Source organism: Humulus lupulus, chromosome 5, assembly GCF_963169125.1.
Source record: "Humulus lupulus chromosome 5, drHumLupu1.1, whole genome shotgun sequence".
Classification (NCBI taxonomy): domain Eukaryota; kingdom Viridiplantae; phylum Streptophyta; class Magnoliopsida; order Rosales; family Cannabaceae; genus Humulus; species Humulus lupulus.
In genome coordinates, this window is record NC_084797.1 from 202,381,763 (window position 1) to 202,453,851 (window position 72,089).

Genomic DNA, 72,089 nt, shown 5'->3' on the forward strand with positions numbered 1-72,089 from the left:
AAGAAAACCCACAAACAGATAACATATGCAACACATATATCAAGCATATAAACAGGCCACCAAAGGGCTAAACACATACGGCTTAGCCGTCCCAGGCGTTTACCAAGCCCTGGGTTCGCGGTCCACACCGTGAGGATATCCAAGGTATCCTTTTAGGGACTCGCCCTGGCAACTCGCACTCCACGTGCTCAACGTTGCTCCCAGCCTCTTGCCATTCTCGGCCTTGCACTCAACGTGCCCAACGCCGTTTCCGGCCCTTCGTCGTTCTGGGCCTACACCGTTCCCGGCTCTTACCGATCATTCACATAATAGCATACATGGCATAGCAAGCAAGTACAGAATTCTAGCATATTCAGTTAAAGGGCTATGCCCACAGTTCTAACATATTGGGCTCAGCCCTGCATACCGATTCTATTCAAACACATTGGGCTTAGCCTTGCACACAAGCTTTATGGGAACAAGGGTTTTCTTACCTGAGTCCCGAGCTCTCTGAGCACCGATGTCCCGAGCACAGTCCACTAACTTGAGCCTTTCCGAAACCCTAGTCACAACACATTAACAACATCCATCCATCAAGTTCTAATCCAATAAATAGCTTTAAGCCATAACCCTAACCTCCGGAACCTTGAATTCTATCAATCCGGGTGATAAAATCCATCTCGAGCCTTAACCATTGAATTCCCATACCTAAACATCCTTAAAAAGGTAGACTAGCACTAAGAGCCGCGACCCCACCCTCAAGAGCCGCGGCTAGCCTCAAAACAGAGGCTAGCACACCCCTGCAGCACACACGGGCCGCAGCGCGCGCACCAAGCGTCGCGGCGCACATGTACTCCTCAGCCACACTCGGCCGCGCACGCACACGGGCCGCGGTGCGCCCCTCCTAGGGCCACGACCCTCACCTCAAAACCCAGAATTTCCATCTTCTTCCTTGCATCTTCCTCAAGATAACTCAATCAAAACTTACCTAACAAACCCAGTTAATTAACACACACATTCCAGCCCAATATCAACATCAAAACCCCATTAAAATCTGCTCCAAAACTCAGCTAGAATACTTAAGACAAATCAAACTTAACCAACATGCAAACTCTTACAAACCAGCAGCAAATCTAAGCATAATCTTATAATTAAAGCTTACCCCTTGCTGAATTCAATCCCTGAAGTTGATCCTTAATCCACAAGCTCTTAGCTCCCAAGGTTCCCAGTTGAATTCCTCTAACCTCTAGCTATTTTCCCCAAGTTCTCCTTAAGCCTCCAAAAAGAAGATATCCACTTGCTTAGAGAGAAAGAATGAGTTGGTTCCTTAAGTGTTCTGTATAGTTCTAAGGTTTGTCTTATTCAACTTATGTCTATGTGGTTACCTCAAGGCTCGGGGTACCAAAACGTCCCCGAGGGAAAAATGGTAAATTTCCCCAGTATTCCCTCCTAGACATTCTATCCTCAAATATATCTCCAGATATTTATTTCCACAACCCGATAACCCCATAACACATCTAAAATCCGAACTACCCCTCGACTCGCCCCGAGTCGGAATCTCAACCCCGTTGTGACTTTCTGGCTAATCGCTCCCCAGGACTGTCTCGGATCATGCTGCACAGACCAATCACATATATATAACATTTATCACATTTATACCCCTAATATCCAGACGGGGCCCACATGCACATTTAACTCAACTAAACATGCATCATTATCATATATTCACATAAATCTACATATAAGCATATTAAATCATTTATTGCCCTCCAGGCACACTAATCAAGGCCCTAAGCCCGATTAGCAAATTCGGGTCGTTACACTTTCTTTCTTAAATTTTAAACTAAATTCTTTGGGTGTGAATGTTGCAAGCAATTTATTGATAAGAGTGTTTCTCTTTTTAGTATGTGCATAGCTTGATTAAACAATTTTGAGACCCTAGAAAGAGCTAGTTTCTTGTGAGAGCTTAAGTTTCTAGAATTACTTAGTGATTTTCTTTGAGGCGAAATCCTAGACAATACCACACTAATGACGTGATTTAGGCCATCTTTGGACCGTTTGAGCCTTTGAAGCCTACCTTGTATGCATTTTTATTCCTAGTCACCCCATTGAGCTTAAGTGTCACTTTTCTTTCTTAGCCACTCATTAGCCTAGCTTTACATATATATAATCCCCTCTTTTCACTACACCCTTTTAGCACCTTGATCTTTATAGGATTTATTTGTTGTGCATTTTGGGTTGTTGAAAGGAGTTGAGTGTGAGAGAGAAAATTGGGTGAGCGTTTTTCTTTTCTTCTTTTGCTTGTTTTCACCATTGGGGGACAATGTTGATTTTAAGTTTGGGGGGGGGGGGGGGGGGGGGGAGAGTGTATTCTCATTTTTTTTGTTCTCTTGCCATCTAGTTGTTTATTTTCATTCTAAAAAAATAGAACATCCAAAAAGAAAAAGAAAAATTAAAGAGTGCACTCCCTTGCATCAAAGCATGTAAAAAAAATCAGAAAAGAAAAAGAAAGCATAAAGTATGTATGCTGTAAATAAGTTTGGGGTGTAGCTCTTCAAATAAAAGGCAAGTTGTTTTAGTTTTTGTCCTTGTATGTTAGTAATAAAGGCTAGTGGCAAGATTTATATTGTGTTGTGGGGTTTTCTTTTGGGGAAATTAATGCGTGCATTTATTTATTTAGGTCCTAGAAAGATTGAGGTGCTTAGGGTGATTTGAGCCAAAATTTATCTTTCTTATCCTACCTTCACCTTAACCTATCATTACAAGCTTGATAAAGTCCTATTGATCTTTGGTGTGGTGTTTTTCTACATTAGTGGAGTATAAATTACTAAGTAACTAATGGAGACATTATTTAACATTTAGGACCAAGGTCTAGCTTGATTTTTGGTGATTGAAAATGTTTAGGAAAAACTATGCATGCACTAAAGGGTGAAACACTTGATTCATATTTTGGCAGCAACATTAATGCTTGAAGAATTTGGTTTAAAACTTGTGAAATATTGAAATTCAGCTTCTCTTATTCAAAATAAAATTTCCCGAGAGCCTTAACCTTTTTACCATTGGCATAGCAAAGTTTGTCCACTGTTGTTGTGTTTTGTCTTTGTTGTTTCCTTGTCTTCTATTGTTTAGTGTGTGCCCTTTGTGTCTTTTTGTTATTTGTGTTTTGTCTTTAGAGTCATCACTCAAGGATGAGTAATGTCGTATGTTTGGGGATGTGATAACTCTTGAATAAAGAGTTATTGCATGTGCTTTTGAGCTTATAATTGAGAAAAAATCTTGGGTGATGTTAGTTCATTTTTAGCTTTTGTAGCTAACTTTGGTGTTTTTATGATCTTTGTTAAGTTTAGTTATTTTTGTAGTTTTTAATAGCCAATGGGTTGAAGGTAATAGTTTCATGAATAAATATTTGTACAAAGAATGAATTAACATGTGAAACTATCTAAATTGAATTTTTGATGGCTGAATTATCAGATTTTGCTGCAGCAAAGCAGATTTTACTGAAACATTTTGATCAGGCAGCTTTTGGGCACCTAGAACACGTGGAAAGTCAAAGGGGTGAGCTGGAATAGTGGCTGAGGTGGCAAGTACAGAAAGTATGAGTAAAAAAATTGGGAGTAATTTCCAAAAGAAAGGAGGAGACCCACATTTTTACAAGGAGGAGGGGCAATATGGTAAAAAGATAGCCAAATTAGGAAACCTAGATGATACTTAGAGAAGCATCAGCCGAAATAGGGGAGAACAACCATTTATGGAATGAAAAACCAGCAAGAAAGAAGGAGAAAACCAGAAATCAGCAAGAAGAAGGAGAACGAAAAAAAGAGCTTAAGCTTCATTTTGGATTTGTTCTTTCTTCTATTTCTTAACTTCATTTTTATATTTTCTGAGTTGATTTCTTAATCTGAATATTATGGGCTGTATTGATTGTGGATTAATGTTTATTAACTCAGCCATGAACTAATTTTTAGGTGGCTTTGATTGTTGATGAACCCTATGTTATAGTCTAGTAATTTCTTGCACTTTATTTTAGTAAAATCTCTCTTGTTCATTCAAGTGTGCTTAAATTAATTTCTTGTTGTTGTTTGGCCAGCAATGGCAAGATATTTAATTATGTTTAATGCTGGAAAGATTAAATTTAATGGGAAGAACTTGGATAACACAAGTCATAATCTAAGTTAGATTATGTTAGTAAGTAACATAGGGATGTGTTATTTTCCTTGTGTAACTTTTGAGAATTAAACTTTGAATTTGCATTCTTAAATCTGATTTTGCATAGGAACATGTTTAATTAGGTAAAGTAATTAATGTCATAAAATTTGAGAAAGTTTTATGAGTGTTTAATGAATTCTTGTTAACCTGAGAGTTTTGCTAGAATGTTGTTGCCGCAATCTGTTCAGGATGATTAATATAGGGGGAATCAATAATTCTAGTCCATTTTGCAATCCATATATTTCTTTCTATTTTCTTGTTTAGTTCAGTTTTAATTTCAGTATTTCCATCTCTTTGATATTTTGCTTAGCCTAAAATCAACCCAATTGATTTTAGTACGTTTAAGTTGTGTAGTAATTGTTTTGCTTATTTTTCTATTTTACAACCCTTGTGGAGACGATCTACTTTACATTATATTACTTGTAAGATCACGTGCACTTGCATCTTTAAATCAATTTAAATTTATCATAATAATACCTTAACCGAAGGTATAGTTTTATTTCTCAAGACCTTGTCCTTCCTGTCAAGTATTTGGACTAGTTGTTCCTCATAGGGGAGATCTGCCTCAAGCTCCAGATCCTCGTAATTCATCACATAAGTCACGTCTGGCACATATTTTCAAAGAGTTGAAATATGAAATACATTGTGTACAGCGGACATTGCCGGAGGTAAAGCCAACCTATAGGCTACTTGACCAATCCTTTCCAGGTAAAGCCCACAAATCTAGCGCTCAACTTGCCTTTCTTTCCAAATCTCCTCATCCATTTCCATGGTGATGTCTCCCACTTGTAACTCCACATTCCTGCATTTGGGATCTGCATAACTTTTCTATCTGCTTTGAGAAGCAAGCATCCGAGCTCTAATATTCTCAATAGTCTCATTGGTCCTCTAAACTGCCTCAAGACCCAAGTATTTCCTTTCTCCTATCTCATCCCAATGAATGGGAGATCTGCATTTCCTACCATACATCATCTCATAAGGAGCTACCCCAATGGTCGACTGATAGCTGCTATTGTAGGAAAACTCTATCAAAGGCAAATACTTACTCCTGGACCCACCATAGTCCACCACATATGCTTGCAGCATGTCCTCTAAAATTTGGATCGTCCTCTCGGATTGTCCATCTGTCTGAGGATGATAAGCCGTACTGAACTTCAATTGTGTACCCATGGCCCTCTGCAAACTTCCCCAAAACTTAGAAGTAAATGTGGGGTCCCGATCTGATACGACCGACTGTGGAGCCCCATGAAGGTGCACTATCTCTTTCACATAAAGATCTGCATACTGGTCAACTGTATACGTTGTTCTCACTGGTAAGAAGTGAGCTGATTTCGTGTATCAATCCATAATAGCTCATGCTGAATCATGTTGACCCATAGTCCTGGGTAACCCCACCATGAAATCCATCGTCCTCCCATTTCCAATATTGGATGACCAGAGGCTATAATAGCCCTGCTGGTCTCTGATGCTCAGCCTTGACCTGTTGAGATGTTAAACACTTAGCCACATATTCTGTCACATCCCTCTTCATCCCAGGCCACCAATACAGAGTTCTCACATCCTGATACATCTTCGTGGTGCCTGGATGCAAATAGTAAAGAGTAGTATGAGATTCATCGAGAATCTCCCGCCTGATAATAGTGTCCATCGGGACATAGATCCAACCTTTGTATGTCAACAAACCCATATCTAACACTGTATAGTCCGGAGATACTCTAGCTAGAACGTCCTATCTGATCTTTGTCAGTTGTGGATCTCCCAACTGACCTTCCTTTATTCTTTCCAATAGTGTAGACTGTAGCGTAATGATGGCCAACCGGCCCACCAGTAACTCTATACCAGCTCTGGTCATATCCTCTGCAATTCTCTAGATATCAGTCTCGCACTGAAAACCTATCCTGGACCCTTCCGGCTTAAGGCATCTACCACTATGTTGGCTTTCCCTGGGTGATACAAGATTCCACAATCATAATCCTTCACCAACTCCAGCCAATGCCTTTGTCTCATGTTCAGATCTTTTTGTGTAAAGAAATACTTCAGGTTCTTGTAGTCAGTGTATATCTCATACTTCTCCCCATAAAGGTAATGCCTCCATACGTTTAATGCAAATACCACTGCTGCAAACTCAAGATCATGAGTGGGTTATCTCTATTCATACTCTTCCAGAAACTCACAGACTAATCTGGTCTCCTCTGGTCCCACCGACACGACCTGAGTGGTATCTACCACACTGGCTAAGAATCCTATGTAACCACCTTGCAATAGATCTCTAGCCCTCAATACATATATCATCGGTACACGAGGTCCATGCATAGTGCCCACAAATATAAAAGGATCATAACCTTCAAGCTTAAAGGTTCCATTTTCCTTCTGCAATCTATGGTTGCCCTATACTTCACCAACCAATCCATACCCAGAATCATGTCAAAGCCAGTCATAACCAACTCTATCAAATCAACTGATAACTCTCTGTCCTCCACTGTCACTGGCAATGATCTGACCCATCTTCAGGATACTACTAACTCCCCAATGGGTAATAAGGTCCCAAACCCCACAACATAATAATCACATGGTCTGCACAATCTATCAATGATTCTACTAGCAACAAAAGAATGTGTAGCACGAGAATTAATCAAAATAGTATAAGGGGTTCCAACATTAAAAAGCTGACCTGTGACTACTGAGGGCAAGCCTCAGCTTCTGCCTATGTTAACGCGAACACTCGAGTTGGGAGCTGTCTGCCATTCTTGATTCTTCCTTTCTTGCCTTCAGGAAATCTTTTTTAAAGTGTCCCACTACCCCGCATAAGAAGCAGGCCTTTGCTCGACGATCCCCAATATGATGCCTCTTGTATCTGGAAAATTCTGGGAAAGCCCTCATGCCGCCCAGACAGCCTATTTGAATACCATGTGGTCTCCTGTCAGCACTTGGAGTTGGAAAGGCATCAGGAGGCTACCTTTTCTAATCACTGGGGCCCCTGCCCCCACCTGAACTCATAAATGGAGGTCCCACCCTCCTAGTGTCTCACCTGGCTGTGCTATCACGCCAGATTTTGTTCGCTGCGCTCTCAGCTATGAGCACCTTCTCAACAACCTGTGCATAGGTAGTCACCCCTGTCATAGTGGTAATACAAACATCCAGGGCTATCATAGGCTATAGCCCCTAGAGAAACCTCTCCCATCTGGTCCCATCAGTAGGCACCAGTTCCCCAGCAAACTTGGGCAGTCTATCAAATTTCAAGTCATATTTAGTCATTGATGAGTTGTCCTGAAGTAACCTACTAAACTCTTCAGCCTTCGCTGCCCTGATGGCATCATTTTAATACTTCTCATTAAACACAATCTGAAACTCTTCCCAATCCAGGGCATTAACATTTATGGTCTGGGATATCACTTCCCACTAGATTTGGACATCCTCCCGAAACATATACATAGCATAGGCCACCCTCTCGTTACTAGATGCCCTCATAAAGTCTAGGATGGTGGTAACCATACTAATCCACTACTCGGCCTTAGCCAGATTTTCACTACCCTCAAAGACCGGAGGGTGTTGTATCCTGAACCTTTCATAAAGAGGTTTCCATTTATTCCCAGCCTTTGACGACTGGTCAACTTTTGGCACCATCACAGGTGGTGCCTCTGGCAAGATGTTCCCTGCAGGAACCTGTTACTGTCTTAGTAGGCGGATTTCTTCTTCCAACCTCAATACCCTAACTTGTAAATCAGCAAGCAACTGCTGCCAGTTCTCAGGAGCTGGCTGAGGGGTCTACCCCTGGTCATTATCCTAACTTTGTCTATTAATCTGGCCCTGAACTTCCTGGCCAGCTGATGATTCAATCTGCCTTGGAAGCATACTTCCAAGCTTATACCTTGCTGCAATAACCAATTTGGCCAGTTAGGTAGTCATAACTAAATCTCTTGCCGCCTCACAGTCCAAGATCACGCATATAACCATTCACATTCAACAGTCATGCTAATAAGCATGTCGATTAATATTCATATTCAAATCTGGTGCTAATAAGCACATCCTGATATTCATAACAATTAATAATGCTAATAAGCATTTTCTGGCATACATGTATCCATGACAACGCTAATGAGCGTGTCCTAACCTACATGCCCATATATCAGCGCTAATAAGCGGTTCTTTGGCATTCACAAGCAATATCAGTGCCGATAAGCACGTTCTATTTAAATCATGCAGTAGTCAAGGACCAGGCCCTATCTGTATATCTCATGCTACCTAATAAGACATGCACATAAAGCATTTATATCCTATTTAAGCAGTTAAACACATAAGCACATAAATAGTTACTGAACCCTGAGTCGAGCTTGTCTTTAGTGGCAAGTGTATATGCCCAGCTAGTTGATGAGTCTGTTTTTAGCATAGTTGTTAACATGTTTTTAGGATAAGTTTGAGTCATTTTGGTGGAGTGTTATGCGGTATTATGCTTGTTTTGGTATGTTTGCAGGAAATAGGGGAAGAAAACGTGAAGTTTGGGAAATGACTGGAAAATCAGTTTAAATTGGGAAATTTATGCTAAAAGTTGACAAGAAGAAAGTTGAAGACTCATTTGCAGAGATAATTGTTCGTTTTGGAGTTCGGAAACAAGTTTTTGGAAAAATTAGAGGGGCCGCAGCGCTTGAATGAAGACCTGCGGCGCAAGGAAAAAGCAAAGAAGGCTAATTTTCTGGAGTTTTTAAGGGCCGCGCCGCATGAGGGAAGCGCCGCGGCGCTCGCTGAAAACAGAGAGGAGGCTGCACAATTACAAAGAAGCGTGCCGCGGTGCTTGAATGCTAGGGTCGCGGTGCGTGTGTCTGTACGTGGCCTGCAGAAGGGGTAGAATTGTTAGATATTTTAGGCTTCTTTTTAAATACGTTTTAAGAGTTAATTAGGATATTCTATTCATTATTAGAGGTGTACAAAAGTCATTAGAGACAGAGGAGAACATTGAAGACCTAGAGTTTGATTTCTTAATTTCTTCTGTATTCTCTTTTCTGGAATTTATGTTTATATTTAATTTGATTGAATCAATTATGTCTGCTGTGAACTAATCTTGTTATTAGGGTATCTGTGGATTCTTCTTGAAACTTTTGATTTTGTAATGAATTTTTCCTGAATTTCTTTCTTCTGCTGTGGATTATTTATCTTATGCTTAATGCTTGTGAATGTTTGATCATCATTTGCATGTTTATATGATTTTAACATCTACTCTAAAAAGAGAAGGATAATTATGCTATAAGTAAATAATCACAACTTTATATTAGACGAAAGTACTTCTATAAATTGTGTAGTTTAGGGATTATGAGTTTAAAGCCTGCAATATATTGATTTACCATAGAGATGTAGGAAATAGTATATTGTAGAGAATTATAGATCCTAACAAGACTATAATATATAATTGTAATCTGCTACCACAATAGAATTAAGAAATATTGAGAATTGGTTAGAAATCATAAGTGGATGGTTGATGAAACTAAAGCCCTAACTTTTACATCTATTGAATTAAATCAAATTTTATCTCTGCATTCTTTAAGTGCTTAATAGTTTTCTTAATTTTTAGTAATATTTATTTTATTTATAAATCTGAAATTATTAATTAAATCAATTGGAATTAGAGGTTAATTATTGGTAATTAATAGCAGTCTTCGTGGGATCGACACTTTACTTATCATATATTACTTGATTAGACCGCGTATACTTGCGTGTTACTTTTTGGCGATCAAGTTTTTGGCGCGGACTGTTTTTATTAATATCAATAAGTTAATTTTTGTTCTAATTTGATTTGTTTTTTTTTTCTTTTTTTTTTAACATTTATTCGGATCAAGGTTCTCTTGTGTTTCAAGACTTGTTGGTATATGCGAAGCAATAGACAAAAACAGATTATACCAATAGATCGGGAAATTGAAAGAACGTGCAGACAGAACAGAAAAATAAAAAGGAAATTGGAATTCACCATGGCTGACAATTTGGGAAATGGTGCTAATAATGATCAAGGGGTTGCTGAAGTTCTAAGGGAGCAAGGAGCACGAACATTAAGAGATTATGTACTTCCTACTGTTACAGGAGTGCATTCATGTATTAGACCTCCAACCATTGCTGCCAACAAGTTTGAGATTAAGCCAGCCATCCTTCAGATGGTTCAAATAGCTGTTCAGTTTGGAGGTATGCCGACGGAGGACCCTAAGTTACACATAGCTAATTTTCTGGAGTTATGTGCAACGTTCAAGATGAATGGGGTGAGTGATGATGCTATAAGACTGAGGCTATTCCCATTTTCACTGAGGGATAGGGCGAAAAGTTGGTTGATATCCTTACAAGCGAATTCGATCACTACATGGGAGGAGTTAGCTTAGAAACTCCTTGCCAAGTTCTTTCCTCCAGCAAAGGCTGCAAAGTTAAGGGGTGAGATTAATCATTTTTATCAGTTGGATGGAGAGTCACTGTATGATTCTTGGGAGCACTTTAAGGAGTTGTTAAGGAAATTTCCACACCATGGAATAGAAAAGTGGATGTTGGTACATAATTTTTATAATGGGTTGAATGGGACGACTAGAACAATTTTAGTGCCGCAGCGGGAGGTGCCTTTATGAGTAAAAGTGCTAATGAGGCATATGAGCTATTAGAGGAGATGGCGATGAATAATTATCAATGCCCAACTGAAAGGGGACAATCAAAGAAAGTGGCTGGAATGATGGAATTGGATGCTATATCCATGCTTACCGCTCAAGTAGCAGCCTTGACGAAGCAATTACAAAAGACTGCACTCCCATCTCAAGTTATGCAAGTTCAAAACCTTTGTGAAGTGTGTGGTACAACCCATCAACCAAGCCAATGCCCCGCGATAGACATGAATAACATGCCCATGGAAGCAGTCCAAGCAATAGGAAATTACCAAAGACAGCATAATAATCCCCATTCTATGACCTACAGCCCAGCTTGGAAGAACCATCCAAATTTTTCCTGGTCTAACAATCAAAACACTCTCCAACCTTATCCACCACCTCAGCCACCATATCAACCTACCCAAAATAGGCCACCTTATCCACAGTAATATGCACACCAAAATCCTCCACCTGGTTATTATCAACCACAAAATAGACCACCTCCCCAAATGCCAATGAAACCAGCTGAAACCCAACCTGATGTACTTAACCAATTCATGACTGAAACTAGGGCATCCATAAGAAGTTTGGAGACTCAAATAGGGCAATTGGCTACTTTAATGACTAATAGAGCTCAAGGAAATTTTCCTAGCACTACAGAAGTTAATCCTAAAGAACAATGCCAAGCTATTACTTTGAGAAGTGGAACGAGATATGAAGGGCTAAAGAAGAGTAAGTCAGAAGAAGAAGAGAAGAAGTTGGATGATAAAAAGGTTACTGAAGACCTTAAGGAAGAAGAGGAGACCCCACCTGTAATTATTGAGCATCATGTTAGAGTTCCATATCCACAAAGACTTCGCAAGCATAATTTGGATAAGCAGTTTGCAAAGTTTTTAGAGGTGTTCAAGAAACTACACATAAATATACCATTCGCAGAAGCATTAGAACAGATGCCTAGCTATGTAAAGTTTATGAAGGAGATTCTCTCTGATAAGAGAAAGATGGGTGATTATGAAACAATGGCATTAACAGAAGAATGTAGTGCGATTTTGCAAAGAAAGCCTCCTCAAAAGTTACGAGATCCTGGGAGTTTTACCATTCCATGCACTATTGGAGAGTTTGAATGTAAGCATTCACTTTGTGATTTGGGGGCGAGTATTAATTTAATGCCTTTGTCGATATTCCATAGAATTGGTTTGGGGGAAGCTAGGCCAACTACAGTAACATTACAGTTGGCTGATAGATCTGTCAAGCATCCACGTGGTATTATAGAAGATGTATTGGTAAAGGTGGATAAGTTTATCTTTCCAGCTGATTTTATAGTTCTTGATATGGAGGAGGATGAGAATGTTCCTATTATTTTGGGGAGACCATTTTTAGCAACTGGGCAAGCATTGATAGATGTGCAAAAGGGAGAGTTGAAGCTGAGAGTCCTAGGGGAGAAAGTAGTATTTAATGTGTTTAAGGCTATGACTTATCCTAAAGTAAGTGATAGTTGTTTCTCAGTTGATGTGGTCAAAGAAGTAGTAGAAAGAAAAAAATTAAGTGAGAATCCTCTTGAATTAAGTCTTACAGTTGATGATGTAGATGGTGAGGAAAATGAAGAAGCGATGAGTTATTTAAAGTGGATAAAATCAACTGAACCGTGGAAGCATAAGAAATTTGAAGAATTGGGTGCGGGACCAGACAGACCATTACCATCGATTCTGAAGCCACCTGTTTTAGAATTGAAAGTTTTACCAGACCATCTCCGTTATGCTTATCTTGGGGAAAAAGAGACTCTTCCAGTTATAGTTTCATCATTTCTTTCGGAAGTAGAGGAGGAGAAGTTGTTGAGGGTTTTACGAACTCATAAAACCGCTATAAGAGGAATTTGCCCATCGACAGTTATGCATAGAATTCTTATGGAAGATGAGGCGAAACCGACTATTGACGCTCAAAGAAGACTTAATCCAACAATGAAGGAAGTGGCGAGGAAAGAGATTTTGAAGTGGTTGGATGCTGGAGTGATTTACCCTATTTCCGATAGTGCTTGGGTAAGTCCAGTGCAAGTAGTACCGAAAAAGGGGGGTATGACGGTGGTAAAGAATGAAAGCAATGAACTGATTCCAACTAGGACTGTGACGGGTTGGAGGATATGTATTGATTATCGGAAGTTGAATAAGGCAACGAGGAAAGATCATTTTTCTTTGCCTTTCATTGATCAAATGTTGGATAGATTGGCGGGGCATAATTACTATTGTTTTCTAGACGAGTACTCCGGCTATCACCAGATCATAATTGCACCAGAGGATCAAGAAAAGACAACGTTTACATGTCCTTATGGGACTTTTGCTTTTCGAACGATGCCATTCGGGTTATGTAATGCACCAGCCACGTTTCAACGGTGTATGATGGCAATATTCTCTGACATGGTTGAAAAGGGGATTGAAATTTGTATGGATGATTTTCGGTATATGGGTCCTCTTTTGACACATGTTTGACTAATTTGGAGATGGTGTTGAGAAGGTGTGAGGAGTCGCATTTGGTGCTTAATTGGGAAAAGTGTCACTTTATGGTTAATGAAGGAATTGTATTGGGGCACAAAATTTCTAAGAAAGGAATTGAAGTGGATCGGGCCAAGATTTCTACTATAGAGATAAGGTTATACCCCCTAAGATAACAAGGCAACAATTAAAGAAATTTTATTCGGAGGTGAAGCGTTATTATTGGGAGGAGCCTATTCTGTATAAGCATTGCCCAGATCAAGTTATTCAAAGATGTGTGCCCGAAGAGGAGATGTTGTCAATCTTAACTCACTGTCATAGTTTGCATTGTGGCGGTCATTTTGGCGGAACAAGAACAGCTGCGAAGGTTTTGCAAAGTGGGTTTTACTGGCCTACATTATTTAAGGATGCTAATGATTTTGTCAAAAGTTGTGACCGTTGTCAATGGACTGGGAACATATCAAGAAGAGATCAAATGCCGATGACTGGCATTTTGGAAGTTGAGCTATTTGACGTATGGGGGATAGACTTTATGGGACCTTTCCCATCATCGTATAATAACAAATATATTTTGCTTACGGTGGATTATGTTTCTAAATGGGTAGAAGCCGCAGCAACTCCTACTTGTGATGGGAAGGAATTTATTAAATTCCTTCATAAAAATATCTTCACTCGATTTGGTACTCCAAGAGCTATTATTAGTGATCGGGGAAGTCATTTTTGCAATAAGTGGTTCACTGCTCTTTGTGCTCGCTATGGTGTTCATCATCGAAAGGCGTTATTCTATCACCCAATTGCAAATGGCCAAGCTGAAGTATCGAATAGAGAAATAAAAGGTATCTTGGAAAAGACAGTAAATACTTCAAGGAAGGATTGGTCAAAGAAGCTCGATGATTCACTTTGGGATTATCGCACGGAATTTAAAACTCCAATTGGTATGTCACCATATCGATTGGTGTTTGGTAAGGCTTGTCATCTACCGGTGGAGCTGGAGCATAGAGCTTATTGGGCTGTGAAAAAGTTAAATGTTGATCTCTTCATGGCGGGGCAGAATAGGCTTATGGAGTTAAATGAGCTTGAGGAATTCCGAAATGAAGCTTATGAGAATGCGAAGATATATAAGGAGAAGTCAAAGGCTTTTCATGATAAGAGAATATTAAGGAAGGATTTTCAACCAGGGGATAAAGTTTTGCTCTTTAATTCCAAGCTAAAACTTTTTCCTGGTAAATTGAAGTCGCGATGGCCAGGACCGTACACGGTAGTCGTCTCACTTCCTTATGGAGCAGTGCAAGTTCATAGTGAGAAGACGGGAGATTTTAAGGTGAACGGTCAGAGATTGAAGCATTACTTGGAGGGTCCGGTGGAGACATGCAGGTTCGTGGTCGAGTTGGAACTGATTTGATCTGAAACTAAAGCAGCGTCCGGATAAATGACGTTAACGATGGCGCTCTTAGGAGGCATTCCTATATTTATTTTTAATTTTCATTTCAGTTAATTTGTAAAAAGTATGAACAATTTTTTGTTTTTATTTTTTTTAATTGTGGTTGGACATATATATATATTTTTTGTTTTTAGTATTTTTGAATGTAATAGAACCGTGGAAATTGTGAAAACTATTAAAAAACTAAAAAGAATGAAAATTTTGAAGTCTGAAGAGAGGGTTGCGGCGCATGGAGCAAGAGCTGCGGCCCTTGACGAAAAACAGAGAAGGTGGCTCGGGATGCAGTAAGCGCCGCGGCACATATGGGAAGGGCCGCGGCGCCTGGAAATTTCCCAGAAAAAAATTTTTGGGGTGCGCCGCAGCGCTTGGAGGAGCGCGCCGCGGCGCATATGGGGTCCGAGGCATAAAGGGGGTTTCCCTCTTCCATTTTAGCCATTCTCTCCATTTGGAAAAAAATTCACAACAAATTTCTCTCCATTTTCTCTATAATTTCCTTTCTTTTCCCATAAATTTCTTCTCAATCTCCCTCTTACATCTTGAATCCACATATAAATTCCTCCAAATATTTCTTTCTCCTTCCCATTTCCTATTCTGATTTTGAAATCCCTAATCCCCAAAAATTCTTCAAACTCTTAATTTTCAAATTCTATCAATTGGAGTGGTGATTTTATGATTACTTGGTGCAATTGAAGGGTGCAAGTGGAATTTATCATTGTCAAGTAAGTGTTTCTCCAAATCTTCCAATTTTTTTGGTGATTTGTGAAGGGATTTTTGATTGAAGATTATAGTGGGGATAGTGTAGTATTGTAATGAATTGGTTTGCTTTATTTGAGAAGACATTTGGAATTTGGGGAATATTGAAAAAACAGGGGAGGTGTTGTCCAATTTATCGTAGAATATTATGGGGCCTAAAAGAAATCCTTCTAGGGCATCATCTTCTAGAAACACCAATAGACCATCTTCTTCTAGGCCATCTACGTCTAAGGAACCTGAACCACCCCTAGAATATGATGTTACAAAAATCGTAAGTAAGGCCGCTTTTGAGCGATACACAAGGATACGTAAAAGGAAGGTCATAAGTGAGCGGGGTTTTGAGTATACTGAATCACCATGTGAAATCTCAACTTATGAAGAAATTCGGGGAGAAATTCAAAGAAGGGGTTGGGCTATGTTTGCTACAGAGGATGTCAGTCATGCAAACTTTTTAGTGGTGTTAGAATTTTATGCAAATTATGTGGAGATGAGGAATACAGAAGTATTTGTTCGAGGTGTCCAAGTTCCGGTTGGTATAGACACTATTGCTGGACTGTATGATATGCCAACGTATGAACAAGAGGAAGATCAATATCATCAATGGGCTCATGGGGATGATATTAATTGGGTCGAGGTGGCTGAAACTTTAAGTATACCGGAAGCCCAGTTTACCATTGTTGGTGGTGTGCCGAAATATCTTTGGCGTTATCAATTGAATCATGTGGCACGGGCTTGGATGCACTTTGTGAGTGCAAGGCAAATGCCGACTACTCATATGTCAGATATCAACAAGGAGAGGTTGTTGTTGGTATATGCCATTATGACTGGAATGACAATTGATGTAGGCCGAGTCATTAGGAAGAGTATGAAGGATATTAGTATGTTAACCACTACGGGAGGATTAGGTCATGGCTCCTTAATCACAGATTTATGCCGAACATATGGAGTTGTTATGTTTGGGAGTGATGTCGTTCGGAAGCCTATGTTGGCGATTTCTAAAAATAGGGTGCTTGGTTATGAACTACCTTCCTTAGAAGCACCACCACCTCGACAGCGTGCCATTGATAAAAGACAACGATTAGATGATGTGGAAGACGAGGATAATGAAGCAGATGTGGAGGGTACTATTCCGGAGGAGCCTACGCATGAGGTACCAGCTGTACAGCCGCCTGTTCAACCTGCAGCTGGTACTTTTGATCCATATATGCAGATGATGCATAATCAATTCCAATATTTGGTTCAACAGAACAATTATCAGATTGTGCAGCATCAGCATATGCAGCAATACTTGGCGCAACAAAGTGAGTATCAAATTGCTCACGTGGACCAGCTAAATGCATTGGTAAATCGGTGGTCTCTCCGGAACGATGAAGATGTAGCTCCATTTCCTTTACCATCTCAATTTGTTCCGTATCAACCGCCGCCACCGCCTCCACCATTTTAAATGTCTATGGTAAGTCTCTTTTTCTTTGCTTTTGTTTTATTTTATTTTATTTTCAAAAGAAAAAAAGAAAAAAAAACAAAAAAAAAACATATCAAACAAACATTGGGGACAGTGTTTAGGTTAAGTTTGGGGGGAGAGATTTATTGTTGTTTGTCGTGTCTGTGTTGTTTTGTTTTGGTTTTAGTTGTGTTAGTTGTGTTTTGTTTAGGGTGTGAGTTGAATCAAGTTACCAATGATTAGCCAATGATAATATGATTGAATGATGAACTGTGTAAATTGAATGGGAATAAAACTAAAAAAATCCATGTGCTTGGTTGAATATTTTGTTCTATTTTTTTTTAAACACTTAAGTAATTGAGAGCTTAATCTTGATTTTGATAAATTTTATGTGATGGAATAAAATTTATGCTTGCTAAGTTTGAAATAGGAAGGGAAGATTGGATTGGTTTATCCTAGAACTTGTTTGCTTGCTTTTTGAGGCGAAATCTTAGATCATGCATGCTTAGAAAAATGATTTAGGCAATTTTTTTTGGACCGTTTGAGCCTTTCAAGCCAACCTTGATATGTTTAATCCTTAGTTACCCATTGTTGAGCCTAAATTTACCCTTTTATTGATTGACATTTGCTTTGAGCTAATAACTTGAAAACCTAACTATTATTTTGTCTTCCCCTTGCATGTACCATGAACATATGAATGATAATTGGGATTGATTTGTAATAAGGGGGCTATGTATGACAAGTTGTGTCAACAATGGAGAAAATACATTTTGAGAGAAAGAAGAGAAAAGTAGAAAAAGAAAACAAGAAAAAGAAAGAAAGAAAAAAAAAATTCAATGATGAGATAACAATACACTCCAAATTGTATTATCAAGGAATAAGTTTGGGGGGAGTGTAATGTTATATATGAAAAAAAAAAAAGAAACTTTTTGTTTATGCAATTTCTCTCGAAATGATAAGATATTGGGAACAGTGGGATTGGACTTGTGATTTGTATTAAATGTAGAGTTGGTTGGTTAGTGTTCATGGTACATGTTGAGCTTAAATGACTTTCCCATCCACCTTTGCCTAAGCCATTCAGTTATAAGCTTGAAAAGACCTATTGATTTCTGAGCATGTTTTGCCTACATTAGTGGAGATTAGCAAGTGTAGCAAGCTTATGGGATATTATTTGGTTGTTGGATTGAAATGGAAACTTAGTGAGCATAAAGGAATTCAATTACATATTATTTGTTAATCACGATTTTGAGAGCTGTTATTTTTGTTGTTTAATTGAATGGAATGAATGTTTCAACTGAAATTCTGGATTAAAAGTTGAGTTTCTTGAAGATTATATAAGTGAGTTATTTGTCATAGCTTGAGGCTTAGTATTGTTGTTGGCTTGATTCATATGTGTGTGTGTTTTTGTCATTCGTTGAGTTTTTTTGTTTTGGTTTACTCGAGGACGAGTAAAAGTCAAGTTTGGGGGAATTTGATGAGTCTGTTTTTAGCATAGTTTTTAACATGTGTTTAGGGTAAGTTTGAGTCATTTTGGTGGAGTGTTATGCGGTATTATGCTTGTTTTGGTATGTTTGCAGGAAATAGGAGAAGAAAACGTGAAGTTTGGGAAATGACTGGAAAATCAGCTTAAATTGAGAAATTTATGCTTAAAGTTGACAAGAAGAAAGTTGAAGACTCATTTGCAGAGATAATTATTCGTTTTGGAGTTCGGAAACAAGTTTTTGGAAAAATTAGAGGGGTCGTGGCGCTTGAATGAAGAGCTGCGACGCAAGGAAAAAGCAGAGAAGGCTAATTTTCTGGAGTTTTTAAGCGCTGCGGCGCTCGTTGAAAACAGAGAGGAGGCTGCGCAATTACAAAGAGGCGCGCCGCGGTGCTTGAATGCTAGGGCCATGGCACGTGTCTCTGTACGTGGCCTGCAGAAGGGGTAGAATTGTTAGATATTTTAGGCTTCTTTTTAAATACGTTTTAAGAGTTAATTAGGGTATTCTATTCATTATTAGAGGTGTAGAAAAGTCATTAGAGACATAGGAGAACATTGAAGACCTAGAGTTTGATTTCTTAATTTCTTCTGTATTCTCTTTTCTGGAATTTATGTTTATATTTAATTTGATTGAATCAATTATGTCTGCTGTGAACTAATCTTGTTATTAGGGTATTAGTGGATTCTTCTTGAAACTTTTGATTTCTTAATGAAATTTTCCTGAATTTCTTTCTTCTGCTGTGGATTATTTATCTTATGCTTAATGCTTGTGAATGTTTGATCATCATTTACATGTTTATATGATTTTAACCTCTACTCTGAAAAGAGAAGGATAATTATGCTATAGGTAAATAATCACAACTTTATATTAGACGAAAGTACTTCTATAAATTGTGTAGTTTAGGGATTATGAGTTTAAAGCCTACAATATATTGATTTACCATAGAGATGTAGGAAATAGTATATTGTAGAGAATTATAGATCCTAACAAGACTATAATATATAATTGTAATCTGCTACCACAATAGAATTAAGAAATATTGAGAATTGGTTAGAAATCATAAGTGGATGGTTGATGAAACTAAAGCCCTAACTTTTACATCTATTGAATTAAATCAAATTTCATCTCTGCGTTCTTTAAGTGCTTAATAGTTTTCTTAATTTTTAGTAATATTTATTTTATTTATAAATCTGAAATTATTAATTAAATCAATTAGAATTAGAGGTTAATTATTGGTAATTAATAGCAGTCTTCGTGGGATCGACACTTTACTTATCATATATTACTTGATTAAACCGCGTATACTTGCGTGTTACTTTTTGGCGATCACCAGTCTACAAGAATCCTTAACCTTGGCACGCTCTAATACCAAGTTGTAATACCCTGGTTAGCCAAGACAGTTATAGTGTGTATTTTAAATAGTGCCTAACTTGCTAAACAAGGCATTAGGCCATAAACATGCATCTAAGTGTGATTACTAGTCCAAGGTTAAACATTTTGGTTAAAAGGAATGGATGTTTCATTAAAAAATTAACTGTACATGGGCTCCCATAATAGTGTTTACAAAGTTGTTTACAGTTCCAAAAAGGTCATTACAATTCAATAGTTACAACCTGCCAACCTAAGCGGCAAAAATAGGAATACATCCTAGTTCCTATGAGAAACGTTGGCCGTTGTGGTCAAGCGGTCGCATATGTACACGTCGCCACCTAAGCTCTCGAACTCATGGATGGTCCAGGTTTTCTTTCCCTTTATCTACACCACATAGCGCCAGTGAGCCAAGGGCCAGCAAGAAAACTTGATATAAGTGCATGAACAATATATACAAATTCATATGTATATCTAGCATGCCCAATAGTAATAACCTACTCATGCATGTATATATGTACAAATAAATGATTATGGAATCATTTTGGGGCTCACAGCCCTAATCTGATGACCATAGAGTCAACCTGGGGTCCTTTTCCCTAAATAGATGACCGTAGAGTCAACCTGGGGTCATTTGCCCTGAATAGATGACCGTAGAGACAACCTGGGGTCATTTGCTCTAAATAGATGACCGTAGAGTCAACCTGGGGCCCTTTACCCTAGCTTTGAGTAACTAGCCATAGAACTAGCCAAGTGCTTTAGTTTTCTAAGACCATTAGGTCAAACGAGCGTGTAACGCTCTCCTAATTAGATCTAATCATATCGACCAGCACTCAACGCTCTATTGCCGCCCTTGACTCATCAGCCAATGCTTTACGATCAACGCTCAATGCTATTTTCGTCCTGACTGATAAGTCAATGCTTTTCTAAAATATATATAATGCGAACAAGCATTCATCATATAATAAATATCCATATATAGAGCACTCAACATGCTTCATCAATAATCACAAGAAAAATCATAATCATACGCATTTACAGGGGCCAATGCCCAATCAAAACCATATTCAGCATTCAGGCCAAGCCCTAATCATGTGCATCACATAATGGGTGCAGTTTTCTTACCTCAAGTCCGAGTGTAATGTAAAATAAGAACGATCGTCGAGCATGATCTTGATCCCGAGCCCCTTGCGAAAACCTCTGATTGTGTCATTTCTTGCAAAATCCTCCGGCTAATAAGCTTATAATCTTTCCTAGAATCGATATGACTCTATCCTTGCTGGAATCCGAGTCATAAAACTCAGGTTTCCTTCAAAAATGAAACGAACAGTAAAATGGAGAATGAGAGAGAGAGAGAGAGAGAGAGAGAGAGAGAGAAAGTTCTTGAACATGTTCTTCTGCTTCTGTTAGGTTACTTCGAACTCAAGTAACCTTAAGTAAAACCCAAGGCTTGGGGTCCCAAAAATGCCCCCGAGGGTAAAATAGTCAAAATTTCGAGAATTTCCTCCTGATCTCACTAACTCCGAATATATCCTCAAATATTCATTCCCAATATCCCGGTAATGAACTAAATACCCAAAATACCCCTTGACTCACCCCAAGTTAAGTATTAATCCCATTGTGACTTTCCCACTAGCTTGCTCCCTAGGACCGCCTTGTGCTAAGTAACCCAAATATATCCATGTAATAATGTGGTCTTACACATATATCACATATATGCCAAATATACCCACAACGGGCCAAATTACAAAATTTTCCATTCTAATAAGAAACGGGCCCACATGCTTAATTAATACTCCTACACATTCATATCAAGTTATATAATAATGTAACTCAAATAATCACATAATTACACACATATAAAACACATAAATATGTAATTTTCATAATTTGTCATCCTGGCCCCCTACCCTAATCAAGGCCCTAAGCCTTATTAGGTAATTTGAGACGTTACAGAAGTAGGCAATGGTGAGGGATTTACTTGTTTATTCTGCGATTAATTTTTTTGTTCATAGGATAAATCGGGGCTGGAGAATGAAGAAATCATGGTTTTTTTTTCAAGTTTTTTTATTCACCTCGATAGAAATAGATATGCCTCGCCAATGATACCTTGACAAGCCTCGATTGGCCTCAACATGCCTTGATTTAAATTGGAAAAATTGGGTATTGTAGGATTTTAAGTACCTCGATAGGTTTAGATAGTGCCTCGATAGACCTCGACAGGTTTCGATGTAGCTAGAAAAAACTTAATGTTAGTAGCACCTCGACAGGCCTCAATAGACCTCAATAGTTGTATAATTTCGATATGCCTCGACAGCCCTCAATGATTGCTTTATTTAACTGTACCTCAATATGCCTCGACCAGCCTTGATGTGCCTCGATGGTTATCAGATTGCTTAAAAATGTTATTAACATTTTTTTTGTTTCAGATGCCTGACCTTATTGTGTTGTTGGAGAAGCACTTTCTTGCTCGTGTTATTTACAGGGTAGTGCCTACTTGGATACCCTTATAGAGCAATTTCAGAGGTATAGGCTGATTGAATGGGAAAACCCATTGGGACAATTCTTTAATGCCAAGGCCTTTAGTTTTTCTGGGGTTCTACTACACCAATTTATCTTACGTAAGGTGGAAAGCAAGAAGCTTGAATAGGTTCAGTTCTACGTGGGCAATAGTCTATGTAGATTCGATATTGTGGAGTTTGGCATAGTATCTGGCTTGAATTTTGGAAACACACCGTCCCAGATGAGTTGAAAGAACATCTTTCAAGTGATTGGATCATCCTGGAATATTTCAATAGTGAGGCGAAGGTTAGTTTTGGTCAGTTGGAAGATGCTCTGAAGGCCTCGACAAACCCAAAAGATGCATTTAAGTTGGGTTTATGCTACTTGATAGAAAGGGTGATGTATGCCTTTGAGAAGACAACCAGCATATGTGGTGATTCATTGAAGCTAGTTGAGGATCTTGATTACTTTTTCAAGTATCTGTGGGGGAAGTTGTCCTTTAAGAAGCCGATTAGAGGAGTTCAAGGATACAACAGAAGAAAGAGGGTTCAGGGATACAACAGAAGGAGTCCAAGTACAATTTCTATGGCTATTCCCCCGCACTTCAGCATTGGGCCTTTAAGGCCATGCACTACAGCAAAAAGTACTTTTAAGAAAAGAAATTTATGAAATTTTCTTTTTAATGTCTTAAAAATTTATATAAGATGACATGGTTTTTAAAATTTCGTGACAAAGTGTCATTAAAAATAAATAATGATATTTTAATATCAAATTCCATATAAATTGGAATTAATGATATTATAAAAGTGTTGTTAAAGATAACTTAAGTATGACATTTTTAAATTGTTATTGTCATAATTTTTATGAAATTTCATTACAAATGTTAAATGTTGTACTCAATTTTAGATGTATTATATTAATGTTCAATAAACTAGACTATATGGTTATTTAAATAATTATTAAAATATTTAGTTGGTTATTTTTTAACTTATGTGTTTATATAATAACTAGGTAGAAGAAATGTGCAATGCACGTTTGCTTAGTTTTAAAGTTGTAAACATTGTCTATAATTGTACTAAAAAAAATTGGTTCATTGTTTTATACTAGGCCTCATGTTACCAACTCAATACTCAGAGCTGAGACACTTCCATATCCTCGCCTGCTCAAAGCATCAGCTACAACATTATCCTTGCCTGGGTGGTATAGAATTTCGCAATCATAGTCTTTTACTAGTTCTAACCACCTCTGTTGTCTCATGTTCAATTCTTTCTGGGTGAAGAAGTACTTCAGACTCTTATGATCGGTGTAAATTTCATACTTATCTCCATAAAGACGGGGCCTCCATATTTTTAGTGCGAACATTACTGCTACCAATTCAACATCATGCACTACTACAAAAAGGGTATTTTAGGACTAGCATTGCGAGTCCTAAAAAATTTTTTAGGACTCGCGGGGCGCGAGTCCTCTATTTGAGAGCCTTCAAAACTAAGGTTTTTTAGGACTCGCGACGCGAGTCCTAAAAAATCTGGTTGAGTGCCTTTAATTAAGTTTTTAGGACTCGCAATGCGAGTCCTAAAAAATCTAGTTGAGTGCCTTTAATTAAGTTTTTAGGACTCGCATTGCGAGTCCTAAAAGAATGTTTTTAGGAATCACAATGTGAGTCCTAAAAAATCTAGTTGAGTGCCTTTAATTAAGTTTTTAGGACTCGCAATGCGAGTCCTAAAAAATCTGGTTGAGTGCCTTTAAGTAACTTTTTAGGACTCGCAACGCTAGTCCTAAAAAATCAGGTTGAGTGCCTTTAAGTAATTTTTTAGGACTCGCGGGTAATTTTTTAAGACTCGCTTTGCATGACCTTCAAAGTAATTTTATTTTTTTAAAAATACAGCTACAATTTTAATTTTTATTTAAAAATATATATCCATTTGAGTGTTGAATATCTATCAAAAGAAATTTGAAAAGAAAATACTAAAAAAATGGCAAAAAAATTTTACGAAATAAATTTAAAATTTCTAAACATGTATTGTAATTAGCTAGCTATAACATCATTCATTTTGCTCTAACCAATTGTAAAAATTACATTGCCCATTCTTCTCTAACTTCGTCAATTTCTTGAGTAGTATATGGTTTGTCGGAGGTGAACTGAAAAAAAAAAACAAAAATTTAATTATAATTATGTTAGTGGTAATAAATTCAAAGCATATATAAAAATTGTACTAGATTAATACTATGTAGTTGTATATTGTTTATTACCTGTTTCGACAAGAAATGTTTGATATGAGAGGCATTGATAAGTACATTCTTCATCATCCTCATAACGTAATATCCGCAGTCAATATTGTTTGGTTGTTTACGACACTATATAAAGATTGGTAATACATGTACAATTCTTAGTATTAAATATCTTAAACATCTTTACATATACATAAACTATACAAATAGAAACATACCGTAGGTTGGAAATACATTACTCCCAATGAGCATTTGTTGATCTTTTGACGTGCTTTCATTCTTTTTGTGAAATACATCTCAAATGCATCATGGATGGTCTCCTTGATGGCTGTCCTGTTATCTAATGGTGCATTGAGAGGATCGAGAAAACAACAATAATGCCAATTGGGATATAATAAAAATAACATCCAATGCTCCCTGTTGAAAGAACAAGTATTACACAGTTGTTAACTTTAAATTCTATTTGTTTGTATCAATGAAAAGCATAATAATTAAACTTACCCATGGTTATAAGGCATAACTATCCAATCATGCTTTTTAGACGTGCAATATAACATCCTATCACATAAAGCTTGAGCACGACTATCTGCACGAGTCACGGAAGTAGAAACCTTATTTGGATTCATAAACAACAATGATCCTCTCTTTTCCTTGTCTAATAACAGTGTCTGGTACAAAACCCTACCAACAAATATAATTAATTAAAAAGAAAACTAAATAGTTGATGAAAGGAAATCCTTACAATAAATATTATTAGCATACCTTATGTAGAAGACAATGCATGATTGTCCAATCATCTCATTTCTACAAAATTCAAGTATTTCATCCCGAAATAGAGCAAAGTATTCACAAGCATGGCCAAACACATCAAGGTCAATGGACACTTCAACGGCATAATCATGTTTAGGCCAATCATTGACGATTTCATATACTTGTCTCAACTTAGGCGAAATTGGAGATGGTTGTTGCACCTCTTGTGACAATGACTCCTTAGGCGCTCGTTTTGGAACTAGTTTTTGAGTTTGTGGTGCTAATGGTAGAGAAGTTTTTTTCCCAGCTTGCTTTCCTTTCTTTTTTAACGACCTCCTAATAAACCCATAACAAATAATTAATAATGGAATAAGTAAATAAAAATTTAATAGTCTTAAAAGAATTACCTGTGTCGCTCCATTGAAGATGACTAGCGACTTGGGCCAACGTATCAAACTCCCAATAGCTTGTTTGATTGTATAAATCTCACTGTTAGGGATTGGGTTAACAAGTAGAGCATCAGGTTGGTCAGCAAATTCAATTGCACCGCGGTAGTTTTCTCCTATGTTTTCTCCATGTATGTCTGAGCTACTAGTAACTAGAATGTATCCCCTACCAACGATGTTGGTGATAGAGCCTAATGCAAATTTGCATTCAATCATTTTATCCTGCACATATTTAGATATGTATAAATATGTTATACAAGTTCACAAATTTAGATTTTAAAAAGATAAAGCTATACCTGATTTGAGCCAGGAGTGGGGATAAACACAGGTGCCTCTTCTGGTTGTGGGGGTGGGGGTGCTAGAGGTTGATGCTGCGATTTTGGTGATGCCTGATGAGATGGTGTCACCTGATCTATAGGTGATCCATAGTTTGGCACTGACGCATGAGAAGATCCTCCAAAGCCACTATGTTGTCCTTTCATCTATTCCATAAATTGTCGCATCATTTCCTCTTGTCTTTTTATCATTTCCTGTTGTTGTTTCATTATTTCTTCTTGTTTACGGTATTTTTCTCCCATCATTGCAAATCGAACCTCAACTGAGGAAGCCTCAAATTCCATTCCCTTTTTCTTACTGGATAGTGGGGTTTTCCAGAATTGGCTAGGCGTTACACCGAGCCCAATACCCCTCACTCGCCCTTTGCTCTCAGGGGTGCCTAATGCCATAGTAAGCACATCCTTAGACCCATTAGGTTCAAATTTTTCTTCACTCATGAGCTTATTATAGTGCTCCTGCAAACAAAATATAGAAATATAGTTATTCTCATTAGAAATAAGTAATCCAATCTTATAAAATGTAGTACACTTACTATGTTACGAGCTACGCTTGTTGCCTCGGTACCAACCGGCTCACCCTTTTTGTTAGAATGTCCCGCCAACCACAACTGTGACCTGTCGATTTCAGACACCTCGAGTCCAAAAAAAATTTGTTGCAGCCTTTCCAGTGCCAACAAATACCCACCTCGTGACATATGATGGTTGTGTTTTTTTTTTCGACGATCTTGATGTATTTTTCTTATTTTCTTCCAATCATCAGTCATGCGTGAAACACAGAACTCATCCCATTCTGTTTTAGTGATCAACTGTGAGTAACCTCTTGGCATATTGAACGTCTTGATGGTCGGATTTGCATCAAGTACATCATAGATGCATACCTTAGTCAGATGGGATTTGAATGATCTCCATCGTTTTGCCGCCCTTGACATAATTTTTCTTTTTGCTTTATGGTCTATGTCAAATGTAGCCTACAATTGAAAACAATACATATCGTTAGTCTACATTAAAAATACAAACAACATATATTATAGTGATAGAGAAAATACCTTAATGATTTCCCAAAAAATTTCTTTGTCTGATTTAGGGACTTTATCCCAGCTCGCGTGTGTGATTGAAGCACACCTCTTGATAGTTGATCCGATCATTAATCCCAATTTTGATCTCATTGTACCAATCACTTGTCCATATTCATTGAACTTGATCGGTACCTTAACACCTTCACTTCGCATCTTGGCTATGCCGGGCATGGTACATAGTCCCCTAACAGATCTCACATGCACTATAGCAGTGTCATCATTCTCCTCCTGACCAACATTATTTTCAAGTCCAGGAAGTGGACAATCATCATTAAGTCCAGGAAGTGGACAATCATCATCAAAACCTCCTGGATCAGCCATGGAAATATCTGAAAAGGAAACGATTATAAACAATGTTAATAGACAATCGTCAATATGATAGGAAAATTAAATATAAAATGAACAAATCCAACATTCAGAAGAAGAAAAAACAAGGAATACTTCTGGGCAGGCTTTAGAAAGGAACAAGGAAGGACAGTGGCTCACCCCTAGACGAGTCAGTTCTCAAAAAACAGGCCCTTCTACTGGTGTCCATAAACAGGCTGGGTCGGCTCAGAATAAAGGTAACCAGTTTGGAATATTGCAGGATCAGGAAGGGGGAGGTAAGATTGGGAAGTTTGTTTCTAGCTCTTCTAATGGATAGTTGTCCTATATTAAGTTGGAATATTAGGGGACTGAATAGGGTAAATAAACAGATATATGTCCAAGATTTATTTAGGAAGAATAAGGTTGGTATAGGTGGTTTGTTGGAAACCAAATTGCATGGTAAGAAAATTGAGGAGTTTATGGAACACAGATTTCCTAATTGGGACTATTTCACTAGCCCGAGAACTGAAGGAAGGTTGCTGATTCTTTGGAGAAAAGGTATTGCTAGTTTGAGCATCCTGGAAGATTCTCCCCAATTGGTTCACTGCTTGATCAGGTTGGTCGGTCACAAGACAAGTTTCTTTGTTACATTTGTTTATGGTTTCCATTCAATTGATACTAGGAGGAGTCTTTGGCATGATCTATCTCGGCTATCTCTGTCTGTCAAAGCTTGGTTGGTTCTGGGTGATTTTGATGCTCCATTTTCTGTTGGTGATAGAACTGGTGGAAGCTCTTTGGCTAGCTCTGAGTTGGTGGATTCAGTTGGCTGGAAAAATGTTGCCAAAGTTGAGGCTATCAAGAGTATGGGTTCCTACTTTACTTGGACGAATAACCAAGATGGTTTAGCTAGAATTTATTCCAAAATAGACCATGCTCTTATAGATAAGGATTGGTTGGATTTATTTCCTCAAAGTGTGGCTGTTTTTCAATGGGAGGCGGTTTCGGATCACTGCTCTTGTATTGTTTCTAATATCTCTTTGAATTCTATGGGAACCAAGCTTTTTAGATACTATAATTTTTGGTCCAACCATCCTGATTTTAAGCAAATAGTCTTGTTGAGCTGGGAAGCCCCTGTGAAGTCGTCTGGGCTGAAAGCTATTTTTACTAGACTGATTCGTCTTAAACATCAACTGAAAAAGCTAAACAGGGACTGGTTTGGGGATGTGGGATTAGGCTATCATCTGGCTTTGGAGGAGCTGCAAACAGCCCGTTTTCAAGCTCAAGAGAAGCCTCTTGACTCTCAGTTACAAGAGGCAGTTAAAGTGAAGGTAACAGAATTTAATTATCATGAAAAAATCTATCATAGTTTCTTAGTGCAGCGCAGCAAGATCAATTGGTTAAGGCATGGGGACATGAATTCTTCTTTTTTCCATGCTTTCTTGAAGAGAAGGAAAACTGAGAACTCTATTGTTTCTTATACTAACGATAATGGGGTTCTGGTTGATGATTTCAAGGAGGTTGTTAGCCATTTTTCTGAGCACTTTAAGAATCATTTGGGCACTTCTAGTTCGGCTTCAGGGATGGTTGATCAGAATTATATGGATTTAGGCTCTAAGCTCTCAGTGGAGCAACAACTGTATCTGTTGAAACCCTTCTCTCCTAAGGAAATAAAGGCTGCCTTGTTTAGTATTCCCAATACAAAATCGCCTGGCCCTGATGGCTATGGTTCCAGTTTCTTCAAGTCAATGTGGAAGGAAATTGGTCAGGATATTTGCTCAGCCATATCTCATGGTTTCTCATCGAGTCAGTTTCCTAAAGAGCTTCATGAAACAACTTTGTCCTTAATTCCTAAAGTTGCGAATCCAGCTAGGGCCTCAGATTATAGACCGATTGCTTGTTGCTCAACTCTGTATAAAGTTATGGCTAAATTGCTATGTTCCCGTTTGGTAGTGGTGCTTCCTTATCTTGTTCAATCGAATCAAGGTGCGTTTGTTCGGAGTAGATCTATTGCTCACAATATCATGATTCTTCAAGATTTAATTAAGAATTATGGTAGAGCGATAACTTCTCCCCGGTGTGCGATAAAGATAGACATTAGCAAGGCGTATGATTCGGTGGATTGGATTTTTTTGGTTAACTTGTTAAAGGCCTTTTGTTTTCCTTCGAAGTTCATTAACTGGGTCATGATATGCATTAGAAGTACTACTTACTCTTTGCTGATAAATGGGCGGGTTCAGTGTACTTTCAAAGGGGGCAAAGGTTTGAGGCAAGGGGACCCAATGTCCCATCTTCTCTTTGTTTTAATCATGGAGTACCTGACTAGAAGTTTGCAAACTGATGCCAAGTCCTCTTCCTTTCGGTATCACCCGATGTGTAAGGACTTGAAGTTGATAAATCTTTGTTTCGCTGATGATGTCATTTTATTTTGTAAAGGGACTGTTGCGGCTGTTTCTGTTCTGAAAGACTCTCTTCAGAAATTTAGTGAAACTACTGGTTTTTCTATCAACTCCAAGAAGTCCCAGGTGTATTTTGGAGGAGTTGCAGCAGGAATTAAGACTGAGATTTTACAGGGGTTGAACCTTTCAGCTGGATCCTTTCCTATGCACTATCTTGGAGTGCCTTTGAGGCCTACTAAATGGAAACACACGGACTGTGAACTCATTATCCAAAAGATGCGTATTAAATTGTTTTCCTGGTCTAGTAAACACTTATCCTATGCAGGTCGTTTACTACTCATACAAACGGTGCTGTCTGGTTTAAGGAACTATTGGATGTCTATTTTCACTTTACCGCAAAGCATCATCAAGGAAGTGGAGAAGTTGTGTAGGCAATTTCTTTGGGGGGCCTCAGGTACTCGCTGTAAGTTTCATTTGGCTTCTTGGAACCAAGTGTGCTTGCCTAAGGCCTATGGGGGTCTTGGTCTTAGGGATGGTACTAGCTGGAATAGGGCCCTTCTAGCCAGGTATATTTGGGTTGTTTCGACTAAACAAGACTCGCTTTGGGTGAAATGGATTCAGCATGTCTACTTAAAAGGAGTGAACTTCTGGGATTATGATTTGAAACATGATAGTAGTTGGTACTGGTGCAAGCTTTGTCACCTCAGAACTCGATTCAGTGAAAAAGAAATTATGGCTGCTGGTGTCTCAGGAACGTTCAGACCTTCAAAGCTTTATTATAGCTCCATACACCAGCAAAGAGTGGCCTATAAAGAAGGCATCTGGTGTCGTTCCATTCTTCCCAAACATAGATTATTGTTATGGATGGCTATTAATTCTTTCCTTCTCACCAGAGACAACCTGGCCAAATGCACCATTCCCATTGACAGCCATCTCTGCCCTATGTGTGAAGATCAAGTGGAGAGTCACAGCCATCTCTTTTTCGACTGCTACCTATCTCAGAAGATCTTGCATTGCATTTTTTCGTGGCTGGGTTTTCATGCCTGGGCCTCCAGCTTCTCGGCTTGGACTGTGGGTCTCAACCTTAGCCAGCATAACAGAATGAGCATGACTATCAATATGATCTTGGCAGCTGCTGTCTATCAGATTTGGAGGAATAGGAATAGATGTATATATGATGGCTTCTCCCTGTCAGCTAATTGTATAGCTAAAGAGATTGTTACTTTAGTCCAGTATAGAATTTACAGTGTCCATAGTAGGAAGTCTCTTCCGAACTTTAACATTTTCTTAAGGAAACTAGCTAGTATGTAAGTGGTTTTTTTGGTGTAGTCTGGCTGTTTAGGTTTTTTTCTGGGCTATTGCTTGGTTGTATTTGTCTGTTTGATCAATGAAGCTTTTTCTTCTTGACCAAAAAAAAAAGAAGAAAAAACAAGTCAACATTTATCACAGTATATGATCAATCCATACACCGTCACCATCAAAACGCAAACAAATATCATCGTCATCTACACCATCATCAATAGGGTATTCGGTAAGCTGTGGTTCGGGAATTGTGACAGGTTGTTGAAGGAGTGGTAAGTCATGTACATCATTCTCTTTGTCTCTCCAATCTATCGGTTGAGTAAGAACCACGACTGACCATTGCTTGTCTGATGGATCATTCACATAAAAAACTAGTTTGGCTTGTGTTGCCATTATGAAACGATCATTTTTGTGCCCAATTCGATTTAAATCAACTGAAGTAAAACCTAAATCATCAAACTTTACTCCCTTGTCACTTTTCACCCAATCACATAAGAAGACCGGCACTCTAGTTGTAGTATAATCTAATTCCCAAATTTCTTGGATTACTCCATAAAATGTCATATCACACTCTATAGGATTTTTGTCCTTTGAACTAGAGATTTGCACAATTTTTGCTACAATACAAACTCCATTATTCTGTGTGGTTCTTACATTATCCCGTTCCAAAGTATTGAATTGTGTACCGTTGACGATGTATGATGGGTACTTAAACACATTCAGAGAAGGACCACGAGAAATCCACTTAACTATGTCTGACACATGACACGACGTGTGGGTCACTTCAATTGCAACCTTTGTTAAAAAAAATGAAATAATAATTTATAACATGTCATGCAATCAAAACAAAAGATTTAAAATTATTTACTAAAATCAATACCTTGTTCTCTAACCAAGTACTAAACGTACGATAGTGTTCATCTTGGATCCATTTTTGGTTCTTTGACTTAGATGGATATTTTTTCCGAAGCCAAACAAAATGATTCCTTCATAAATGTATGCAAAATTAGTATGAATCAATACAAATATCACAATAATGTTTTATGATATCATACTGTCTAAGATAACTTACTCGATGTAAGGTTGAATCTCATCAATGTTTTGCAATACAAGACAGTGTGCTTCATGTCTTTCATCTTGAGTTATTGAGCATATAACACCACCTTTTCCACCATAACCACCATTACTTTTATTTAATGTAGATTGATTGCCCACGCTTGTCACACCATGCAAGTATTCTGAACAAAATTCAATGGCTTCTTCTACAATATAGCATTCAACAATACATCCTTCGGGTCTACTTCTATTTCTAACATAACTCTTAAGAATCTTCATTTATTAAACAGGTCCGCATAGTTTAATCTCTCTAACCAAATGGACTGTAAGATGCACCATTATGTCAAAAAAGGAAGGTGGGAAGAAGCGCTTTAAGTAACACAAGATTATAGCAATCTCCATTTGTAAATTGTCTAACGTTGAAACGTCAATCGTCTTACAACATAAATACTTGAAAAACAAACACATCCGTGTGATTATTTCTCAAACCTTTCTAGGTAGCACACCACGAATAGCCACAGGTAGAATGTGTTGGAATAGGACATGACAATCATGAGATTTCATGCCGACCAAATTCAAATTCTTCATATCCACCAACGTTCTTATGTTTGAAGAATACCCTTCTGGAACTTTAATATTGTATAGACAATTGCAAAGTTCTTTTTTCTCATCCTTAGTGAGTGTGTAACAAGCTGCCGGTAAAAATGTTCTATTAGGGCCAGCTTTTGGATGTAGGTTTTTTCGCAAGCCCAATGCAGCCAAGTCTTTCCAAGCTTTAATACCGTCCTTGCTTTTACTTGGAATATTTAACAAAGTTCCTATTAGACTATCACACACATTTTTCTCAATGTGCATGACATCTAAATTATGGCGCAAAAGTAACTTTTCCCAATATTCAAGCTCAAAGAAAATTGATTTTTTCTTCCAAGGACTTGTAGACTCATCCGCACTAGTCAAACTAACTTCAGTCTCATCCTTGCCAACACTCTTTCCACGACCCTTCTTCTTCTTAATTGGACAAACAATAGGTTTTCCTACCTTAAACTGAATTACAGATACTTTATTAAGTACTTGATTCCTAGTCAAAGGAACTGGAGCCAAACCAAACTCTTGTTCACCATTGAATGCATTTTTCCAAGTTCTAAAATAATGTCTCCGGGGCAAGAATTTTCTATGTCCCATATAGCACACCTTGCGGGAATGTTTCAAATATTGAGAGAAAGTCTTCTCCTCACAAATAGGACAAGCTTAGTATCCTTTTACACTGTAACCAGATAAATTTCCATAAGCGGGGAAGTCGTTGATTGTCCATAACAACACCGCTCGAAGGGTAAATTCTTCTTTTCGGTATACATCATAAGCCCTAACTCCTTCATTCCATAAAGTTTTCAAGTCATCAATTAGGGGAGCTAAGTAGAAGTCAATATCGTTACTAGGTTGTTTAGGTCCAGATATCAGCAATGTCAGTAAGGTAAACTTCCTTTTCATACAAAGCCATGGCGGTAAATTATATATGACTAGCATAACGGGCCAACAACTATACTTACTACTGAGAGAAGTATGAGGATTAATTCCATCCGTAGAAAGACACTACTACAAAATTATACTTAGACGACATGCATGAGATGATGTTTGTATTAAAACTGTCGTGTCATGTTAAAAATATACATGACACAACAGTCGCTCACAAACTGTTGTGCCATGCAAATTAAAACTCACATGAAACGACAGTTCTAATGAGACTGTTGTAACATGCCTATTTTTAACATGAGACAGCATTTCTACTTAAACTGTTGTCTAATGCAATACAATTTTTCTAATCAAGTACTAATTTAATTTGTATTTTTTTAATATAATTTAATATATTTTATGTAAGGCTATTTAGGATTTTTACCCCCCGAACTATTACCACTACCGTATCGTGCCCCCTAATTTTTTCAGGCTGTTAAAAATTCCCCCCGAAATATTTACAGTAATGTAAAGAATGACTTCCGTTAACTTTCAACACATGTGGCTAACAAAAGGCTGACATGGCTCTTTACATGCTGATGTGTCTTGGCCATGTCAGCGCCATGTGTGTAATTTTAAATTAAAAAATCTATAATCATATTAAAAATTAATGAATTGAACACTAAAAAATAGAATTAATAAATTAAACCATTTTTTATACATTAAAAAAAATAAAAACCATATTTAAAAATAATTAAATTACACACATGGCGCTGACATGGCCAAGATACATCAGCATGTAAAGAGCCATGTCAGCCTTTTGTTAGCCACATGTGTTGAAAGTTAACGGAAGTCCTTCTTTACATTACTGTGAATATTTCGGGGGGAATTTTTAACGGCCTGAAAAAATTAGGGGGCACGATACGGTAGTGGTAATAGTTCGGGGGGTAAAAATCCTAAATAGCCTTTATGTAAATATATTAATAAAAAGTATTAATTAATAATTTGCAACACGCAATACCTACTAGTTAAAGAATGAGTTTTATTTTTAAATGAGTTATTCAAATAATTGTTTATTTTTTTAATACTTTTTTTGTAATATTAATTGCTAATTGAATTACTTATTATATATTTAATAAAATAAGATTTCTTTTATTAAAAATTCATTAATGATTGTGTTGTTTGGTAACACTTAAAAAATAAGTTTTTATTTAGTTAATTAAAAAATTGAGAATTAAACAAAAAACAGTGTTTGGTAACTTTATTTTTATTTATTATTTTTAAAATTTTAATTAAAATTCATTAAATTTTGAAATAGAATTTTTTTCACTTTTAATTTTTTTTAAACCATTACGACTTTTTGTTTCTTTTTTTTTCTTCTCTTCTTCAAATCAACACCCCATTTCATATTGTTAAAGAAAAAATAAAAATAAAATTTATCAAACGCGTTTATTGTTTTTAAAAACAAAAAATAATAAACACGTTTGATAACTTTTATTTTTATTTTTTGTTTAACAATATGATATGTTGATTTGAAAAATAGAAGAATAAAAAAAAGTAAAAGTTGAAAACAGTTTAAAAAATTTTGAAAGTGAAAAAATTCTATTTTCAAAATTTAATAAATTTAAATTAAAATTTTAGAAAATAACAAATAAAAATAGAGTTACCAAACATATTTTATGTTTAATTGTTAATTTTTTTAATTACTTAAATAAAAAACTATTTTTTTAAGTATTACCAAACAATATAAAATTTTTTACCAATTAAACACAACCCATAATTATTAAAAATTTATAGTATTAATTTTATTTTTTTCTTTTAAAACTAATAAAAACTATTTTTTTAAAAACAAATTATTTTTTCTCTTCTTTATTTTTTAAAGAATGACTTATTTCTAGGTTAAAAAATTGCCCCAGTAATCTTGACCCCCTCCACCCTCGTTTGACCTCACGCGCAGCACCTCCTCCATGACAGCGCCTCCCACCTCCGTTCGACAACCCCGAACAGCACCCCAAGACAGTAGCCCAGCCGCCGTTCGACCCTAGGACAGAAACCCCGCCATTGCTCGACATCCACAACAGTTCGTGTGACTGGAGCACTACTACAAAATACCCTTTCTAGGACACTTTTTTAGGACACGCACCTAAATGCAAGTTTTTAAAAATGTTTATGAAGTTTTTAGGACACTCATTGAGAGTCCTGAAAAAACACAATTTAGGACTCGCAATGAGTGTTCTAAAAAAGTATGCGAGTCCTAAAAAGTTCTTGGTTGAAAAATTAGAAGTTTTTAGGACACTCATTGAGAGTCCTGAAAAAACACAATTTAGGACTCGCAATGAGTGTTCTAAAAAAGTATGCGAGTCCTAAAAAGTTCTTGGTTGAAAAATTAGAAATGATGACTTTTTAGGACTCGTAAAGTGAGTTCTAAAAAATATATTAAGTCTTTAAAATTGTTATTAAAAGGGACTTCATTTTTTTCGAAAATTCGGGGTCAAAATTGTTCAGCACAAAATAACACAGAGTAGAAAACTCAAAATAACACAAAGACAAGAAAACTCAGTCACATTTGGGGATTTAGGTTTGGTCACATTTGGGGATTTCAGTAGGGCTTGCTGGACGGAGGAGCGTGGGTGAACGATGGCTGCTGGGTGGTGAACGGCGACGAAGGAGGTGAGCAGCAAGCGTCGGCTCTCGGGACCCAGGGAAATCTTCTTTGACATCATGGGTTCTCGGCTCCTGCATCTCGGTTTGCGGCGGCGGCGCTGGTTCTCGGCGGAGGCACGGGTTCTCGACGGCGTTGGTTCTCGGCAAAGGGTTCCCGTTCACGTATGGTCCATGCCCAGCAAGTTTTCTTTTTAATTTTTTTTAAATATTACATTATAAATATTTATATATATATCATAAATAAATATATATATATACAGCAACATGTTTTTTCTTTGGTTTTCTTTCTAATTTTGATCTGCCGCACAGGTCTTCTTCTGTTCCTGTGGATCGAGAAAGGTCTGTATAATTGTTTATTTTGTTTTTTATTTAATGGGTCTTGTTTGATATTTGCCACTGCCTGATTCTGTTCTTGGTTTTGTAGATGTCGGTGGGTCAGTGATGGATTTGAGTTTTTTTTTCAATTGTGTGCAAAACAATTGTCTATTGGCTATATTTGTTCAGATTGTCATATATAATATCCCCTTGCAAAAGAAATAGCTTCTTGAATTTTGATTTTGGAAATCTTTACTATTCTTCATGTCATGTTAGATTTTATTGCTTCCATTACCCTGTAGTCCATATGCACTTTGCAAAGATAACTGAAGTAGACATGTGAGAAGGAGATCTGGAGACTTTGTGGTTTATCTTGTTAAAAATTGAAACTTGTTTGATGATGTTTATTTTGGATTCTCTTGTCTTCATTGTGTTGTTTTCTTTATTTGATTTATCACTAGAATGAAATTATTGTGCATAAACTGTGACTGTTTTCTAAGTTTAAGATACCATTATGCTCTGGTTTACTAATGATATGGTACTTAATTTGATTGGTTTGAAAAGTGGCGGATATTTGGCTGAATTACTGGGAGAAAGGCAGAAGTTGGTGCCATTCATTCAAATTTTTCCTCACTGTAACAGACTTATTAGTCAAGGTTTATGAATTCTTCAAGTTTATTACATTTGAGATAGTTGTTTCTTACTATATCTTGTGCCAGCTTTTAGTCTTTTAGTGATCATTTATGTTTTGTTTTCTTGTGCTCTTTAAGCAACCCCTTATGTTTTTTTGTTAAAAAAAGACTTTGTGAATCTTTGGTTTCTCAAGCATACATGATCCACCTAGTTTGGATTTGCATCTCATATGGGCATTCTGAAAGTTGGCTTCTCTCTCTCTTGATTATTTTATGATTTTGCATATTCGGTATCTGAAAAAGAATTGCAAGGTTACTGCAGCAATGAGTTAATGGTTGAGGTGAAATATGTGATATTTAATTGTGTCGCACCCACAATAGATGACACATATTTAAAGTGTGTTAATATTACACGTACACACACAAGTACGCACACACGCACACACACATAAGATATATTCCTTTTTTGCATGCTGTACTGATATATGCCAATAACAATTGTACAGCGTAAATAAGTTCTTTGGTACTTAAGGTCATCTGTTCTATTGGTTGTAAGTTGATGTATGCCACGAAGTGTTTAGTTTGTGAACCTGACAAACAATCTTCTTGTTTCACACATTTTGTGCTCAAACCGTACCTTTTTGTTTATGCCATCACAGAAATTAGACAGGTATCAGGAGGTTTCAATCCAAGTTTTGTAGATCATGAAAGACTTGAGCATGAGAATCCACTTCGGTCATTAAATCAGATTCCATATGGCAGACCAATGGATTTGGAGGGATGGCCTGCAATGCAAGTGGAGGTAATGCCATTCTCTCTCTCTCTCTCTCTCTCCTTCTTCTTTTGATTTGCCTGCTTGAATTTGTCTGTCTCTTTTTCTTTAGAGATCCTATGAGATCCTATTATTTGGTTATATCTTTAATTTTTTTTTGTAATAATTTATTTTTAATGTATGAGCATTGCTAACTCTGTTAGGAGTTCTTTCATCTGCATATAATGATTGAATATTAATGATTTTGTTGAATATGTGTTTCTTTGAATGTGGTGTTTTATTACTTGTGATTTATTTGTGAGAGTGGAAGTGTTTACTTGTGGTATTTGTGAGAGTTTCAAGATTTTAGAAAATTACAACAAGAAAGGCGTAATCATTTACAATACCCTCATTGGACTTCACGCCATAGCTATACTGAATTGGAAGCTGATTTAGTAAGTACATATATAGAACGAATTATAACTGGTTTTATGTTTTCTTCATTTGATGTTAAAATTGACCTAATTCTATTATATGCAGCAAGCTAAGTGGGGCACAACAGAGCAGATAGATCGATCTATACTCTGGAAGGTGGCTAGAAAAGATTCTTCTGGCAACTATGTCACCGAGTGTGACAAGGTCATGGGAGAGGCCATCGTAAGTTGTAAAACGTTAAATGATTTTTCATAATTTTTTTATATTTTAGTAACAAACAAATAATTGATTAAATTTTGTACAGGAAGAAATGCTTGAGCAAAGAAAAGAAGGCAAACTAATTGAGATCGAAACAAATGACATCCTAACACAAGTGTTAGGTACTGCTGAGCACCTCGGTCGAGTTCGAGGCCAGAGTCAAGGTGTCACACCAAGAGACTACTTTCATAAGCCTATTGGGGGGGGGGGTCTAAGAGGCTTGCTAGAGTTACTTTTTGAAATCATAGCTAGAGTTTCTTAAGCGGATGAGTCATAGCTAGAGTAACTTTTGAAATCAGAATTAAAAAAATATACTAATTGTAGTTTTTAGTTAGCACTTACATAGTTATTCCAAGTGAGTACTATATTCCATGTGAGTTAGCACTTACATATTTTGATCTTGTAATTTTTAGAGTTGGAACATACTGAGTTCTATTGATTTTGTTTGCCTGTTCATTCTGTCTGAACTATGTTGTAATTACACTAGAAATTATGAATGAATATAGTGGTTGAAAATAGATAAATGAAAAAAATTCTCATATTCTATATGGGACGTCGGTCTCCACAAAACTGTCGTCTTATGTATTGCCGGGACGATGCTTGCACATAAATTGTCATCTCATGTACTACAGGAGGATGACGCTTGAGTAGGAACTGTTGTCTCATTTACTGCAGTGGATGCCACTTGCACAGAAACTGTCGTCTCATGTACCACAATAGACAACGTTTGTATAGGAATCATCGTCTCATGTATGACAGGAGATGACGCTTTTATTTAAACCGTCGTTTCATGCTTTACATGGCATGACATTGCATGGGATGACGGTATTAGAACCGACGTACGAGAGTCCATACGACGGTTTAAAACCATCGTCCCATGTCAATTTTGTAGTAGTGAGAGCTAGACGAATATTTCTAGGTTCATTGGCAAATGAAGGCCATTCAAAATCCACTGTCTTCCACGCTGGTGAGTCAGCAGGATGTCTAAGTCTACCGTCCTTTATTCTCTCATTTGCATGCCAAGTCAAATTCTTAGCATGATCAACATTTCGATAAAATCGAATCAAACGAGGAATTGGAGGAATATACCACAAAACTTTTGCTGGTACTACTTCCTTAACTTCCTCTAAATTCCTTTTCTTTTGCCATCTGGACACACCACAAGTAGGACACGAATTCGCATCTACAAGGCTATTCCGATATAATACGCAATCATTAGGACAAGCATGTATTTTTTTCATATTGCAAGCCTATTGAGCACATAGTTTTCTTAGCCTCGTAAAATGATACGGGCATCTCATTTTCTTCAGGCAGTAAATCTTTCAAAAAAACTAACAATTCCGTGAAACTCTTATCACTCCATCCATTTTTGGCTTTTATATTGTACAATCTAAGAAGGGCTGACAACTTTGAAAATTTAGTGCAACTAGAGTAAATCGGCTTTTCAGCGTCATTAAAAAGATTTTCAAACTTAACGGGATCTACTTCTGATTCATAATATGCATCGTCAATCATTTCATCTAAATTATCCTCATGATCCAATTGCCTATAATTCCGATCTTCATTCATCATAGGAGGGTCCGGAGTAACATGAAGCTCTTCACCATGCCAATACCATATTTTATAACTTTTATCTATCCCGTGGACATATAAGTGCTCTTTTATTATTGTGGCTGTCATCTTTTTCATATTTCCACACTTACTACAAGGACAACAAATATAGTTTGGATCTTTGGCATGATCCAAACTAAATTTAAGAAACTCATCGACCCCTTTTATATATTCTACTGACATCCTATCAGCTAACATCCATTCTTTGTCCATATTGCGCCTATTTGTTTTAATAAAAAATTAAAATTAAGAAAATAAAATAAAATAAACATACAAAACAAAACTAAGTACAAAAAAATCTATAGAAAATTGGGCAGCATATCCCCTAATTTACTAGCCTAGCCATCTGTCCCAATCAACACCAATATGTCAAACAAATCAAACAGCACACATGTTTTCATCCATATATCACCGCAGCACACAAAATTCTCAGAACCTACTTCACTAAGACATGCAAGTTCTCAATCTTCTGTTATCACCGCAGCACACAGAATTCTCAGAACCTACTTCACTACAGATGAATATCTAAGATATCCAAACTCCACTAAAGTAATACAATTATCATTCAAAATTGTAAAATATTGAAAATTAAAAAAAAAAAATCAAATACAACATACCTCTTGCAACTAGCTACCAATCCAATGCTTTAAGACCAATCAAAATATTAACCTAGTCATTTTAATCAACATTGTAAAAAAAGAAAAAAGGTCAAATGTTGACATTTTATTTTAAAAAGTTCACATAAGTATTGCAATGCCAAAATTACCCTAATCTCATAACTTTTTCTTTTTAATCAACATAGATTGTAATATCCATAAATTGATCCAATATATGTATATATATATATATATATATTAGTATAGAACTTGCATCATCATATATGTATAAATACAGTAATATAAAGTTTGGTTAGAAAGAGTTATCGCATCTTAGAAGTTTAGAACTAGTTTGTATCAAAAAAAGAATAAGGAATCAACATACCTTCAGATAATGAACCATCTTAGCTAGTCGTGGAGCCAATTGTGAGAGGTGAGAGATGCATCTGATATTATGGTAGAAATTAAGTAAGAGGTCAAAGGTGCATTTGACATTATGACAAAAATATTTTCAATTATCAAATAAAGAAGGTGCTAAAAGTAATAAAATAAAGAATTCAATTATCAAGTATAGAAGGTGCTAACAGTAATCAAATAAAAAATCAGCTAAAAGTAATCAAATATATTTATATATATATATATGTTGACGGTGAGAACTCGTCAACTAAGTTAAGTTGGAAAAAATTATCAAGTAAGGATAGTCAATAAAAAAGTTGTAGAAATGTAAGTAATAACTCAAGAACAATGACAGAATAACAATGGAGAAATCAATCTTTCATTCACTCTAAAGCCTCTGTTACAGTAAATTTTCCAACCCCCCCTCAGGTGGGGTTAGAGTTCATTTTATAGTAGGTTCTAATGGCCCTGGGTACATGGTGGTCCAAGAGACCAAGTGGTACATAAGTACTCTGTCAGGAGATTGGTTCCAGAGGTGGTGGTCGTGCATCTAGCACAGGGGCAGGCGTCAGGAAGGTGTCTCCACTACTCGTCCATACCCATGTCAGAAGAGTGGTGGCAGGCGTAGTGGTGTCGACTCTGACCCTTGGCCGTAGACGTACGGGCCATTACTCCTGTCCCTGCATTCCCGCTCCTTCATTGGTACGGGTGTCCGTATTTGGACGTACAAGGTCTTGAGGGCCGTACCCAGCATGGGAACGTACAAGTACGTTCCATTCAACTCATACCTGGGCCCCTAAGCGTTGGGGTCCATCTGGTGGCGTGGCTCCTATGCGGCTCGCGAGCCCCCTTCGCGAGGCCTCCCTTGCATGGGCACCTGATGGTGTGGCTCCCAAGGGTACACCCTCCGCACAGCATGGAGCGCTAGGGGCGCGAGGCCGAATGCATGCCCTGACGCGAGGCCATGCCTGCTTCGGACGCGAGGCCACGCGAGGCCGTGCCTGCTTCAAACGCGAGGCCACGCGAGGTCGTGGTTGTGCGCACGAGACGAGGGGCCTCGCTGATGCTGGGCGCGTGCGAGACGAGGGGGCCTCACTGATGCTGGGCGCGCGCGACGAGGGGCCTCTCCTGGTGCTGGCGCGCACGAGATGGGGGGGCCTCACTGATGCTGGGCACGCGCAACGAGGGGCCTCGCCTGGTGCTGGCGCGTGCGAGGCCATCTGGGATGCTGTGCGAGTGGCAACAGTGGCTCGGAGTCATTCCAACCCAGCCATATTTTTGGGGCGTTTAGGGGGCCTAAGCATACATGTTGAGTCTTTTAAGGGCGGGGAATATTGAGCGTTCACACTTGCCCCCCAATCTAAGAGAGTACCTTTAGGTGCTCTTGTAGACTATTCACCTTGATTCTTATAAATAGGCCTTCATGCATGGCCTAATATTTTCACCTTACTTCTTTGGCTTAGTGGTTTGGAGAACCCTTCCTTTTTCAAGTGGTAAGGGGTTCAATCCCCAAGTGTGAATGCTCAATATTCCCCGCCCTTAAAAGACTCAACATGTATGCTTAGGCCCCATAAATGCCCCAAAAATATGGCTGGGTTGGAATGACCCTGAGCCACTGTTGCCACTCACACGGCAGCTCAGATGGCCTGGCACGCGCCAGCACCAGGCGAAGCCCCTCGTCGCGCGCGCCCACCATCAGTGAGCCCCCCTCGTCGCGCGCGCCCAGCATCAGCGAGGCCCCCCTGTCTCGCGCGCGCCAGCACCAGGCGAGGCCCCTCGTCGCGCGCGCCCAGCATCAGCGAGGCCCCCTCGTCTCGTGCGCGCAGCCACGGCCTCGCATGGCCTCGCGTCTGAAGCAGGCACGGCCCCGCGTGGCCTCGCGTCCAAAGCAGGCACGACCTCACATGGCCTTGCGTCAGGGCATGCATTCGGCCTCGCGCCCCTAGCGCTCCATGCCGTGTGGAGGGTGTACCCTTGGGAGCCACACCATCAGGTGCCCATGCGAGGGAGGCCTCGTGAAGGGGGCTCGCGAGCCGCATAGAAGCCACACCACCAGATGGACCCCAACGCTTAGGGGCCCGAGTATGAGTTGAATGGAACGTACTTGTATGTTCCCATGCTGGGTACGGCCCTCAAGACCTTTTACGTCCAAATACGGACACCTGTACCAATGAAGGAGCGGGAATGCAGGGACAGGAGTAATGGCCCGTACGTCTACGGCCAAGGGTCAGAGTCGACACCACTACGTCTGCCGCCACTCTTCTGACATGAGTACAGACGAGTAGTGGAGACACCTTCCTGACGCCTGCCCCTGTACTAGATGCACGACCACCACCTTTGGAACCACTCTCTTGACAGAGTACTTATGTACCACTTGGTCTCTTGGACCACCATGTACCCAGGGCCATTAGAGCCTACTATAAAATGAGCTCTAACCCCACCTGAGGGGGGGTTGGAAAATTTACTGTAAGAGAGGCTTGAGAGTGAATGAAAGATTGACTTCTCCATTGTTATTATGTCATTGTTCTTTAGTTATTACTTACATTTCTACAACTTTTTATTGACTATCCTTACTTGATAATTTTTTCCAACTTAACTTAGCTGACGAGTTCTCACCGTCAACAGTTTGGCGCCGTCTTTGGGAACATTAGTTTCAAGCTACTGTTCCACCATTGTTTCCGGCAAGAAGAGATGCCGAGACGTTCAAAGCGACTCAGGGAGCCACGAGAGGTGGAGGTTCACCTGAACGGATTCCAGCTGAAGGCCTCCATGAAGGACGCTCCTCCACCAAGAGACGTGGAGCCCCCGAAGGACCCTGAGGTTCACGGAGGTTATAGAGTGGCCTCGTCACCGGCCACTCCGCCTGGAGAAAGTCCTCCAAGAGCACCACCGGGAAATGCTAATGAGTTCCCTCTCCCAAAACCACCGCAGGTACCGAACTCCGGCCGGCAGGACCCGGGCCCCTCCACCCGTAGGCATGATAAGCATCCCCGGGTCCATTCCGTGAACTCAAGTTCGAAATCTCGGTTCTATGAAGAGGAAATACGTGAGCTCCACCGTAAGAACCAAAGGTTGGAAACCACCTTGGAGAACATGCAAGAGGTCCTGAACGGCCTGTTGCAGGGTAATTCGAGCGTGACCTTGCCTAAGAGGAAGGAGAAGGGCAAGGATGGGGGTGGAGACCACTGTACCGGTAGATGATGGGAGAACCCGACACTCAACCAGTAACACCCCCTGAGCGAAGCAACGCGAGCACCCTGAACCGCCTAAGCAGGCCCAGAAACCAGCGCCGAGGACCAACGCTTCCCCTCGCAATGAGGACAAGGTCACCTCTAAAAGAGCACCCTCAAACTTACAGGAGGAGCTCAATAAAAAGAGGGCGGGCAAAGGAACCACACCCCCTGTGGCGCCTCGAGAGGGCAAGGGAAAGGCGGATCTTAGCCCGTCCGCTTTGAGGGACACTCTAAGCAAGAGGAGGCAGGACCTGGACACGGAGATGAGGAGCCTGCGAAGCAAGATCATCACCGCATCAGGTGGCCAGGCCTTTGAGGAAGAATTCGACCATGAGTCGCCCTTTGTGAGGGAAATTCAGGTGATCCGGCTTCCTGCCAACTTTAAGGAGCCCAATATGACCCCCTACGAAGGAAACACGAATCCAAAATACCACCTGGATGCGTTTAATGATCTGATGAAAATGAGAGGGATTGGAAGTGGTGCCAGATGCCACTGCTTTGCTGTCACTTTGAAAGGACCCACCTACAAATGGTTCAAAAGATTAAGGCCGGGGTCCATCAGGTCCTGGCAACAGTTTTCTGACAAATTCCTCCAACAGCACCATGCCATGCAGGACTACACGATGCCAGGTACCAGCCTGGCCAACGTGAAGCAGGGGGAGAATAAGAGCCTGAAGAGCTACATCCACCGGTTCAATATGGAGGCCGCGAAAGTGGGGAGCCTAACTCGCCGAGAATTAAAAATGGCCATTACCGCTGGAGTGCTCCCAGGAAGCAAGTTGTGGGACAACATGTTGAAGAGGGAAGTCACCGACTTAGACGACTTCTACGAGAGAGCGCATAAATACATCTGTGTGGAGGATGGCCACGCGAACTTAAAGGCGGGGAAAGAGGAGCCCCACGGGAAGACCCCAGCTAACGACGGGTCGAATGTAACGAAGAAGAAAAGGGCATACGATGGGTCGAGAGATGACCAGCAGAGGAAGACCAAGTGAGGGAATGATCATAGGCAAGCGGCTTATACTTACTTTACGAACCTCACAGATACCAGGGAACATATTTACCTCACCAACGGAGATCGAGTTCCCTTAAAAAATCCCCCACCAATGAGGAAGGATCGGTCCAAAAGGGACCCCAGTAGATACTGACAGTACCACAAGGACATTGGTCACACCACGGCAGAGTGTATCCATTTGAAGGAAGAAATTGAGGAGCTCATCCGCCGGGGACACCTGGGCCGTTATGTCAGGAGAGAAAGGCCAAGGCCAGAGGACAAGCTTGCGGCACCCCAGGCACAAGAGCAAGCCCCAGAAATACAGGGGGAGGTCCGAACCATTTTTGGAGGTCCAGGATTTGGGGGGGACTCTCGGAAGGTGCGAGATAGATATGCAAGAGAGGCTCGGCGGAGTCCGCCCCCCTGCGTCATGAGTTTAGAACAGCGACCCCCAAAAAGTTTCAAGGGGGAAAACGACTCGATAACATTCACTGAGGAGGATGCACGGGGGGTACACTTTCCCCACAATGATCCACTCGTGTTGACAGTTCAATTGGAAAATATGCGCGTGCATCGAGTCCTATTGGACAACGGGAGCTCGGTGGACATCCTATATCGCCCTGCCTTGGAAAAGATGGGATTGGGCATTCGTCATCTAAAGCCCTGCCAATCATCCCTATACGGATTCACGGGGGACTCAGTGCAACCCCTAGGAATGATCGAATTGGCACTCACCATGGGGGAACAACCCTGACAGACTACAGTCATGGCTAACTTTGTCGTAGTAGATTGTGCATCAGCTTTCAATGCGGTATTAGGGAGACCATCCCTAAGAGAATTAAAATCCATAACTTCAATATATCACTTGGTTGTCAAGTTCCCAACACCAGGAGGAGTCGCTAGTATTAAGGGAGAACAGAAGGAGGCAAGGGAGTGCTACAACACCTCACTCCGCGCGCCCATGAAACCGCGGGAACCAATGGCCATGGTGTTAGATGAGGTGCTAAGTATGCCCACGGGGGGTCCGCAGGAGCTGGACCCTCGGGTTGTGGATGAGTCAAGAGCAGAACCAATAGAAGAAGTAGAGGAGGTTACGGTGACGGAAGAACTGCTAAGGAAATTGAAGATAGGGAGAAGCCTGCAAAGTGACGTGAAGGAGGAGTTGATAAGATTTTTGAAGGATAATCTGGACGTGTTCGCATGGAGTCATGAGGATATGGTGGGTATAGACCCCGATGTGATGTGCCACCATCTGAATATCTCCCCAGAAGCGAGGCCCGTCAGCCAGAAGAGGCGGGCGCTAGACCCAGAAAGGTACGCAGCGTTGAAAGAGGAAGTTGACAAGCTGAAGGGCAACAGGTTCATCCGTGAGTCTTTTTACCCTGTGTGGGTGTCGAACCCAGTACTCGTTCTGAAGCCAAATGGGAAATGGAGGACCTGTGTCGATTTCTCGAACCTGAATAAAGCTTGTCCTAAGGACAGCTTCCCACTCCCAAGGATAGATCAGCTAGTAGATGCAACGGCAGGACATGAATTGCTGAGTTTCATGGACGCCTACTCGGGGTACAACCAAATCCCAATGAACCCAGCAGATGAAGAGCACACGTCATTCATTACGGATAAAGGGCTCTACTGCTACATGGTAATGCCCTTCGGGTTGAAGAATGCGGGTGCCACCTATCAGAGGTTGGTAAATAAGATGTTCGCTAACCAGATAGGGAGGAACATGGAGGTGTATGTGGATGATATGTTAGTGAAGACCAAGAATTCCACAGAGCTCAACAAGGACCTTGGTGAGATGTTCGACACACTTAGGAAATACCGAATGAAGTTGAATCCCGTCAAGTGCACCTTCGGTGTATCCTCAGGAAAATTCTTGGGCTTCATGGTCAATTCCAGAGGCATCGAGGCCAATCCTGATAAGATAAAGGCCCTAATAGAGATGAGCCCGCCAAAGAACAAGAAGGAAGTACAGTGCCTAACAGGAAGGGTGGCGGCCCTTAATAGATTTATCTCAAGGTCCACCGATAAGTGCCTCCCCTTCTTTGACATCCTCAAAGGGAGCAAAAATTTCGCTTGGGATGAAAAATGCGAAGAAGCATTTGTCAAGCTGAAGGAGCACTTGGGGAAGCAACCCCTGTTGGCAAAGCCTGAGAAAGGCGAGAAACTGTACCTGTACTTGGCAGTGTCTGAGCAAGCCATAAGTGCAACCTTGGTTAAAGGGGAGAAGAAGCAGCAACAACCCGTGTACTATATCAGCAAGCGTTTGGTGGACGCGGAGAACCGATACCCGGAGATTGAAAAATTGGCCTATGCGTTAGTTGTGGCTTCGAGGAAGTTGAGGCCTTACTTCCATGCACACACGATTGAAGTCCTGACGGATAGTCCTTTGAGGCAGGTCTTACATAAACCTGAGACCTCAGGGAGGCTGATGAAATGGTCGATCGAGTTGAGTCAATTTGACATTGTGTATACCCCAAGTGCGTCCATCATTGGACAGGTGCTGGCGGACTTTATAGTAGAGTTCACCCATCATCCGAATGGAGAAAGAAGTGAAGGAGGGGAGCAGCCTGTTATAGAGGAAGAGCGAGGGGGTCTAGAGGAATGGAGTTTGCATGTTGATGGGGCGTCTAATGAAGGAGGATCCGGAGCAGGCATCATGATGACTGGGCCCGAGGGACACAAGATGTATTGCGCGATTTGGTTCGGGTTTGAGGCCTCCAATAACGAGGCAGAGTACGAGGCGCTCCTGGCTGGCCTGCGTTTGGCCCAGGAGCTGAGAGTGGCACGCCTTCGTATCTTCAACGACTCTCAATTGGTAGTGTACCAAGTAAAGGGGGAGTACCAGGCGAGGGGACCCAAGATGGCAGCTTACTTGGAAAGGGTGAAGGGCTATCTAGGACGGTTAGTGACATATAGCATAGAGCAAATCCCCAGAGAAAGGAATACCCATGCTGATGCACTCGCGAAGCTGGCGTCCACCAAGGACAGCGATATCTTGGAGTCGATACCCGTGGAGTACTTACCCAAACCCAGCATCGAAGGCGCGGATGTGCATATGATTATTGTCCCAAGGGAGTCGTGGACTGAGTCGATCAAAAGGTACCTGGAGGAAGGAACCTTGCCTGCAGACAAAAATGAGTCCCGGAGGTTGGTGTACAGGGCCACTAGATACACCCTGGTAGATGGGGTCCTTTACAAAAGAGGATTCTCAATGCCACTCCTGCGGTGTGTAGAAGAGGAGGAGGCGTTGAAAGTGTTGCATGAGATACACGAGGGAGAGAGTGGCAACCACGAGAGCGGACCCTCCACATCTAGGAAGGCCATGAGACAAGGATACTACTGGCCCTCCATGGAGAGAGATGCACATAACTTTGCCACGAAATGCGACAAATGGCAGAGGCACGCCAACTACCCTCAGAAACCCCCAAGTGAACTGACCAGCATGACCAGCCCCTGGCCCTTCGCTATCTGGGGGATAGACTTGATCGGTGCTCTTCCTACAGGCAGGGGTGGAGCGAAATACGCTGTGGTGGCAGTGTACTACTTCACAAAGTGGGTAGAAGCAGAACCCCTCGTGAAGATAATAGCCAAGCACATCACCGCTTTCGTCAACAAATTCATTGTTTGTAGATATGGAGTACCCTACAAAATTATTTCTGACAATGGTACCCAGTTCGAGGGAGGGGCGTTCGAGGAATATTGTAGGGGAAGGGGCATAAGGAGAAGTTTCTCCGCGGCGGTACACCCACAGGCCAATGGACAGGTGGAGGCTATCAACAGGGTCCTTAAGAAGAACTTGAAGGCGAAGCTAGAAAAGATGAAGGGAGCCTGGGTAGAGGAGCTACCAAATGTGTTGTGGGCTTACAGAACCACCCCACGCACGACCACTGGGGAGTCCCCATTCTCCTTGGCCTATGGATGCGAGGCCGTACTCCCGGTTGAGATGCAGGTTGAGTCCCTCAGGGTACAGGCGTATGAAGACGAGGCCAACTGTATAGCTCTAGCTGAAAGCTTGGACATGCTTGAAGAGAAGAGAGAAAAAGCGCAAATGAGGGTGGCAATATACCAACAGCGCGCTGCAAGGTACTACAATTCGAGGGTGCAAGAGAGAACGTTAGAGTTGGCGACTTGGTGCTGAGGAAGGTACTCCCTAACACGCGAGACCCAGGAGCAGGAGTGCTAGGGGTGAACTAGGAGGGGCCCTACCAGGTTGCTCAATGCATACCCCCGAGCACTTATAAGCTGGCGCGCATGGACGACACCATCATACCTCGGGCGTGGAACGCGAAGCACCTTAGGAAGTACTACCAGTAAGGCACCCACGTCCGGTGGTAAAAGGACAAGTGTTGCACACTATCTTAGTATGATAGAGAAGAATCAAAGAGGTTACTTAGATAACCTCCTGAGTAGGTGTGAGTCTTTTTATTTTATGTTCTATGAAAATCTCATATGTATCGTTGCAACTGTTTGGTATGAATGTGATGAATGAAATTGCATGTTATGGGTGAAACTGTTCGCAACTTCATGTGTTATTTTCTTTCGCTACGTGGGCGTCAGCCAAAGTGCCTGCCGAAATAGATTTCACCAGACACTTGGGGGGCAGGATAGGAGGCAACAGCATGCGGCTAGCAAGGGGAACCTAAAAAGGGCCCTCTAACGGAGGATCCTAAAAAGGACCCCTTGCCCTCCTAAAAAGGAGGCCCCTAAAAGGGACCTTCTACCAAGAGGACCCCTGCCCTCCTAAAAAGGAGGCCCCTAAAAGGGACCCTCTACCAAGAGGACCCTAAAAACGACCCCCTGTCAGGATGACTCTAAAAAAGGACCCTTTGATGGGGAATCTCAGAGGGACCCCCTATACCAGGGCCTCAAACAAAGTCCTTGCAAGGCATCCCTTGGGATCGCAAGGATTAGCTACCCTTATGAACACCAAGGGAGGCCATAGGGACTTAAAATGTATGGTAACGACAATAATAAGTCTAGAGCGGCCACCAAGCCGCCTAGCCAAAAAGGGTCCCAAAAGAGACCCTTGCAAAAATAGTACTATGAATAACGACGAGAAGGACGCTTCTCGCAAAGAAATAATAAGCGCGCGCAAGAATATATAAAAGGATAGCTAGAACTCAAGGGGTCAAAATATCCTTATAAGAGTAACCAAGAGGCACCAAAAGAGGTCCCAGTGAACCCTTTCACAGGGGCTCCAAAGGACCTCCAGCCTGGTAAATAAGAGGGGGGGACCAACAAAACCCCATCATACAGGCTCAAAAGGACCTCAAATGCAGTAGAATAAAAGATAAATAGCAACACATGTGTTATATACAATGAAAAAGAAGGTCTTGAAAACAGTACAAGAGTTACCAAAGGAAAATAGTAATGACAGTCATATTACAAAGGCCCGAAGTACAAAAAAAAAAAAAAAAGAGCATACACCCATGGTAGGCTAGCTAACAAAAGTTAGGACACGACTGCTTCAGGGCCTCCTAATGTGGGCGCTCCACGTGGCCGCTCGAGCGACGGCATGTTCACCAAAAGACGAGAAGTCGAAATTAGAATCCTGCCTCCACACATTATAAATGGCACGGTCTATGGACCTGCGCTCGGTGGTAGCCCTCGCCGCCTCCAAGGAAGCATTCCTCTCCTGCGCCGACTGAAGTTCGGCCCTGAGGGCCTCGACTTTGGCCTCCAACTGGGTAACTCTCTGCTGAGACGTGGCCGCAATGGCCTTGGCCTCCTGGAGTTCACGCTCCAAGTGTTTAACCTTGTCCTTTAGCCCCTTGGTCTTGGCCTTTACTTCCTTCCTCTTTAGTATCAAGTCGAAAAATTTGGTCCGGACCATTGACAACATAGCCTTAGTTTCATTAAGCTCTTTCTCGAGCTCCTGGACCCGGGCTGTAAGGCAGTCCCTCTCAGCAGTAGACGCGGAGAGGTTGCTGGACGAGTCAGCATACCGTAGAGACACGGTGTAGGCCTGCACAAGAAAGTTAACAGCATTAACAATAAGCAATAAAAAGAAAAACGCATGTACATCTATACATAATAATGACCGACACAAGGTGCAGGAACTCACCCAGGCGGTGGCGCGCCTTAGGGTGTCCCCAAGGTCCGACTGAGTCACGTTCCCAAGACCACTCCAGTCGGATACAGAGAGGCTCGAGGCAATTTGAGTGTATCGCTGTCCGTAAGATATTGCCATCCGAGTCACCCAAGGCTCCCCCTCCGTACTGGGGGCACCTGGTTGGACGAGGACAGACGACCCGCTCGCCGAAGCGGGAGGGGGCGCAGTGAAGGTGAAAAACTGAGACTCTGGTAGATTAGAGGGGGGCTCCGCGAGGTCGACGTAATCAGCCCCCGGTGATCCAATGTCGAGAGGAACCTGAGGGAAGGCATCGCAGCCAGCAAGGCCAGGGGAAGCATAACACCCCGGTGTGACATGCTGGTCCTGAGGTTGGAAGGTTATGTCCTGGTCGTAGAAGGCATAAGGGGGGCATCCCCCGGGGGATAGGGGTCACTGGTGAGATCCCCCATATTCAAGGGGGGCTTCCTCCGGCTCCTCCTCAGCCTCATCATCATCTGGGAACGACTCAGCCGACATAGCCACTGTCTTCTTAGACCTAGTAACCGACCACAGGAGCTTGGGGTCAGAGATCGGGGACAGCTAGTGGCGGTTGAGATTTTCCACAGTAAATAAGAATGTCGACTTCTTCATGGCGGAGTCAGCATTAATGAGGTCATTCACAGCCTTCGCCTCCGACCCAATGACCAAAGGAACAACAAATTGCTCTGCATGATGCACGCCAGTGTCAGTACAAGCATGAGAACAAAACAGTAAGTTCTAATAAGAAGAAAAGAAGGACCAGGGTACTTACTGGGGGTGGCGCGAAAGTCTTCACGAACAGAGAGAGAGCCCTCTACGAAGAAAAAGTCTTGTTTCCAAGACCCTGTGTTGGACACTGAGCCCTCTATCAAGGGGAGCTCATTGTTGGCCTTCTGCAGGTATTAGAAGCCCTTGGACTTGGGGGATCCCATGAGGTTGTACAGGAAATGCACCTCTTGCGCCGTTGGGGCGCGTTCGGCCCATTCCTTGAACCAAACAAAAAGGCAACTTAGGGTCAACCAATTGTTGGGTGACAGCTGAAGAGGGGCCAGGTCGAAATATTTGAGAACCGCTATGAAATATGGGTGCAAGGGAATGGTGCCACCCGCCTTCAAAATGTGTTCACTCAAAGCCACAAGACCCTTCCTAGGGCGGTTGGCCCGGCATGCCTCCTGAGGAGCATATAAGGCGTATTCCAGGGGAACACGATAGTGCTTCACGATTTCCTTCAATTTGTTTGCGGACACATGCGATACCAGCTCGGACGCCAGTAAGGGGGCGTCATCCTGCTCCTGGATAGATACCTATCGGCGTGCCTTCGGCATATCTGCAAAATCAACAGAAAAATTTGAGGAAGATACAGAACACTTGACCCTCCATTTTTTCTTCCTAGCAAGAGTTTTCCATCGAGGGAGCGATGGCGGAAGCGCTAAGCTAGGAAAAACTGAGACTAGGGGCTGAGGAGAAGCGATAGCAACCCCATGACCGTCATCAGGCGAGGATGGGTTGGGAGGTTCGGGCGGAAGGTGTCCCTCCATAAACTCTAACTCCCACTGCAATTCAAAAAGGTTCATCCTAAGGCTCGCTATATGGTCACTAAGGTCTGGGGGTGAAGGTCCTCTGTCTCCTCTCGACACCGAGCCAATTTCGCTCTCCACTACCCAAATTTTGTGCCTAAGTTCCGCAATGTACTCAAGGTGGCGGATGCAGGTCTGCCTTAAGGAGTCATAATCTTGGTGAGGATTGCCCTCAGGGGACTCTGAGTCTGAGGACAGGTCAATAAATTCAGCCCCCGGAGGCATGTAGGACGGGCCGTCACTGGCCATGAGACCTCGTCCCGAAAGCAAAAAGGGGTTCGCGTATAAATGAGGGGATGGCTACAAAACACAGAGGAATAGGCTTAATATCTCTAGATACAAGCGTCCTAAATGGCCCACTACAGAGTATAAAAAAGAGGGGCATGTATATGGCCAAACTCACTACAAGCTCAGGCTAAGGTACCCTATCCCGAGTAATGCTTGTTTGGACCCGATAAAAGAAAAAAAAAAAGGAGAGGGAGAGAAAATATACCTCCAGCGGTTAAGAGAGCGAAGTTGGGGTCAAAAGGAGGTCGAGGGGTGAAAAGCACCAAATGGTTGAAAATGCACGTCTGCAAAAATAGGCAAAAAGGATGTGTTAGTCACTAAATAGACACACACAAAAAAATGAATGAAATGAAGTGAAAAAATAAAACAAATGAAACTATGGCAAAAATGGGGTTGTGGGGGATTGAACCCCTTACCTCTTGAAAAAGGAAGGGTTCTCCAAACCAATAAGTCATGCATGAAGGCCTATTTATAAGAATCAAGGTGAATAGTCTACAAGAGCACCTAAAGGTACTCTCCTAGACTGGGGGCAAGTGTGAACGCTCAATATTCCCCGCCCTTAAAAGACTCAACATGTATGCATAGGCCCCATAAACGCCCCAAAAATATGGCTGGATTAGAATGACCCCGAGCCACTGTTGCCACTCCCACGGCAGCCCAGATGGCCTCGCACGCGCCAGCACCAAGCGAGGCCCCACGTCACGCGCGCCCAGCATCAGCGAGGCCCCCCGTCTCGCGCGCGCCAGCACCAGGCGAGGCCCCTCGTCGCGCGCGCCCAGCATCAGCGAGGCCCCTCGTCGCGTGCGTCCAGCATCAGCGAGGCCCCTCGTCTCGCACGCGTAGCCACGGCCTCGCTTCTGAAGCAGGCACGGCCCCCACGTGGCCTCGCGTCCGAAGCAGGCACGGCCTCGCATGGCCTCGCGTCAGGGGATGCATTCGACCTCGCACCCCTAGCGCTCCATGCCGTGCGGAGGGTGTACCCTTGGGAGCCACACCATCAGGTGCCCATGTGAGGGAGGCCTCGCGAAGGGGGCTCGTGAGCCGCATAGGAGCCACGCCACCAGATGGACCCCAACGCTTAGGGGCCCGGGTATGAGTTGAATGGAACGTACTTGTACGTTCCCATGCTGGGTACGGCCCTCAAGACCTTGTACGTCCAAATACGGACACCCGTACCAATGAAGGAGGGGGAATGCAGGGACAGGAGTATTGGCCCGTACGTCTAGGGCCAAGGGTCAGAGTCGACACCACTATGCCTGCCGCCACTCTTCTGACATGAGTACGGACGAGTAGTGGAGACACCTTCCTAACGCCTGCCCCTGTACTAGATGCACGACCACCACCTCTAGAACCACTCTCCTGACAGAGTACTTATGTACCACTTGGTCTCCTGGACCACCATGTACCCAGGGCCATTAGAGCCTACTATAAAATGAACTCTAACCCCACCTGAGGGGGGGTTGGAAAATTTACTGTAACAGAGGCTTGAGAGTGAATGAAAGATTGATTTCTCCATTGTTATTCTGTCATTGTTCTTGAGTTATTACTTACATTTCTACAACTTTTTTATTGACTATCTTTACTTGATAATTTTTTCCAACTTAACTTAGTTGACGAGTTCTCACCGTCAACAATATATATCTTCATTTTAATATGAGAACATAACTCAGTTGGCTACTTGAGAAAATAAATATATAGTAAACCTATTTAGTAATTACGCTAACTTACTTCATACTTATACTAATTAATGTTTACCAACCCATTAAACTGCTCTGTTTTAGTAATAATAATTATTATTTTACATAAATGGAGTCGTATAGCTTTGCCTAGAAAGTTATTACAATTAGCAAGTGTCATTTGCAAGCAAATCTTCATAACAATATTTACTTCAAACAACTTGAGCTAACAAGGACTTATTGAAGAGGGGCAACACTTTATTATGCACATGTTTTCCTTGAACAAATCATATTTTCACATTTAAAGTGTCATAAAAAGATATTGATATGAAAACTCAATAACATTACAAAATAAAAAGATAAATGTGATTGCGGCATATCGTCGAACACTTGGGAGACACAAGCATAGCCATAAAATACCACACAATCTCCAAATCAAAACATATCATCTTATACCCAATGACCCTAAAGTCAACTTCAAACATTAAAATTTGAAAAACCCAATTGCATAAAAGTGTACCAACTTGTTTTCTTTGACCGAGTGATGGTTGAATATCCAAAATAAGATTTTGATAGTTTACATAATAAAAAACCATGTATACAACAAGGAACAAAAATAGGAACTATAAAAGACTCATTAATACATGTCTAATGAAGCCATGTGTGTCCATATGCCAATCACCACCAACATTCATAAGTGTCTCTGTACAACATAAAATAAAAGAGAATACCGTGAACTTTGAAAACAAATATATAAAGTAGGTAATTAAAAGTTAGAAACCAAAGCCTACTTTGATAGCTAATGGTTATAAAATCAAGAAAAAATTCATACAAATATGTATAACATAAACAAAAGAAAAAAGGAATTCAATAGCCAAGTGGGAAATTAAAACAAGGGCTACTTTAATAGCTACTGGGTACGAAGAATATGCCATCATATATAGAAGTATAGGTCTATATATATATAAGTAAAGAAATATATACCTGGAAACCACCGAAGCACACCGAGAGACGGAACCACCTGCTGGAACCATGAGCAACCAGCACCCCACGCCAAGAAGCATGCCACCGGCGAGACTGCTGGAGCCAAAACCCAGTTGCCGTCGACGCCGTTCACCACCGTCACTGCCGTTCACCTACAGCCTCCGTTCACCTCTCTACCAGCCCTAAATGTTGTGAATTTGAATAAATCCCCAAATGTAGTGCTGATGAGTTCTCTATTGTTTAACCCGATAATTTCAAAAATTATGATAGCTTTTTTAAGTTTCTTACATAATAATTTTAAGGACTCCCAAAGCAAGTCCTTAAAATTATTAAGTAGCACACTTATTTTTTAGCCCATATTTTTTTAGGACTCGCATATTCTTTTTAGGACACTCATTGCAAGTCCTAAAAGAGTATTAAGGACTCCCAAAGCAAGTCCACAAAATTATTAAATAAAACACTTATTTTTTTAGCCCAGATTTTTTTAGGACTCGCATATTCTTTTAGGACACTCATTGCGAGTCCTAAATTGTATTTTTTCAGGACTCTCAAAAAGTGTCCTAAAAACTCTATAAATATTTTTAAGGACTTGCATTTAGGTGCATGTCCTAAAAAAGTGTCCCGTAAATGGTATTTTGTAGTAGTGATGGGTGGGGTATCTATGCTCATAATCCTTGAGTTGTCTTGAGGCGTATGCTACCATATTCCCATTCTACATCAACACAAACCCCAATCCATTCTTAGATGCATCATAATAAACAACAAACTTCTCTCCTTCTATGGGAACACAAAGGGTCGGTGCAGAGATCAACTTATCCTTCATAGTCTGAAAGCACTCTTCACACTTCACTATCCATGTGAACTTTTGTTGCTTGCAGGTTAGGTTGGTCAAGGGTGTGACAATCTTGGAGAATCCCTCGGCAAACTTTTTATAGTAACCCGCTAGTCCTAAGAAACTTCGGACCTCTTAGGCATTCTTAGGTTGGGGCCGGTCTTTAATGTCCTAGATCTTTGTTGTGTCCACTGTTATTCCATTCTTGGACACTATATTCTCTAGGAAAGTAACTTGTTCCAACCAAAATTCACACTTAGAGAACTTGGCATAGAGTTGGTGCTCTCGTAGTCTATTGAGTATCAACCTCAAGTGCTCCCCATGCTCCTCCTTAGTGTTTGAGTAGATAAGGATATTGTCTATAAACACCACAATGAATTTATCCAAATAGTACTATGTTCATCATGTCCATGAATGTCGCAAGGGCATTGGTGAGTCCAAAAGACATCACTATAAACTCATAGTGCCCATAACGGGCTCTGAATGCCATCGTGGGAATATCTCCCTATTTTACCTTTAACTGATTGTACCTAGATCGCATATCAATCTTAGAAAACACTGCTGCCCCCTTACAGTTGATCAAAGAGGTCACCTATCATAGGCAAAGGATATTTGTTTTTAATTGTGACATTATTGAGTTCTTGATAATTGATGCACATTCTCATACTTCCATCTTTCTTTTTCACAAACAGAACTTGTGCTCCCTATGGTGAATGACTAGGTCGTATGAACTCCTTGTCCAACAATTCCTATAGCTGGGTCTTAAATTCTTTCAACCCTATAGGTGCCATTTGGTAGGGTGCTTTGGATATTGGTGCTGATTCTGGTGTAAATTCGATCACAATTTGATTTCTCTATCTGGGGGTAAACCAAGTAAGTCCTCGAGAAACACCTCTGGGAACTCACAAACAATGTGAACTTTCTCTGGTTTTAGCTCTGTCCCTCTAGACTTATCCACCAAATTTTCCAAAAATGTTGAACACCCATGTTGCATCATGTTCCAAGCTTCTAGCAATGACACGATGGGTGTGCGGAATCCCGTCACTTCTCCCTTAAAGGAAAAATGTTTCCCTTCCTCAGGTTTGAAGTCTGATGTCTTTCTTTGACAGTCTATCGTTGCTCCATTTTTTGCTAACCAGTCCATGCCAAGTATAACATTATAATATGGTATTTCTAAACCAATGAGGTTTGCTGGGCACTCTCTACTCTCAACTACTATGGAAGTTGATTGTAACCATCTAGTCGATGACATAATGTCTCCTAATGGTAACATGGTACTATAACTATGTTCAAATAGTTTACAAGGAAATCCCAGTTTATCAATTACATTTATAGCAACATAAGAGTGAGTCACTCCAAAATCAATGAGGACTCTACATATCATACCAGAAATAGGGAGCTGGCCTTTGACAATGGTATTATTATTGGCTGCTTCCCCTCGAGTCAAAGAGAAGTGTAACGCCCTACTACTCAAGGATCGTTGCACTGTGCATTTTAAATAGTGCCAAACTCGTTAAACGAGTCATTTGGCCATAACCGTGTAACTAAACTTGATTAACGGTTTAGGGTTAAAAAATTTGGTCAAAGGTACCATCATTTCATTCAAACGTTTACTTCATACATGGGATCCCAAAATACATTTAAAAAGGTTAATTACAATGAAAAAAAAACTACAACTAGCCGACGTAAGCGGCAAAATAGGGTTGGACCCTAGTTCCTCTTTAAAACCTCGGCCGTGGTGGTTGAGCAACCACATATGTACACATCATCACCTAAGCTCTCCAACTCAAGGATGGTCCAGCTTTCTTTTCCCTTTACCTGCACCATATAGCACCCATGAGCCAAGGCTCAGCAAGAAAACTTAAACATGCTCATAAGAAATTAATAACATGTTACAAAATCATAATAAGCATGCCTAACTGTAATAACCCTACTCATGCATGCATACAATCCATATAAATGACTACAACGTCATATGGACCAATAGCCCAAGATAAAAAATCAATGAATCATACTGAGGTCTAATGCCCAAAATACATGATTATGGTATCATATTGGGGTCAATTTCCCAAAATACATGATTATGGAATCATACTGGGGTTCGATGGTCTAGGATATGGGACTAATGAGTCACCACGGGCCCTTTTGCCCAATCCTCTGTATAACTAACCTTGGAGCTGGCCCAACATACCTGGCACTCTAGTTTTCTCATGACCAATAGGTCGGTCAAGTGTATGATGAGCTCCTGGTTAGGCATAACCATATCGACGCGCTCAGTGTGCTATTGCTGCTCTTGACTAATAAGCCAATGCTTTACGACCAGCACTCAGTGTGCTAAGGCCTTCCTTGACTAATAAGTCAATGCATTACGACTAGCACTCAACGTACTAAGGCTGTCCTTGAATAATAAGTCAATGTTGGGGCCCAACCCTAGGATATGAGACTAATAAGTCACCCCGGGGCCCATTTCCCTATCCTCTGTATAAACATCCATAGAGCTGACCCATCGTGTCTGGTGTTGAGATTTCAACGACTAATAGGTCAAAAAAGCGTATGATGCACTCCTAATTAACCTAACCAAAACGACCAACACTCAATGAGATATTGTTGTGCTTAACTAATAAGTCAATGTTTTTCGACCAGTGCTCGGTGCTATTGTCGACCCTGACTAATAAGTCAATGCTTTTCAACCAGCACTCGACGCTATTGTCAACCTTGACTAATAAGTCAATGCTTTTCGACAAGCTCTGGGCACTATAGTCGACCTTGACTAATAAGTCAATCCTTTTCTCAATTATATAATGCTAACATGCATTCATCATATATCAAATATTCAGATACAAAGCATTCAACATGCTTAATCAACAATCACAAGCATGATCATAATAATGCACATACTCAGGCATTTATGCCCTATTCATGTTCCTGAGCCAAGCTATAATCACATGAGTTGACCCTCAAATTGGTCAACGACACGGAGTCAGATGAACGATATAAAATAACCTGAAAATGAGAAGGAATCAAGACGAAAAGATAAATGACACAAACAATTTATAGTGGTCCGGCCCCAATCAAATGGTAATAACCTACGTCCACTTAGTGTTCCTATTGATGTAGTATTCCAAGAATAGTGATTAATGAACTAAGGTTCACAAGATTCACTAGCTCTCAGGTAAATACAATTGTGATGGATAACAACACTCTTTTTCTCTCTTAGAATCTCTTAGCTCAAACGTTCTCAAGCCAAAAGTTCGAAAGTCCAAAAAATCCTCCCTCTTGATCCCTTTGATTCTTATTTATAGGCTCAAGGAGTTCTACACGGGCCAATGGGCCTTAATTACACTTAATACGGGCGTATCTAAATAATAATAGAAATTGGATTTAATACGTAATTACAAGATTACACATATGAAGGAAATAAATGAATCTATGCGACCAGGTTGGTCGCCGATAATTATGATGCCTGATAAGCCAATGATCTCCTCAGTTTCACTTTTTACTTTTTACTCTACCCTGTTTTTCTCAAGAACACTGAAGAACGAAGCACGAAGAGTCCAGAAGTCTCAGACAACTTCGGTGATTCGTGGAGTATCTGTCCAGCCGCTCGCATCAACACTCGTGTTTTCACTTCAACCTTTTATTCAAGTAAGTTTTTTTAGCTTCTTTGAATCTGATATGCCATGCAATAGTTATCCCTTGAGTTTTCTGATGTTTTGGTATATGAGTTTCCGAATGTTCTTGAAAAAACTCGATTTGGGGTAATGAGGCTCATAGGTTTTAATATGATAGGATAAGGAAAAAAAACACTAAATGAGGTTTAGGAATTGGCCTAGGAATTGTGATTATTGATTTAGGGCGCAAAATCGAAGTAAAAATTCAATTTTTAGGCACTCTGAAAAAACTGGGTTTTTCCGCCCTTTCTCAGAGTCGAAAAGTTTTCCTTGAAAAACTTTTCACTTCTACTTTTTAATATGTTTTCCAAACTGTTCGCATACTATTTAGTGTTTACGTTGGAATGCTGCTGGTCGTATAAAAGCTCAACTTTTATACATGAGCAACGTTATCCCAATGTTTCCGCTTCTTTTGTCTATTGGTCGTAGATTCTCATCTCCCTTCTCTATTCGCAAATTTTCATGCATGACTCGTGGGGAGGTGAGAGGCCAATCGACGACGACTTGCTCACACTATTGCTCGAAGATCAAGAAAAACTGTCACTACCATTCTCAAACATTCCTTTTTCTCAACACAACCCCACAAACAGACCTCCGACTAGCCCAAAAAATATGGGTCGCTTAAAGTCCATTGCTCAAAGAAAAAAGAAAACAACCAAGCCTTCTACTAATCAACCTACCCCTCATGCTGAGACTCCTCCGACCAACCCTCAACCTACAAACACTTCCATGCCAGAATTTCAAACCTAAGCCCGACCTCGCGATGTCCTTAGGCCAGAGGTCGAATGGTATGTAGCGCCTCCTAGCATTATTACATCTAGGATGGTAAGCAATTATATCAAGAACTACGGCCTTCCTAGGATAACCCTCATCAAGCCTTCGTCTGACTAGCGGGCAAACCTGCCTGGGGGTGCCTTCAGCGCCTGGTTGAGGTATCACATTGAGGCAAGGGAAACCTTACCTCTGCATCCATTCTTCCAGGGGGTGGCCAATTATTTTGAGGTCGCCCCTTTCTAAATCACCCACAACGGATATAGAGTACTATCTGCTCTCTATATCCTTTATAATCACAAGAAGTGGCCCGTTCCTACACCACATGAGATCAACTACTTGTTTGATCTCAAATCTAACCCCAACCACAACAACACGGGGTTCTTCCATTTCTACCACCAGGAATCAGCTCGCACCTTTCTGAGTGACATTACCCACAAGTCCAATGTGGGGAAGTACTTCCAGGAGTACTTTCTAACAGCAGACCTGTTCGCCAACAACCTGGCCTTCACTGAAGGAGGAAAATCATTTACTTACTACTCGTTTGATTTCTCTTAGCTTTTCAATACATTCTTTAGAACTTCGGTGTCGTTCAGGTCCATGGCATCGACCAGACCCCACTCCATGGAGATAAGGGCAGCAGCCCTGGCCAACATGACAAACATTGAAAAGAGTGTCAAGGAGCTGGTCAGCCTTCTTGCACCTCACCAGGATGTGAGAGAATCGACAGCGGGAAGTGCTACTGGGGGAGAAGTTCCCGAGCAGCACCAGGATGTGTCACAACCCCCGAGGAGGAGGGCTACAGGAGTGACCATCAGGGAACTTTCAAGCACTCTGCGAGCAGCTGCTTTCCCTGCTCAACAGGGAAAGGGCAAGAAAAAGCTTCCTGAACATCCCGAGCCTATACTTGAGTCCTCGGATTAGAACGGTACTGACTTCTCACTCTTAGAAAGTTTGCCCATTCCCTGTCATTTATTTGACGGGGATGGCAACTTTAAATATGCGACTAGCTTAAATTTAGACTTCTTCAAGGCAGAGAGTGAGTGTAGCTGTAATGCCCCAAATTTCCTAATAAGGTTTAGGACCTTGATTAGGAGGCCGGGAGGGCCATAATTGATTTATTATAGTATTTCATGATTATATGCATATTTACGTGAATTATATTATTATATGACGGTGAGTGCATGCATATGGGAGAATTTATTATTGTGAGGGTATTTTGGTAATTTGGCCACTGTGGGCGTAATTGTATATTTTGGGTGCATGATTGTGATTAATTAATATAGCCACATTATAAGGTGGATTGGTTCGAGCTTATTGACATGAGACGATCATGGGGTGTAAGTGTTCGGTCTAGTCATAACGGGTTTAAGTTTGGGGCTTGGGGTGAGTCTCGGGGTGAATTTAATGATTAGAGCGTTACCGGGAATTAAAGGGTAATGGGATATGGCTTATTGGTGTTTGAGGTTATTGGGAATAGCGGGAATTGGAGGGTATTAACTATGATTAATGAAGTAGGTGCGAAAGGACGGTTTTTCCCTTGGTGGCTACTAAGGTTTCATTTTAGACCTAAGGGTATTTAGGTCTTTTTACCCTAAGAGATATATATCAGCCATTGAGGCTATAGAAGAGTAATGAAAAAACAGAGTTTCTTTTCCTTCTCTCCCGATAGATGTTCTTCCTCTTTTCTCTTTGGATTTTCAAGCTCAGTTTGAGGAATTAAGCCAAGGAACCAAGCTTAGCCAAGCTAAGGTTGTGCTCCACCATTGAAGAGGGTGTGTTGCCAAGATTAAGGTGAGTTTCTAGCCACTAGAACTCTTGATTTTACTCTGTTTTCTAAGTTAAGTTCCAGCTGGTTTTTGGGTTGGAAACTTGGGAATTGGTTGGAGTTTTGGCTAGGGTTCTTGGGGTTGTGGTCCCTAGGACATGTGGGGATGGTTTTTGGGTTCATTTGGCACCAAAAATGGGATTTGGAAGCATTAGAATCGAGTTAGAATTGAGGAAGTCGAAGAAGGAAGTTTCAGGGGTGGTGCTGTCTGGGGGTAGCGCTACAGCGCCCATCAGAGGGCGCTATAGCGCTACACAGGGCTCAGTTGGGCGGTTTGTGATTCTGTCTTAAGCGCTGGGGCGCTAGAAGGGCAGCACTGTAGCGCTACCCTGCTCCTTCAGAACCCTGTTTTGGGTGTTTTTAAGGGCTTTTGGCTTGGGGTTTCAATCCTTAAGGCCCGAGATCGAATCTACTCACCGTGTGGGCATGTTTTGAGGTCCCGAGAGTGGGGTTTAGGTTAAGACCCTATCTTTGGTGATTTTAATTAATTGGAGATTGTATCTGGTTGTGACTAGGTGACCGCTAAAGGACTAAAAGTTGATCGTTCTCAAGGGTCGTTCCTCTAATCGTTCTAGCTCGACTTTGAGGTAAGAAAACTGCACCCTGTGTATTTGTGACATGCATGGCTGTTCTTGATGCATGTTGGTTGACTGTTAAACGTGGCATGCATGGCTGTTATTGGTGCATGTTGGATTGTTGAATATACTGCATATGATGCATAAGAAACACGTGATTAGGACATGCTTTATATACTGAGTATGATATTATTCAGAGCTTGAGCCTCTGTGGTTGCGCATGGTCCTAATTGTACTGGTATCTGTTAGTAAGCATGCTAAATACCTTGTTTATGGATATTGGACATGTGATGTATGTTTGGTGGCATGGCTTACTTGTGTATGGCGCTGGCTTATTAGTCAGAATCGACAATAGTGTCAAATCCGTCTGTGAAGCTGTGACTTATTAGTTAAGTTCACCACGAGCTGAGCACTGGTCATGTTTTACCGACCCAAGGGTCAGAGGTGGCGGTGCGTTGTGAACGCCGAGCCAAATAAAGATTAGATCTAATCGAGGTCGGCATCGAATGACTCATATGGGGAATTAATGCTGGACTGACCGGAAGGTCAATGAGAACTATAAGCGCTTGCCTAGTTTATGACCAGATGTTTATGGCCAAGGTATATGACCCCGATGATTGTTTGTCACATGGCCAAGGGACGCTGTCCATAGCACGACTCTAGGGTCGGGAGGAAGGCTATGTTGGTGACCATTCACCATGCACCTGTCCTAATCAAACTTACGAAAGGATCACTTGTCAGTTAAGCCCTGGTGACCCTATCGTCACATGGCTAGAAGGAGCGATGCTCATTATTGTGACTTTTGGCTATTGTCACATGTTTTCTTGGACTAACAGTCCTGAATGGTTATTATGATCGTTGTTGAGACTATGTCACGCTTTATTGTGTTTTCTTGCTGGGCTTCGGCTCACGGGTGCTACGTGGTGCAGGGAAAGGCAAGAGGAAGCTGGACCATCTTTGAGTTGGAGAGCTTAGGTGATGATGTGTACATATGAAGCTGCTCGTCCGCCACGGCCGAGGTTTAAAGTGGTACTAGGGTTGAACCCTGTTTTGCCGCTTAGAACGGCCTGTTGTAAATATTTTCTGTAATAAACTCTGAAACATTATTTTCGGGATCCCAATGTATATGTTAAACGTTTTAGTGAAATGTTACCTCTTAACCAAAATGTTTAATCCCTAAACCGCAAATCATACTTAGTTCACAATTTTGGCCAAATGACTCGGTTAGCGAGTTTAGCATTGTTTACAAGGCACACCGTAACGGTCCCTGGAGTTTGGGGGGTTACAGTAGCAGTAGTACAATAGATAATGTATCGACCAATAATAAGGGCTTGGGTATATTACTTAGAATTTTCTTTGATCTTATTTCCTTGATTTAGTAAGTACCTCCATTTATATTGCCTGATTGTTCGTTTCTATTTTGCAGTCATGTCTGCCGAAGACCCATTCAACCTGTATAGCGAACCCGACACCGTTGTTCCTAGGAGCAAGAAGAATGGGAGTAGGCAACATTGTGGGGAAAACAGCAACAACCCCCCAACGAAAAAGGCTCGGACCGAGGATCCTCTGTAACGCCCTACTACCTTAGAGTCGTTACTTAGTGAGTTTAAAATAGAAGTCGTGCTTTTGACTGACTCTAAGTGGTTTCTAAAACCAAAAGTGTGGATAAATCAGAAATTAAGGCTGTACTCTTTTAAAATGTTTAATTTCATTGAAAACGTTAAGTATAAAACATCTGGGATCCCAAAATAAGGTTTACAAAATATTTACAACTCAAAAATAGATTTACACCAGTTTAACTATCAAAAGAATGGATTAATACAGCCATTTACAAAATGCCCCCAACCAAAGCAATCGGGCAGGCCGAACATGTACACGCCGCCCCCACGCTCTCCATACTCATGGCCGGTTGACTGACTCCTTGCTTTTACCTGCCACACGGAGCACCCGTGAGCCGAAGCCCAGCAAGAAAACCCAAATAGTACATAACATATGCAAATCATATAGCTGGCATAATTCACTGATAAATAGTAAAACCATCATAATAAACAAGTACGGCCATGCCGCCTCAGAGGCCTTACCTAAGCCTGGGGTTTCGGTTCTCACCGCGAGGATAACTCATGTATCCCTTGGGTCCCACCCTGACTATAAGCATCCCATGTGCTGAGCGTTACTTTCGGCCCCACGGCCGTACCCGGCCTACGCCGCACTCGGCCCTTGCCGTTCATTTCATTATAATCACACATATAGTACATTCGAAATAATCATTCGCACACATCATGATTCATTTAAAGTTAAGCATTTGCACATAATACAATCTAGGGCCATGCCCTGCAATCACCCAGTGGGGCCATGCCCTATTCTCAGGTGTTACGGTTTTCTTACCTTTAGATTCGGTAGCCTTGATCAACCTGACTCCTTGAGCACGATCTTACCCGAGCCCTAGCGCTTACCGTGGGTGGAGTTTCGACCTTGAATCGAACCCTAGACCTCCTTGGCTTGCACCTTCACAACCTTGACCTCAAATTCAAATGTGATCTTGCTAACCCCTTGCCAATCCTCAAGCCTAGCTTAGGATCCTTGATGCTCAGCCTACCCTAGCTCTCCACTGAGCTTGACTCCAAGAAAAATGAAGGAATTAGGTTGGGAGAGCCACAAACCGTTCTTGGACAAAACCCTTCAGCTTTCCCTCTCTTTTCCTTTCTCTTCTTTCTTTCTTTTCAGCCTATAACTTTTCTCTACTAAATCCACTAAGTATAAAGCCCTTCTTTAATTTATCTCTTACAAGCCTAATGACCAAAATGCCCTTTCTTACTAATTCTAAACCTTTATGCCCATAAAGGGGCATTTTAGTCATATTACCCAAATTCCCACTAATTCCTCAAGTGTTCCTAATAATTCCCGCTCGCTACCCAATACCTGATTAATCATCAAATATATTCCCAAATTCTCAATTAAACTCCCCAGGCTTAACCCAAGCCGGGTACAGGTTCCCGCTTTGACTTTCCGCTGACCCGCTCATTCTTGGATCGTCTCGAGTCATAGATCACAGGTAACAACATAGTCATGCCCAACATGGCCAAATTACAAATATGCTCAATCAGTTCTACATGCATACTAATTCACATAGTCATGCATCACAATTAATCAAATAGTCATATAACGTGCATTAAATCATAATCATGCATTAAATTCATAAAAGTCACACACAGAATCCCATTATGCCCTCCAGGCACACTACTCCAGGCCCTTAAGCCTTAATAGCGAATTTGGGGTCGTTACATCCTCCTATACCAGTACCTTCCAAGGAAACAACACCTCCTCTAGCTCCCGTCGACCAGACATCTCCACCTGCTCCCGTCGACCAGACTCCTCCTCCAGCTCTCCTCGACCATACTCCTCCTCCAATTCCCGCTGACCAGACACTTCCTGATCAGACAGGAAATACTCGAGGAGAAGCCCTTATGAACATAGCTCTCAGCTTGGCCAAAGATAGGCTGAAGAAGCTATCAAGGCATCGACACAGTCGAGAAGCCATCAACAACACTGACTCCCTGGAAGTCGACCAGATCTTCAGCCGTGCGCTGAACGAAGTGCTCAGTGTAAGCTATTTTTACTGTGCTTTATTTGTTTACCTTGTCATTTTATTTCCACTAACAACTTTGTCTTTTTTCAGATCGCAGGGAGTTTTAACCATGAGCACTGGTTGGCGCCGCTCGGAGGCATTGGCTGCTAAGTTTGAGAATAGACTTGGCAAGCTCAAAATGGCTAAGGCTAAACGCGCCAAGCAGCTCAAAATGGCTGAGGCTAAACACGTCGAGCAGCTCAAGGCAGCCGAGGAGAAGAATGTCGAATTGCTGGAGAAGAATACCAAGTTGGCCGAAGAGTTGAAACAACATAAGGATGCCCTGGCCAAAGTCACAGAGTCCAGAGAGAAGTATAAGGAGGCTACATTGATTAATTTCAGGGATGCCTATAAGCTTCAAGACGAGCAGGAAATTAGCAGAAGAGAAAATGGCAAACCGGAGGAGCGAGTCAAACTGCTCCAGGAGACTAACACCAAAGACTTGGAAAGGTTCAAGGGGGCCACTTTTAAATGCTTTTATATGTTCTGGAAAAAAAACCTGCGAGGCAAACTTTGATTATCTACCAGAGCGTATGAAGAAGTTCAAACAGACCAGGTGCCTTGCTCGCCTTGAAGGGGAGGGGAAAGCTCAAGCATCCCCTGAAAGCTCTTTGGCTACAGGTATTGACGACGTCGATGAGGTGGCTGGGGCCTCTATCGACCAGCAGATCCCACAAGATCCTCTGGCTGCTCCATAATTTATCCTGCTTTTATTTTAATTTATAACTTGGGACACACAAACCTCGGTTCGTGATGTTAAGATAATTTATATTTTGCTGCACGGGCAACTTTTCCTTTTAATTGACAATTACATCCGAGCAGCAAGTGCTCGCCTTGTAAAACAATTTACCTTTGATATTATAATATTTGCAATTTATTATAACATCTGTTCGCATGACCGAACTTAGCATAGCACTTTGTTTTGATTTAACAAAATTTTAAAAAAAATTGAAAAATAATCTATGTACTGTAGCATGCTTTCCCTTATTTTGCTCATGTGTTTACATATACCTGTTGATGTGCTTTACTTACTTAGTACCTTATATGCCCCCCAAGTGATTGAGGAGATTAAGGTCCTTGCTCACTTGCCTTGACTAAGACCTGTTCGAACACTACTGCTCGTAATAAATACTTATAAAACTACAGCAAAACAACACACGTAATGAGCAAATACTTGTAATAAATACAATAACTGGCAAGAATAACTGGCTGTGCACAGTTCCTTTTATTTCCTGTAATAAATTGATAATCATGTCTGTACGAGTGATTAAGAATTTGATCTTACACTTATAAGCGATTAGTCATATGACCGACTAACCCTTGTTCATAAACTTGTAAAAATTAAAATTAATACAAGCCAATTCTTTAAAAAGAATTGTTTATTGATAATACTTGCGTAGGTGTTCTCCATTCCAATAGCAAGCGAGCAAGTTTATAAGTGCCCGGTTGAAGGTGTTCTCCATTCTTTAAAAAGAATTGTTTATTGATAATACTTGCGTAGATCTCCATTTAAGCGAGCAAGTTTATAAGTGCCCGGTTGAAGGACTTCTTCGATTTGGTATGGACCTTCCTAGTTAGGACCAAGTACTCCAGCAGCTTGATCGCGGATATTAAGAAAAACTCTTCTAAGTACCAAATCTCCCACATTAAATTTTCTTTCGCGTACTTTAGAGTTGAAATACCGAGCGACTTTTTGCTGATAAGCTGCTACTCGGAGTTGAGCTTACTCGTGCCTTTCATCGACTAGATCCAGAGATTCCATCAATAACTGACTATTAACATCTTGATCGTATGCCGCCCTTCTATGCGATGATGGATCTAATTCAACAGGAAACATGGCCTCATACCCATTAACCAAAGAAAATGGGGTATGGCCCGTTGTTGTTCGATGGGATGTTCTATACGACCAAAGGACTTCAAGTAACTATTCTGGCCATGCCCCATTGGCTTCTTCAAGCCTTTTCTTTAGGGTATCCTTCAGTGTTTTATTGACAGCTTCAACCTGTCTGTTTCCCTATGGATGAGATACTGAAGAAAAGCTCTTGATAATTTTGTGCCTTTTGCAAAAATCAGTAAACAGATCGCTGTCAAACTGTGTGCCATTTTCTGAGACAATCTTCCTTGGCAACCCATAGCGACACACGATGTTCTTGAACACAAAATTGAGGACCTTCTTGGTCGTTATCGATGCAAGTGGTTGAGCCTCGGCCCACTTCGTGAAGTAGTCAACAACAACCACAGCATACTTGACCTTGCCTTTTCCCGTGGGCAAAGACCCGATTAAATCTACCCCTCACAATGCAAATGGACATGGGCTTTGCATCTGTTTTAGATCATTAGGGGCTGCTCGCGGTATCTTGGAGAATCTTTGGCACTTGTCGCACTTGCGAACAAAATCCACAAAGTCTTCATTCATCATTGGCTAGAAGTATCCTTACCTTAGGATCTTTTTGGATAAACTTTGCCCCCCAGCATGATCCCTGCAGAAACCTTCATGGACTTCTCGCATTAATTCTTTGGCCTTTTCTTTTGATACACACCTTAGGAGTGGCATTGAGTACCCTCTTCTGTATAACCCTCCGTCGACCAGGATGAACCGAGTCGATTTCCTTTGGAGGGCTCTGGCTTTGTTTCTGTCTGACGGCAATACTCCATGTTCTAAGTATTCAATGAAAGGTGTCATCCATGTGTCTGCTGCTTGGATTACCATGGAGGTTTCTTCTTTTTGGATGCTTGGTGCAGATAAACATTCAACATGCACTATATTCAAGGTGTCAACATCCTTTGTGCTTGCTAACTTGGCCAAAGCATCAGTGTTTGAGTTCTGGTCGCGAGGTACTTGTTGGAGAGTATAATTTTTGAATTGCGCCAATATGTCCTTTGCCTTGTTCAAATAAGCAACCATCTTTAGACCCCGAGCTTGATATTCTCCAGTAATTTGATTAACCATTAACTGGGAGTCACTATGGATTTCAAGTGACTTTAAGTTCATATCCTTGGCTAACCTTAATCTTGCGAGCAAAGCTTTGTGTCCGGCTTTGTTATTGGACACTGTGAAGTCGAATCTAATTGCGCAGTGGAATTGATGTCCTTCAGGCATGACTAAAATCACGCCTGCTCTAGCGTTGCGCTCGTTGGAAGAGCCATCTACGAACAACTTCCAAGAAGGAGTTTGGCTTGGGGGTTCAGGCTCTTCTATCGGCTCGATGTCCTGGAGCCCAGTGAGCTCTGCGATAAAGTCTGCTAGATCTTGTCCCTTCAATGCTGCTCATGGCAACTAAGAAATATCAAACTGTCCAAGTTCTACTGCCCATTTCAATAATCGACCAGCGGCTTCCAGTTTCTGTAGGACTTGCCGTAGTGGCTGGTCGGTGAGTACTGCGATGGGGTGAGCTTGGAAGTATGGTCACAGCTTTCTAGAGGCTAAGATCAAGCAATAGGCTAATTTCTCAATGGGTGGATATCGCAATTCTGCTTCTATTAGCCTTTTGCTTATATAATACACAACTTTTTGCACATGTTCCGCCTCTCCTGCTAGGACAACACTAGCAACATATTCTGTGGTCGCCAAATAGATGAACAACATTTCCTTTTCAACCGGCTTGGATAAAATCGGTGGTTGCGACATATGAGATTTTAGATCCTGGAAAGCCTGCTCGCACTCCTCCATCCACTCAAAATTCTCATTGCCCCTAAGTAGATTAAAAAATGGCACACACTTGTCCGTTGATTTGGAGATAAATCTACTTAAAGCGACAATCCTCGCGGTTAAACTTTGAACATCTTTTATCTTTGTTGGCGACTTCGTCTCAACTAGGGCCTTGATCTTTTTGAGATTAGCTTCAATACCTCGTGAGTTCACTATAAATCCCAAAAATTTCCCTGATTCAACTCTGAAAGAACACTTAAGGGGATTCAGCTTCATCTGATATTTATTTAAGACTTTGAAGCATTCTTGCAGGTCCCCGATCTGTTCTCCTGCCTTCTTTGACTTAACCAGCATGTCATCAACATATACCTCCATGTTTACACTGATCAGCTCTTGAACATGTGATTGACTAATTGCTGGTAAGTCACACCAACGTTTTTCAAACCGAAAGGCATTACTTTGTAACAGTAAAGCCCTATATTGGTCTGAAAGCTAGTGTTATCCTCATCAGGTGGGTGCATACTATTCTGATTGTATCTAGAGTATGCATCCATGAACGATAGGATCTCGTGTCCTGGCGTAACATCGACCAGCTGGTCGATCCTTGGGAGTGAGAAAAAATCCTTCAGGCAAGCTTTATTGAGGTCTGAAAAATCCACGCATGTTCTCCACTTGCCATTCGCCTTGCGAACCAGCACGGGATTAGAGACCCAAGATGGATAAAACACTACCCTGGTGAATCTGTTCTCCTTTAGCTTCTCGACTTCTTCTTTTAATGCTTTTGATCTATCTTTGTCGAGCAACCTCCTTTTCTGTTGTACTGGTGGAAAACTTTTATCTATGTTCAAGACATGGCTGATAACCGCTGGGTCAATCCCAACCATATCTTTATGTGACCAGGCAAACACCTCCTGGTTCTTCTTCAAAAATTCAACCAGTTTTTGCTTTGTTTTTGTCTCTATGTTTTTACCGACTTTCACAAACCTGGTCGGATCTGCCTCTTCGAGTTGGACCTCCTCGAGGTCCT

At 40.9% G+C, this 72,089-nt stretch overlaps 1 protein-coding gene, 2 long non-coding RNA genes and 1 other non-coding gene across 4 annotated transcripts; 1 reads left to right on the top strand and 3 right to left on the bottom strand.

Moving 5' to 3' along the window:
• Window positions 1–10,580: 10,580 nt before the first annotated feature.
• Window positions 10,581–10,687, bottom strand: LOC133780783 (small nucleolar RNA R71). The gene has a single exon (XR_009869601.1). It is a non-coding gene; the product is annotated as a small nucleolar RNA R71 (small nucleolar RNA).
• A 13,546-nt stretch (window positions 10,688–24,233) lies between these two features.
• On the bottom strand, window positions 24,234–24,579 carry LOC133833921 (uncharacterized). Its single transcript, XR_009893211.1, has 2 exons — window positions 24,513–24,579; window positions 24,234–24,401 (listed from the first exon to the last, which is right to left on the bottom strand). It is a non-coding gene; the product is annotated as an uncharacterized LOC133833921 (long non-coding RNA).
• Window positions 24,580–31,798: 7,219 nt separating this feature from the next.
• On the bottom strand, window positions 31,799–32,294 carry LOC133833922 (uncharacterized). The gene is made up of 3 exons (XR_009893212.1): window positions 32,175–32,294; window positions 31,983–32,088; window positions 31,799–31,897 (listed from the first exon to the last, which is right to left on the bottom strand). It is a non-coding gene; the product is annotated as an uncharacterized LOC133833922 (long non-coding RNA).
• Window positions 32,295–35,942: 3,648 nt separating this feature from the next.
• On the top strand, window positions 35,943–39,203 carry LOC133779862 (uncharacterized). The gene is made up of 7 exons (XM_062219763.1): window positions 35,943–35,967; window positions 36,283–36,433; window positions 36,581–36,610; window positions 37,151–37,242; window positions 37,878–38,020; window positions 38,510–38,626; window positions 38,709–39,203. The coding sequence occupies exons 1-7, from the start codon at window positions 35,943–35,945 to the stop codon at window positions 38,922–38,924; spliced, it is 774 nt and encodes a 257-aa protein (XP_062075747.1). The 3' UTR covers window positions 38,925–39,203.
• Window positions 39,204–72,089: the final 32,886 nt, after the last annotated feature.

Coding starts and splice junctions, on each gene's coding strand:
- LOC133779862 (XM_062219763.1), top strand. CDS start 35,943: ATGAGTGTTCTAAAAAAGTATGCGA. Junction 35,968..36,282: donor TGTTCTAAAAAAGTATGCGA/GTCCTAAAAAGT, acceptor GAAGGAGGTGAG/CAGCAAGCGTCGGCTCTCGG. Junction 38,021..38,509: donor GGCCTGCAATGCAAGTGGAG/GTAATGCCATTC, acceptor TATTATATGCAG/CAAGCTAAGTGGGGCACAAC.